Here is a 72089-nt window from a genome sequence, read left to right on the forward strand (position 1 = left end):
TGCTTTGAGACAATAATAAACTCAAAATGTAGCAATATGCACCAAGATTTAGACAACTTTATCTGTACAACACGACAGTGTATGTTCAAGTCCTTCTCATCCTTATGCTTTAGATATTTATGCAAACACAATACAAGATGGTGCACTGAGAGGGAGTAATTGTACAAGGGATGTTTAAAAAGGTTCCACAATTTTATATTTTCACTGGAAACGGTGAAGGCGGGAGGAGTAGTAATTGGGCATTAAAAAGTTGGTACGACGCTGGGAAAATTGCATCGCAAATGAAGGTGACCATGCAGAAAAGTGATGTAATTCGTTTTTGAAATTCTTAATAAATAGATTTTAAAAAAAGTGCGGAAACTTTTTGAACGTCACTCGTAGTATTGCTGAAACTTGTCAAGAAGTTAAACAGTTCAGTTTCTGCTCCTTTGTCTTCTTATCTTTGTTGCCAACAGGCGTCGAACAAAAAGAAGAAAAGTACTAAACACACCATTGCAGATAAAATCAGTCGGATGACATTAGGCCGAAAATACGTCTCTGAAAGAAAAGCAAAGGCATAAAATTCAGTAATATCAGGAAATGACGCGTACTGGAAAACGTAATTGTTACAGAATCCTGGGAAGAATGCCTACAGAAAACAGGAAACGGTAACAAGTTATTTCTATAGCACATCTTCACACAAAGAATGTGGCTCACGGTAGCTGTCAGACAGGTAATAGAATATTTACAAAAAATATTTGCTATCTCTTGAGCTATGTCTATGTATAGCACCTTTCTCCTGTATTTGCGTGTGTGAATGTCTCTTCACTGGTGTCCATTCTCTTTTCAGCTTGGCTTTGGTGATGCGATGAAAAACAAATTGCAAGTGTAAGATGCACGAGGAAGAGTGAAGTCGTACGAGATACACTGAGAGAATTGCTTTTAAAGACGGTGAGTATAAAGCTGGACAGGAGGTGAGAAGGTAATTAATGACGAGTCTGAGAATCAGGGTTTAAGGAAACACCAGTGAGGAAAGGTTCAAACACACACAAAGATACAGAGTAATGGCGGTGAACAAGCACGTAGGGCAAGAGACAGCAAATAATTTTAAATTATTCTCTTTTCTGTCTTCAACAGGTACCATGGCTAATATATATAAACCTGAACTGGATTAAATTGCATTTACCTGTTATGGCTTGTGTTTCTTTTGTATTGTCTAGACCTATAAGAAGAATCAAAAGTTTTAAATAACTTTGTTAATGAACTTTTAAGTATGAAAGGCATTTTCATTTTTTGCTTTCAATAAACCATTATAGTAGAAACAAAACTACATTGAATCAGTCTTTATTTTTAATAAACTATTGGTCACTCAGAAGATCATTCCAAGGTATATTTACAACACAATTTATAAGGACACCTATCCTTGAGTTTAGAAGCACATGTGGCTTAAATGAGTCAAAGCATTTTAATTTGTAGTCTTTAGGCTACACTGGCCAACAGTACTAAACTAACATATAATTTTAAACCTGGTGTGTCAAAACGCTAATTTTTTCTCTCTAAATAAATGCTCTCTTGTTTTGTTTTACTGGTGTCTCACCTTTGTATAGCAGGGTGACAGGTTCACTCTTAAAGATATACATTGTGCCCAGCCTGAACACACAAACATAGGTCCCAGTCTCATTGATGTTCTTCATTTTAAATATGCATGCTGCCAAGCCTGTCATGGGCTGTGAGGTGAGAAGAAGTCCATCCTTGTGTAGCTCAAATGTGCCAATTGCCTTGTGGCTAATTCTGTTCTCTCCAGGGAACAGGCATGTAAACATCACATCCTCTCCTTCAGGTGATTGTTCAACTTCAAGAAGAAGTAAAAACTGAAGTGCTGCAAGTAAAATTAACACCTCTCGGTTAACAAACATTAAGTGACTGTCAACTTCTCTTTCTCGAAATTGTGGAACATCTCAATAATGCCCATTTAAATGTCCAGTTTTATTGTTTCAGAAGCTCAGTGACCAGCACTAGATTAAATACGCAAAACACACGAATGGCCTGTTTAAATAAAAGTCATCCATCCTTGTGGGATCAAAGATGACTAAAGTGACAAACATTACTGTGCCAGAATGTGCCATGGTGGGAATCTCATACAGGATTTGTTTGTTCAATAAGTCAATGGATAGACAACAAACAAAACTAGGAAGCTGAAGGAAGTCATAAAGGCGTAAGTGCTGAATAACTAAAAAGTATTTCTGTACTTCATTGTATCACTGAAATTCACCTTAAATAAGGAGTGAGCTGTAAACTCATTTTAGAGGGTACTCAAATGTGCGCTTACTCTTTTTACTTACCAGACTATATATTTATTTTTTTCAATTTACGAACTAGTACATCTTGCAAAATATTTCCTTTGTTACTTTTTATTCTAGACCAATGACTGAGTGATGTGCTTTATCTACTCTATTTATACATAATCCTAAACCTAAAAGTGCAACGGTGACATTTTTATGTCACGTTTTTTGTCAAGCTTTAAATCAGGCTTATTTTAAAACCTACATATATATGTTTGGTATCATTCTTTTCAGAATGTATCGAATTTTAATTTGATGTTGTTAGATTTTCAAATTCTTATTCCATTTTGTAAATTATAAACTAAAAAAATATTAACAACTCATGTCCCGAGAGAATTTGTGCCAAGAGATTTAACCAGGCCCGGGGCTGGAAATAAAAGACAAAGAGTAGGACAGCTGCCGTACAGGCTTTTAAATGTTCAAAGCGCTGCACGAGATATAGATCACATGGCATGACAACAGCAGCAAGCAAGCAGCTGATTGAGCAAAGAGGGGGTAAAAAAATATGTATTTGTTTCTCATTGTACAACCATTTAAGTGTGGGTTTCGGTGGAGTGACCGCGTCTCCTTGGGGTGCGTTCAGCCCCCCTCTTGACAACACGAGCAGCAGAGACGCAAAGTGGCTGGCAAGCAAAGTGAGTAGGAGGGAACCCCCTAGTTAGATTATAATCTGGTTGATACCCAGAAAGGATTAAAGCCTTTAGAAATTTGTTGACTGCGTGGTTAGCCACTAGGGGAAAAATTAAACTTAATTTTACTGTTTCTGTGATACAAAAAAAAAAAATCTTCAAAAGATGGAAGAAATTTTAAGAAAACAATCTATATTTAGAGATTTTACTCTAGTGGAGATATAGAATGTAAAAATATAATCTTTAAATATAGGATAATTTATGCTGTATAAATTAAACATAGTAGAGTAATAGATCTCCTCAGTGGATGAGCAAGGAAAATGCAGCAGTTTTAACCACTGCACTACCTTGTCAGCATTTTGTATGCATACGTCTACTATATATACACTTCTGCATTTGATTGCTGTTGCCTTAATGCCTCTATTGTTTCAATTAAATATTTAGTAATGCCTTCTTCAAAGTACATATAGCATGGCAGTGCAGTGGATTGTGCTGCTAACTCAGAGCTACAGCAAACTGCGTTCAAAAACTGCCTCAGTCACTGACTACGAAAGGTTTATGCAGGCCAGAATTTTATTTTATTTTTTTTAATTATTATTAGTGAGAGCATTTTGAGTTGGGGTAACCAGTAGGCTCACCAGAGTACTGAAGTTTGACTGGTGGACTTTTAACGGTGTACATCTCTCCCAACCTGAACACACAAACATAATTCCCTTCATTGCTTTCATTCACATTGACAATGCTGAATGTGACTTCTGATGAGTTTGTTAAATACTGTGAGATCAGCAGCTCCCCATCCCAGTGAAGTTCAAACAATCCTCTTTGGGTGTTCCTGATTCCACTGTCTTCAGGAAATGAGCATTTGAACTCGACATCGATTCCCTCAGCTGAATTCTTTCTTTCTAGCTGTAGATCAAGTAAAACTTCTGATTCTGGAAATAAAGAAAATAACTGGAGTCAGATCACAAATGAATTTTAGATGTATATCAAGCTGATCAACTGATAATGAAATCTGTCAGAAACGTTTTGAAGATAGAGTTGAGAATTAGACTGCAAATCCCTTTGACGACAAATAAAGATCTATCTTTCTATCTATCTATCTATCTATCTATCTATCTATCTATCTATCTATCTATCTATCTATTGTAAGAAATAACACAAAATAGCATAAAGATTTGGGGTATCAAATGATGAACCCTGTATAACTGGTTGGGGATTTTAGGGTTAGGTTTAGGCTTAGGGTTAGGGTTAAAACGTTTTCACAGATGCAAGTCCAATCATGAGCTGCCTTCTGGTTTTGAGGACTTCTGGCAGGAAGAGGAGGGTCGAAGTGATGTCAATTGTCTAGTCTGCAGTGGGAGAAAGAGAAACAACATTAGGACACAGCGCCAACACCACCAAGCCCTGGAGCGGCAGGGTATTACCATTACCAGAGCCTCTAAGCTGCCCCTTACGCACATGTGTGTGAATCTATCTATCTATCTATCTATCTATCTATCTATCTATCTATCTATCTATCTATCTATCTATCTATCTATCTATCTATCTATCTATCTATCTATCTATCTATCTATCTATCTAACCAAAGCTAATGTGACATTGCATAACTTTTAGTCATGGGGCTTGTCAGACTTTCTGACCACAGTTGCTGATCTCATCACCAGACCATGTCAATTCAAATGACTGAAAATCGCTGGACATGTGTAACTTATTGACTATGTGTAAACCTTCTAGCACAGTCGTGGTGGCCCCTTTATGTGACAGCCAATAGTGTGCTGCATCTACGATGGGTAAACAAGCCAACTTCCTATCTACAGTGATCACTGACATGAATTGACATTGCTTGCCATTATTAAAAGTGAGCTGCAATTTTTTTTTTTTTTTGTAGAGCTTTGATTAATTAATTTACAGCATAAAAATTACATGAACGCCTCTTACCTTTGATGGTCAAGTTTACTGAATTCTCATTCGTAACGTCTCCCAGTCTTTCCTGACTCTCCAGCCCATATGCACAAGAGTACCTCCCTGCCTGCTCCACAACGATGTGTTCGAGTTTGAAGACTCTGACTCTCAGGTTTCCAACCTTCGGCTGACTCTGGACTATCTTCTTGTCTTGAAATAAATAAAAAGAGCCTCCCGGTATTTCAACCACATTTTCTGAGGATGCGAGGCATTTGAATGTCACTTTTGCTCCTTCGTTGACCGTTTCTGCATCAGCCAGTAGTTTTGCTGTGTAAAGTTGTGCTGCAAGTAACATCAGATCCAGAAATGAAACATAAATGATAATAATCTTTAAAAAAAGACAAACTGCAAAGTTGGTAATAATTTGTTCAAATATTTTGTGCCGTTATTATTTTTTAGAAATACAAAGATTCCAAATATAATAATAGCAACAACAACATTTATGGGGTTCCTTCATAACCAGCAAACAATTCCTAAATAACCTTTTCAATACGGTTGTTCCATGAGATATCACTACACATTTTTAAAAATTTATCAGCTACACCTCAGATTCAGATTAAAATTGCTGTACTGTCAAAGTCACTGGTGTGAATGCAAATTTTCTATGCCTTATAGTTTTCGAGTTATGGGAGGGATGAAAATTAAAGTTGATCGAGGGGCCCATCCGGGATTAGGGTCCCCAAAGCTTAAGCTTCATTAGTTTCATAGTAGATCTGCCCCTGTACATGATGTTGCTTGGAGTTACACTGATCCCTCATTACCCTAAGAAGATGAATGGATGGCCAATATAATTTCTGTCTTTTTCAGACGGTTTGCCCCGGCAGCAACAGAATCAAGGACAGGGTGTGACCAGAGCCAGTCCACTGAAGTTCATGTTCATTCGTGCACACAATTTAGAGGGCAGCGTGTCTTTGGATTCTGATGGGAAACTCAACAGGAGGTCCATGTAAATCGAGAACCCTTAAGATACATTAACACAGGCTCAAGCCAAGGGTCTGACCATTGCTATGCGTCAACCATTTCCACTGTGCTACTGTACAACTGGTACATAATGTATGGAATTTCACAAATTACAGCCAAACTGCTACATCATTTCATAAGATAAAAGTTTGTATCATTATTATTAATTCTAATATTACAGTAGGTACTAAATATTGACCTCCCATAATCTATACCCTTTTCTAGTCAGGAGTGCCAGCAATATTTATTAATTATTAAATAAAAAAAATGTATTATTTTGAATAACAGTCATCTGTACAATGTCTTTACAAACCATTTAATTTTAAAATTTGCTTTAAAAAAGCATTGAACAAAACTCAGTTTTTACGCATTATTTTTTTTTTTTGGCTTTTACTTGCTAATATGAGTTTATCTATCAGTTCATTTACACGTAAAGCAATCACAATTAAGAGCTTACCTGGCATAACCAGACAAACTAATCCAGCTGTAAAAGAAATACCAAGAATTTGGAATTAAACAGATTGTAGTAAATGGCACATTTTCTTTCATCTATAAAGTAAATACAGATTACCCATTAAAAGTAAACTGACTGTCCATAGCATGTTCAGAGTGGGGGGGAGACACAGAAATCGCAGTCTCAACTCCCGAGGTCCTGCAGTAAGAAGAGGTTTGATCGATGATGCAATGACGTGATTAAATCTGGTGCTCTTACTGGCATAGTTGAGCATGTGATGGCTTCACACGCTCTTCGTCTACTCCTTTTTTAGATATTCGTCTATATAATAAGCTTTGTTTTTACTGGCTATGTGTGTGTGTTTTTTTTTTTTACCTTCATGAGAACGTAATGATCAGAAGTCACATCAGTGATTTTATGCATTGTTTTCAAGAGCTTTGTTCTGTTTTTAGTAATTATATGACACTGCTTTAATTCTCAACAAATATTACTTCATTTTCTTATACTTTAACTACTGTGTGATATTATTTGTATTTCAGCTTCAAGCATACTTTAATTAGGAATACATAAATAGTTTTATTTTAATATCTGACTAACCATGGTACCTGGTAATAGCAAATTTGTGTAATTATTCTATCTCTTGCCCCTATATGTGCCTTCAACAGGTTTCCTCTGTATTTGTGTGTGTCTGAACGTCTCTTCACAGGCGCTCCCCTTCTCAAGCGCATTCCCATAAAGCCTGCTCATTCTCGCCTCCTGTCTAGTTTGAAGGTGACTCTTCCTCAGCGTGTCTCCTATGCTTTTACTCCTCCTCTTTCATCGTTTCACCATTGGCACACTGATCAGTCACATCTAAGCCAAACTGACCAATAAGATTGGTCTGTGGGACTGGACACTCAGACCTTAATGTTTTTTTATATAGTAGATTACTAGCTGTGCTACCCATCCAAGATGGATTGAAATTGCAGATGTCAACATTAACATTTTCAGTGAACAGTGCAATTCATATGTCTCTGTTAAATTTGGCATGGGAGTCACAAAAACAGTGTGTTAATATTTGTGATGTGCCATCTGTTGGAATGAAAAAAACGCAATGCATTTTATTACTAAAAATGTTTGTGATGTGCCATCTCTTGGAATGATGGAGAAATAGCAACCAAACGAGCACATAGACACTTATCATCTTATTAAGGTGGATTGTTGTGATCGTTATTTAAGATAAGTAATTTTGTTGCCATTGTGCGAAATTTCATTTCTGTATTGATGCCATCCATTGTTTTGTATTTTTTCTACATACTGAAGTTACTAAAATATAATGAAAGTTAGTTCAGGGAGAATTTGTAGTGGTTTGGATCTGTAAAGGCTTTGCAAGAAAAAAATTTTTACTGATTCAGGTCTGAGTTGGGCAGTGTGGAGGAATAATTTTAAGGTAACATAGCATTCATCTTAAAGAAATAGCATAAAGGCTTAATAAATGTCAGAAACATTTACCATCAGAAACGGGGGGGGTAAACGTTAACATTATTCAAAGTTATTGTCTGTTATTCCTGCATTTTTATTACTCTTTAATATTGTTTTTGTATTAGTGTGCTGCTGCTGGAGTAAATGAATTTCCCCTTGGGATTAATAAAGTATCTATCTATCTATCTAAACTTGTTCAGGCACACCAGGAATCCAGACGACGTCAAGTGAACAACAAAATGTGCACTGAAGTGTAAGAAAAATACCGAAATGGTCAAGTTAATAATGTACCAGAATAAAGGTTGATGTAATATACAAAATCCATTGAAGGATGACTAAGAAATCCTATAAACGAGAATGGACAGTTGTTATATGCACAGAAATTTCAAGGGTGGTGGCACAACTCAAAGGTATAAGAAGAACCAGAATATAATATAATAGACCTTTATTTTATATAAATCATTTGGGAGTAAACCAATGAACCAACCAGAGTAAAATGTATGCATTGATTGACACTGTATGAAAATTCAACAGTTTATAAAATAAACCTCTAATTCTTTGTTTCTCTGACCATTCTGTAACAGATTGCTTTTGAAGAATGCTCCCTCCAAGGCATTTTGCCGAGGAGTAATTAAAAGATACAATGAGCGTCTTTTCTCCTGCCTGATAACTGATTTGTCCTGCTAGGGGACATTGCTTTCTTTAATAAGATTTTAAATTTCGACCACAGCAGACAGGATTCTGGTTCAGTGCAAGGCACAGACCAAGACACACTGAGCAGGGTCAACAATCAACCTAAGGAAACAGCAACTACCCAGCGTCATTCCCACATAATCTTGGGGACAACATGCACTCTGCATTCAAACCATCACTAGCTCAGATTTATATCTGTGTCCCTGTAGCTGCTGACCACTAAACCACTGTGCCACCTGTGTGCCACAAATTTAAAACACCTCCACCCAAAAAGGCCCTGATCACAGGCTTGATTTCCTGGTGGTGTTTTCTTTCTGTTGTCTTAAGTTGCTCTGCCATCTAGTGACCTTCCTTGCTATAAGGAGGAAGGATTATTGATATCATTACTGCAAATGTGTTTGTTAGAGATGAGTGCTGTGGCTTTGCTTTTGCTATTGTGAGCCTTGTGGATTGAACTAGTGGTGTACGCCTGAGCTCAGTAGCTAACCTCAACTCTAAAAGTTCTCTGCAGTTGATCTTTACAAGAACACAACAAACAAGAAGCCTGCAGGAGTGAACTCTAAACGTATTTTTTATTTAGACACACCAACTTATCTGCTGACATGCAGCAATAGCTCATTTAATGTGCAAAAAGGGTCTTTACCCTGCGTTTAGCATGTTGCACCAATCCACTCTACAAAATTTAAAACAAGCTGTTCAACAAAATTCAATTCAAAGCTCAACATCCAGCCATTTTTAGTATTGCTGATCCCATTACAGAGGGCTAATCTGCTAGGTGGCACAGACACACACACACACACACACACACACACACTACAGCTGGGTACTTTAAAGTTAATACAAGTGGGCATTTCTGACAGATTTCACCCAGACGGCAACATAGCTGGTGGTCTGAGGCTCAGTATCGATGTGATATTTAGTGTGAGCAGTATCCAGTTTATGACTTTCTAACCAAAATTTAAAGCCATAAGTGGTATATCTTTAAAAAGAAAATTTAAAAATGCTGTCTTGAATAGGTAAAATTTAGTATTATTCATTCGGTTGCATTATTTAGGCAATACACTACCGTACAGTGGGTTCAGAAACTATTCCAAGCTCTTCACTTTTTACATATTTTGGTAAGTTGTGGTAAAAACATTTAAATTCATTTTTTTTTTCTCTCAGTACCCCAGAATGACAAAGCAAAGACAGAATTTTAGAATTTTTTACAAAAAAAAGTTAGAGAAATCTTGCTGTGGAGGCCAGGATCTTACATGAGCTGGAATTCCAAGTGTGATGATGGTGATGAGATACCAGTAACTGATGGACAATATCTAAATTACATTGCATGTTAATTATTTGTTTCACTGTTTGGTCCAACCATCCATCCATTTTCTGCTGCTTATCCAGGTCTGAGTCCCTTTTTCCCACCATCTCCTCCAAGCGCTTTGAGTACTGTGAAAAGTGCTATATAAATGTAATGAATTATTATTATTATTATTAACCCCTCCAGGGGGATTCAGATGTTTTCCCAGGCCAGCCAAGAGATCTAATCTTTCCAGCATGTATAGGGTCTGTATGCAGGCCTCTTCCCAGATGGACATCCTTAAAACACCTCCCGATAAAGACATCCTAATCAGATGCCTGGACCAGCTCCAACCGGTTCCTTTTGATGCTGAGGAGTAGCAGCTTTACTTTGAGCTCCTACCAAATGTCTGCACTCCTCACCTTACCTTGAAGACTGAGCCCAGAGACAAAGAAAACATTAAAACACAAGTATTTATTAACTTAATAATTTGTTACATTCAACTTTAGGAGGCACATTGATATTTTGGCACATTTGCCTGTTTATTGGAACAATGTTCAGTCGTGTCTGGCCATTTTAAACAGATTGTGATTTCTCCAATGACAGACATATTATATTCACACTGTACAGTAGTATCATGCTGACTCAGCATTTTCTGGGTCGACTGGAGAGTTCTGTGTTTTGATTTGGGGGCCAAGTTTGGCATAAACCACCTTGTCGACATCCGTTGGCATCTTTGTGCTGGTTTTCTTGTGTTCCAGGATGGAGTACAAAATCATATTATTAGCTCCCTCAGATGAATTTCCCTAGAAGAGTTATGAAGGTGAAAGTTACATCAGTTAAGAAAGGAGGAGTGACGCTACACAAATATGGCTTAATTTATTTCCTGTTAATTTATCATACATTCCACACCATCATGTAGTCATTGTTCAATTGTAAGACCAATAACAAAAGTACTATATACCAAGAAGGGAAGTTTCTAAATCATCCAGGCAGTCAATCAAGAACATAAGGAATAAACAGTCTGAAGGAAAGGAAAAGGTGGGAGAATACAAAAAACTGACCATTTTGGAAAAGCATGGTTTATTTGCCATTTTAGGACATTGTTTAAATAAATTTAATTCAGTAGATGGTTTAAAAATCCAGAAAAATCTAAATCTGGAATCATTAATTAACTCTCTCTCTTGGAAACATTGAAAACTTTAACTGGAATTTCATCCCTCAAGCACCACACTCTCATAAGACCTCCCCACCTCCAGGGGCCCATTGAAAAGAAGGGTATTGTAGGAAGCCCACTGGGTCCAACTTCATGCTTATCCATGTTGACTCTCATTCTGTCAAGATCAGGGTGGAATTTGGGGGGTCTAATAGCTTTTTTCTATAGTGAAAGCCATTTTGCATAAGCGTTGTTAGGTTTATATCCTGTGTTTCTAAGGGGTGTGGTCTCTGGGGTCGTGACCTCAAGTTCATCAGCAAATGGGAAAAAAGTTCAGCAGTTGTACTAACCTTTGTTTGATCTGTGGATCAATTCTTCAAAAACCTTTATAGTAATTCTCTTTGTCGTTAATTTTTGCCTGCTGTTTGACTCTTGACTGTGATTCTTGCCTCTCGTTTGGATTTCGGTTGCTTTGTTTTTATTTATTTTTTTTTTTTTGTTTTGCCTTTTATCCTGGCAGACATATTGTTGAATATTTTATGGTATCTAATTGACAATTTACAAATGTTAATTTTTATTAAGCAAAAGGAAAAGGAAGAAAATGAAAATTAAGAGGTGACATGATTGAAGTGTTCAAAATTATGAAAGGAATTAGTCTGGTGGATCGAGGCTGTTACTTTAAAATGACATGGTTGGAAACTTGTTAAGGGTGAATTTCACGCAAACATTAAGAACATTTTCTTCATACAGAGAACCATTAACATCTGGAATAAGTGACCAAGTAGAGTGGTATAGAGTAGGAGTTTGGGGCCTTCAAAACTTGACTTGTTGTTGTTTTGGAAGAATTAAGTGGATAGGAATGGCTGGGCTGAGCGGCAAGTTCTCATCAAAATTTTTTTAATGTTCTAATAAGAGGAATAAATAGATACTGGTTCATTATTTTCATAAGGTAAGCAGACAAACTCTCTGGCAATCCTGAAGAACAGAATCACAATGCAAAAATCACTTTTCTTATCTCTCTGCTAAAGCCACAGTATAAAAACCATATTGTCTTTGCAAAAATTCCGGTTAATCAGTTTGTGTGCAGCACTTTGCAAAGGTTTAAAGTTGGCAATACAAAATGGAGAACACTTACCTCCGTTTTTTGATCTGAAGCTGTAAGAACAAAATAGGTAACGATTAGTAAGAACAATGGAGTATCTTAACAAGTCGTGCCAACAATTGCTAAAACAAGACTCCGATTTGAAGAGCATGTCACACAACATGCCATTTGAGGACCCACATAGTTTGTGGTCTTTCTGTCACTCTGTAACTGTTGATTGCATTTATCACTTTTTAGATAATAAAACCAACTCACCTTTTTTACTTCGAGAACATTTGATGATGACTTTTATTAATTGTGCAATGAGCAACAGCAGCAGGAAAGCACCAAAGGATATCACAATATAGAGACCTCAAACAGATGAAGACATAAGTTGGCATTTACAAACTGCTCAAATTATATTTCATTTAAAATATAAAAACGTATAAACATATAAACACCATTCATCTGCCTTTTGTTTATTCTTTAAAAATGTACAGTATACTGTATATTCTAATTGACTGTTCCACGGCGCTGTAATTGTTTGTGGTGGTGAAGCAGGAGCTGAATCTAAAGACAAAATTCTCAGTTTACTGGTCAATTTACATTGCTGGCCTCGCCTATGGTCATGAGCTGTGGGTAATGACTGAAAAAAATGCGACTGCGAGTACAAGAAGTGTCTTTGCAAGGTGACTTGGCCGATACTCCAGATGAGAAGTTCAGCAATTCAGGAGACAGGAAAGCCTCAGTGTAGAACTGCTGCTCCTCTCAATTGAGAGGACCCAGTTGAAGTGGTTTAGGCAGGTCTTAAAGATGCCCCTCAGACAGCTCCCATTAGAGTGGCTACAGGCAACGAACCACTGGGCAGAGACCCTGAGGCAGAGTCAGGACATGTTGGAAGGATTCAATCTCTTGGCTTGGCTGGAATCTGTAGCTGGGCACAGAGAAGGCTGGACCGACCTGCTTGGCCTGATACCACTATGACCTTTTACAGGAAAAGCGGTTTCAGAAAACAAGAAAATGTGAGATGAGATAGTTAACTGGAAACAAAGTAAAACTGAAGTAGATAAATTTGGAACATCCATCCCTGGATGATTTAGATATGTGTATTGCACGCTACATTGCCCATATAAAATAATAATAACAGCAATGGCTTATGCCCAGCCATCTCAATTACTTTTCCAGTTTCTGAATTTCTCAATCACCTGATGATATTCGAGAACATTAGTCAGCCTGGAACTACAACAATGTTTAATAAATGACTTCTTATTTTGCATATTTGGCTGCACCTCCAGGGCCTGAAGCGTTTTGCCAGGCTTATCTGAAGTCAAAGAGTCCCAGCTGATGAGTGGCTTCTGTTAAACCAAATACCTTAAATAGCCGACCTTTAACTCAGACAGAAGATAACAACTCCTGAGTGCTGTTACTTCAATGCCTAGCATGAGGTTAGTGATGTGGACAATGTTACCTGGTGCTGATGTTAGCAGAGCAAACCAATTGCCGAGAACTGAAATAAAGACAGATAAAAAAACATTAATAAAAACTAGAAGTTAATGGCATTCCTTGTGCTTATCATGCTCACTTCAGCAGCACTTTGTGTCTTTGATTCAAGCATTGAAACTAAATTCAAAAAACTGTTTAAGAAGGGAGGATCGTGTAAAAGGTGCAATAAGTATTTATAGAGCTGGGGCTGCTTTAAAATGTACAGCCGTTTGTATTTCCACTGTCTCGTTTCTTCTGACAGAGTTGACTTTTCCTATTTATATCAGACACGCACAAAAAAACCTGTTATTAGGTTTCTCTTTTTTCTTTCACTTTTATCATCTTGTTCCAGAAAAGTACGTCAACTGCCACTATGCAAATGTTACCTCCTTGACACACAAACACACACAGACACACGCACCTCCATTCCTTTGCTTGTTAGGAGTCATTACACAACTCAAATGTAAGTTTCCTGTCAATCCCAAAAGGATCTATCCACTCATGCAAATCAATGGGAAATATAGAAAATACATTGCTAATTATCCATTTGTTATTATTATTATTATTATTATTATTGAGGAAACAACCAGCTGGTCCTGCTCTATTCAAATGTTGAAGATGCCTTTAAATGTAAACCTGTGTCACCTCAGGGCAGATCTGACCACAGTCTGATCCATCCTACTCCCTGCTATTAACTGGCAGCCTGTTACCACCAGGATAGTGAAGAAGTGGAACCTTGAGGCTGAAATGTCTCTAAATGACTGCTACCAAAGAACAGACTGGTCACATGGGGATGACATTGACAGACCCGGTCACTGCATCATAAACTATATTATTTACTGTGTTGGCATTATTTTACCCTCAAAAACAGTGTGTATCTTTTCAAACCCTGGAGCTGAAACGTTTTCTGAATGTGAAGATGACAGCATTCAGATCTGGGTCTGGAGGGCATAGAGTGAAGGAAAGGAAGCTTATAGATCTAAAACAGAAAACAAACACATTCAGAATAACACAATGGATGTTTGGGATGGTGTAATTACTGGACTCAAGCAATCCAGGGGGAATATGGACAGAACTAATGCCCTGAATCAATATTTTAAATAGACTTTCCCTCCTTTCTCCACCACCTTCTTCCAATAACCATTCCCTCCAAACCACCTCTACTGCTTCAACTACTTCAACTGGTATGGACTGTAATGAGTCAGCCACTGACCATAAATATGTGTTGACCAACTGAGGAGAGGAGACTACACACAGGAAAAGCTGCAGGACCGGTTGGAGTCAGTCCTCAAGTTCTTACAGTCTGTGCTGGACAGCTTGTGGCATTCTCTGCTACCTGTTTAGTTTGTCACTTTTTCTTCTTCTTCCTTTTCATCTTTTTCCACTTCTATGTTGGGCTGATGTGCCTGATCAGCCTTCTCCATACAGCTCGGTCTTACACTTCCTCCCCAGTCAGGCCCTTTTCCTTCAGATCTTCTTTTACTTTATCCATCCAGCTCACCTTTGGCCTTCCTCACTTTCACATCTCCTATACCTCCATTCTCATCACTCCTTTGCCCACATATTCATTGCCTCTTCTCATCAGATGTCCATAGCACTTCAGTCTACTTTCCTGTACTTCCTTAGATATCTCGCCCACATTTTGTTAGTAACTCTGATTGTCTCATTTCTTATTCTGTCCTTTAGTGTAACTCCACATTCTCATTTCTGACAAATCTAATTTCTACTCCTGTGCTCCCTTTACTGTCCAAGTCTCAACTCCATCCATCATTGCTGCTCCTACTACTGTTTTAAATACCTTACCTTTAACCTTCGCCAGTTATTTCCTCCACACTGCAGTCTGGTTGTTATCTCTGCATCTAAGTTTCCATCTTGGGCTACCATTGATTCTAAAATTGTTTAAACTTCTCCACTCTTTTCAAAAGCTGTCCATGCAGGCTACCTTTTGAATACTAATCATCGTTAACCCTCAGATATTCTGTCATCTTCCTATTTATCTTCAGTCCTCTATCTTCCAAAGCCCATCTTGATTCTTCCAACTTCCTCTTTACTGGTGCTACACAACACAATGTCATCAGCAAAAAGCCCGAAGCAGGGTGATTGGTCTTTTATCCCATGACTCAACGCCTTTTTATTCTATCACTAAGGATCCAGAAAGTGCCACTGCTGTTTAAAAAATTCTGTATTGTTGCAGTTCTGAAGATACAGGAGCCTCTTCAGCTAATGGCTACAGACCAGTGGCACTTACATCCCACATCATGAAGACCACTGAGAAACTGGTCCTGGGCTATCGGAGTTCTCTTATTAAGACCATATGGATCCACTGCCGTGTGCCTATCAGACAAAGGTTGGAGTGGGAGATGTAGTTATCTCTCTGCTCCACAAGACTGGACAAAGTGGGCAGCACAATGAGGATTCTTTTTTATGATTTCCCCAGTGCTTTCAGTCATTACCATCCAGCCATGCCGGTTAAGGGACAAGCTCAGGATCATGAGCATTTAGTGTCCTGGATAGAAGACTATCTGTCCAAAAGACCAAAGGTTGTGAAGCTCAGGACTTTTGAAACTATTATTAACATTTGTTAAAAGAGTTTATAATTCATATGAAGGGTGGCTGAAATTGTATGATGTGTGCACTACACAAGAAATAAGAAAGAGCGTAGAAAAGACAAGAACAAAGAGATATGTGTGAAATGTGTAAAAACGAGTAACATAACGAAGGGATCCGACCACCCTGCAGTTGAAGGATAGAACTCAGACCACCAGGATGCTTTTAGCCATTCGTGACATAAACCAACTGGATGTGAAAAAAGTTTCTAAATCTACTGGTTTGGGTTTTGATGTTGCAATTCTTTCAGCTATCAGAAGAAGGAAGGTGGACCTCAAAGATGAGACCAACTTTTTCGTTGGTGTGTTTAGAGCCTAGTACTGCGGCACAAGCTTTTTTATTAGAATTAGTAATATGTATTGTCGTTTGCACACACTATACACTAAACAGCAATGTATTAAAATATATAACTTTATTACATTTTATTTAATAGAAAATACAATCTGCTCACCTGATGTACCTCTTCCCCCGGGTTCCACTTGTTTTGTTGTGCCTGAAATGTGAAAACAAACACCTGAGGAAAAACTCCAGTACCTTTCTTTTCTATTAAATGGTTAACTAATCTGGCTTTCATCATGGCAGCATTTCTCATGGATCTCTACTATTGACTACTAGGGGGCTCCGCCCCCTGCTCGCTTCGCTCGCCAACCCCTGGTGTTGGGAATGACAAAGAGCGTGATGTATGAATGAGATATAGAATAGTGTGACGGTGTAGATGATGCAAATAGAAAGCAAACAATAAAGTGTGTGGCACAGTGTAAAGGTTTATTTGAAAATTTCTTTGTACACGCCGTTAAAGTGTAAAAGGTAATTCCAGCGCAGAACTTGTAAGGTCATTTAAGATGGTTATTGTTGTGATCAGAGTCAAGTCTGTCAGAGCTTAGAAAGAGTTGTGTCTTTCCAGGAAGTAATGGAATGACTTGGGTATTTATGTTTTCCACATTAATATTTTTTGGACATAATATAGTGCGTTGTGTTAAAAGGGGCATTTGGTCTAATGAGATTGCTGTTCCAAATCTCTCTGTAACTAAGTCGTCACAGATAAAGGCTTGAGGAATTGTAATAATATGTGGCTGAAGTCCATCTGTATTGGTGAGTGTACCATCTCTCAGTTGTAATAAGCAATTGTTATGATCTGGTTCTGGACATCGTATCTTTTTTACTAACTGTATCTTTTGAAAGCAATGCCAATTGTCTGCGTATTTTAAGGTGCACTGAACAATACCTGAGTGCATGGTATCTGGAAGAATAGCTAATCACTGTCTAAAATCTCCTCCTCATAAAAGTACCTTTCCTCCAAATCGAATATTATTATTCATAAACGTTTGTTCATGCCATTGAACATTCATCAATAAACATTTTTTCAAGACGGATGTCACGTGCAGTGCCACTGTTAATGTTCATAGTGGATTCCGATTTGTAGGATCTAATGCAGTTGATAAAGATTTCACTTTCAGGTACATCGTCAGTTATAAGCTTCTGTAGATATTCAGTATATGAATGTAAAGAAGGCAGTCTAATTTGACCCTTTTGACAACAACGTGTAAATGTATAACTTGTATTGCCAGTTGTTTCTTCAGGGAAGTGAACTGAATGACAATGATTGCAAATGACATTCATGTTTTGCTTGTGCCGTTTGAGAGGCGCGTTGTTGCATGTGTAGTATTTGGGACGTGTTGTTTTGGAGCTGTAATCGATTTGCCTGTGCTGTGTGAGAAGCCCGTTGTAGCCTTCGCTGCCATCAACGTATGTCTGAGACGGGAGGTGTTTCGTTTTGAATCCGTGCCTGTTGCGATGCAGCACTTTGATTGATAGTTTGCGTCATGTGGATCTAGGATGTAGATTTGTGCATATTAAATGAAGTATTGTAGGATCTAATGCAGTTCATAAAGTTTTTACTTTTAAGTACATCGTTAGTTAGAAGCTTTAGTTGAGCTTTGCGTTTTTGGAGTCGAGTCATTTTTTCTTTTAGAAATATGGATAAGTAATAAGGAGTATTGCACTCACTGTTAATATGGAGCCTTTTCTGCGGTTGAACGGTTAATAGTGCCTTATTGTAATGAGATCCACCTATGCTGCATAGCCGTCTATTTTGCTGTTTCTTTCGTGTTCGTGTGTTTGTTCCTGTTATCCTTTCCTTTTCGTTTTGTACCCGTGACCGTGTATTCATGACTTGTTTCTTTCTCAGCATGCGAAATATGGATAAGTAATAAGGAGGATCGCAGTCACTGTTAATATGTTTCCTTTTCTGCAGTTGAACGGTTAATAGTGCTTTATTGTAAGGAGATACACCAATGCTGATACCTATGCTGTCTAGTGTGAAGGTGTTGATGTTCACTTTAGAATATGTGGCTTTGGGTGTCACTTCTTATGGATGTGTGTGTGTGTGGGGGGGGGGTTGAGGATTGTTGTCGCGTGAGCGTCTTCTTTCTTTTTGTGTTCCTGTGTCTTGTTGAATCCCCCTGTTTGTGTGTGTCCCGTCCCTTGCTTGTAGGGTCTGTGGGGTGGTTTTGTGTTCTTTTTTTTGTGTTCCATGGGCTTGTTGAATCCCCCTCTTGGTGTGTGTCCCGTCCGGTGCCTGTAGGGGGGGGGGGGGGGGGGGGGGTGCCTTGCTGTTGTGCGCGAGCGTCTTTTTTTTTTTTTTGGGTCTAGTTTCGTGTGCAATGTGTTTCGTGCTTTGCCTGCATTTCCTCATTTCTACATTTTTCCTGTGCTCACTCCTTTTTTCTGTGGTCTTGTCCGCCTCTCGCGGTCCCTCATCCGCCTCTCTCGCCCTCTTTCGTCCGCCTTTCTCGGCTCCTCAGCCGACTCTCGCGGACTCTTTTTGTGCCTGCGCAGTACGTCTTTTTGTAGCTACGGCCCATTGCTGGATGTGCCTGCGTCCATCATCCGGTTTAGCATTCTCGGTTAGTAATATGGATATGACACAGTGATACCTCCATATTTCATGTGGTCCACAAAGTAAAAAGTTCCCAGTATGGCTTCACTAGTATGGTGCCAATCCAAGTCTGTCTATATCTGTAAGTAAACACATACAAAGTGGCCGACAGATTCCAGTGTTATTCATTTTATGCTGATGTCTCCATCACTACTGAATGAGTTCTCTTCTCTTGGTGATGATCTATAGCCAAGCTGTTCTTGCTATTTTGTCATAGCTGTCAACTCATACTTGTACACGGTCTTGTCATTGCTGCTTAACAGTTATAGAAAAAAATTTGATGATGGGACTGTTGCTGTTTCGTTGTATAGTGATGAGGCAGCAACATCCAGGAGGTTCAGTGTTTGATGAATCCGTGAATTGGATTTGGTTGCTGCTTTTTGGCATCAATAAGAAATTCATCATCAAAGAGTTAGAGCTGCTTAGATGGCCAAGCTTCCAAATCTGACAAAGTGTCATGGCATGTTGTGTCACATTATAACCTGCTTAGTCCAGACCAGGGTCAAGGTGGTGGCTGGAGCTAGCATAAAGCGCGAGGCAGGAATAAACAATGGACAGGCCACTAGTGCATCACAGGGCAAACACACACAGATTGGGGTCAGTTGAATGACACCAGTTCACTGAATTTGCATGTCTTTGAACAGCGGGATGGAAAGCCACTCAGACACAGGGAGTACATGCAAGCTCCATGCAGGGAAGACCTGGGACACTAACCCCTGGTCTCCGTACTGCGAGGCAACAGTGCTACCACGACAGAATTGTGATGCCCGTCTAGCCTAGTGTTTTCATCATTATTATAATGGATGGCTTTCTCCTTCTGAGTTTGAATTCTAGTCCAATCATTGTCTGTATGCAGTCTGCACGTTCATCTCATTCCCTTACTGATTTTCTTCACATACTCCACTTCCCACCCAACACCTCAAGGGTGTTCACAGTTAAGCTAATTGTTGAGTGTGTGAGTGTGCACTGCAATGGACTCAGGTCCCATCCAGGTTTTGTTTCTAATATAAGCATTGTCGACCAGGGACTCTAACATTGCAAATAAGGAAAACCAGGAATTTTAATAAATTATTATTATTCATCAGTTTGCATTAAAAAGTAGTTAACTGCATCATAAACAGTTGGGTGAGGCATATTCTAATGGCATTAGAGGAGAGGCTGGAATCAACTCAGCATGGAGTGCTGATCCATTGTAGAACAACAGCAGCGCTTAAACCAGAACCATTTAGAGCTGCCAATTACCCAAAAGAGAAATGTTTGTAATACAAGAGGAAAACTGGAGCACAAGGAGGAAAACCCCATGTAGACATAAGGAAAACATGCAAAGTCCTTGTGCTCAAGCTCCAGGCTCTGTTACTAACACTCTCTATGACATCATTTTGGAGGCTAACACTTCTAATAATACTAATTCTAATATTAATTATAAAATCGATTATGCTAGTCACTATTGCTAGTACCTGGGAGTGCAGCTGGATGATAAATTAGACTGGACTGCCAATACTGATGCTCTGTGTAAGAAAGGACAGAGCCGGTTATACTTCCTTAGAAGGCTGGTGTCCTTCAACATCTGCAATAAGATGCTGCAGATGTTCTATCAGACGGTTGTGGCGAGCACCCTCTTCTACGCGGTGGTGTGCTGGGGAGGCAGCATAAAGAAGAGGGACACCTCACACCTTGAGAAACTGGTGAGGAAGGCAGGCTCTATTGTATACATGGAGCTGGACAGTCTGACATCCGTGGCAGAGCAACGGGCGCTCAAAAGGCTCCTGTCAATCATGGAGAATCCACTGCATCCACTGAACAGGATCATCTCCAGACAGAAGAGCAGCTTCAGCGACAGACCGCTGTCACCGTCCTGCTCCACTGACAGACTGAGGAGATCGTTTCTCCTCCACACTACGCGACTCTTCAATTCCACCCGATGGGTTAAACGTTAACATTATATTAAGTTATTGTCTTTTTTTTTCCTGTATTGTTATCAATCTTTAATTTAATATTGTTTTTTTTGTATCAGTATGCTGCTACTGGAGTATGTGAATTTCCCCTTGGGATTAATAAAGTATCTATCTATCTATCTATCTATCTATCTATCTATCTATCTATCTATCTATCTATCTATCTATAAGCAAAATGATTCGCACAAAACTGAGTTTGCAGTGAAAAGCAGTGCTTTGCTTCACCAAAAATGTGCAAAATAAATTTGCATTGCAGGTCCCGGAAAACTTGTGCCATTCCACAAAAGAAGAAAAAGAGTTTAGTTCCCGATTAGAAGCATTTTCATGCATTAATTCTGAATGATTCTCATAATCTTCTTTTGCTTAAACTGTATAGGTTCAGCTCTCTTAACCTTTCCTCATAACTCATCCACTGTAGTCTCTTCTCTGGACTTTTTCTAGTGCTGTTAAGTCCTGTGTTGTAGCCTGGAGACCAAAACTGCACCCAGGACTCCAGATGAGGCCTCACCAGTGTGTTATAAAGGTTGAGCAGAACCTCCTGTGACTTGTACTCCACACATCAAGGCGCTATATAACCTGACATTCTGTTAGCCTTCTTAATGGCTTCTGAACACCATCTGGAAGTTGACACCATCAAGTCCACTGTGACTCCTAAATTCGTCACATAAGGTGGACTTTTCGATTTTCAGACCTCCCATTGTGCATTCAAACCTAATATTTTTACTTTTTACATGTAATACTTTACATTTACTTACATTAAATTTCATCTACCACAAAATAAATATTATCTGCCATTCCACTCAGCTTGGTATCATCTGCAAAACTTAACCAGCTTGTTCCTTATATTCCTATCTAAATCATTTATAAATATTAAAAATAGCACCGGCCGTAGCACTGACCCCTGCTGGTCACCACTCTTAACATCGGCCAATTCTGATGAGGTTCCTCACACCATCACCCTCTGCTTCCTGCGTCTGAGCCAATTCTGCCCCCATCTACAAACATCACCCTGAACTATCACTTCTTTTAGTTTGATGCCCACCCTCTTGTGTGGCACCTTCTCAAGTGCTTTCTGAAAGTCGAAATAAATAATATCATGTGCTCCACTTTGATTATGACATATGGGTTTTGGAGGAAACCCACGTGTTACTGAAGAACATGCAAATGTCACACCATGCAGCTCCTTCATTAAGCTTCTCTTTACCTTAATTGCCATTGTCTTCTTAAGTAAAAATAAAATAACTACACAATGCCAGTGTTCTAGAAATTCAAAAAGATTCGATACACTAAAGACATGAAACTCTGGGCTAAAGAACTGAGAAAAGTGAAATCTTACCTCTGTCTTGAAGGCCATACTGTTGACTCTGGATAGTAAAGCCTCCCTGTTCTCTGTACTTACAGATGTAAGTTGCATCGCTGGTCTCATTGACGTTCTTTACCGTAAACTCCGCTCCCAGTTTGTTCCCCACAGACTTTGACATGATCTTTATTCCATTTTCATAAAGATGAAAAGCATTTGGTGGATTTTGTGCTTTTTTCCCTTTTGGGAAAAAACATTTAAAGATCACGTCCAGACCCCCTTGGACAGACTTCTTTTTCTCAGCTTGTAAAGTGAGCACAGACGCTGCAACAGATAATTACATTTTATTACCAATGGCTTCCAGATCTAAGTGAAGCTATTCGTACATTAAAGATTACGTGCAGAAACTATTTTTTTTTTCTTTAACCATTGCCCTTAAATATGTTTATTACTGTACAAGAGTATAAGTTTTTTAATTGTGTTCACACCACAAAAGGACTTTTTTTAACATTGAGGTTCTATATATTAAAAGTGTACCAGAAAGACAAATTTAGCACTTCACAGAAAGCTGAAAATTAAAAGTGCTGTGAAGAGGCAGCGTAACCTGCTACTTCGCTTTCTTGTCTTAGCCATTCAGTCACAACTATTAAAAGCAAACACATATCAAAGGATTATCTTTTCTGAGTGGAGGGAAAAAGTCATCTTCTTCAAGAGTAAAACTGAAATCCAATTAAAAATAAGACAAACAGCCACAAACAAAAGTTTATCTCAATTATTTGAACATTTGCCTTAGCTTGAATGGCCATTAAAATGTGGGTGACTTTATGATATTTATTGTGGCTACTCCACCAAGCGCCGTTAAGCAATCCTGTCTGACAATGAATTGATGTGAAGCAGGTGGCTGCTGTCTGTTGTCCACCCGTAAGTCAAATGTTCTGCTCAAAGGTCGATCTTTGATGGCTCATGAAAGAAAGGATACATGAGACACAACTGAGGTAAAAGGAGGCAAAAAATGACAATTTGGGCAGAAAAGCATGTTATATTTTCAGAGGTTTCTTTCTAGTCTTCTTTTAATCTCTTTCAAGACTTATTTGTCTAATTATTGGACCGATTCCTTTATCCAAAGTGAGATACAACATCTGGGATATGATCAGTCGCATTTCTTTTCCAATTGGAGCACAGGCAGATGAAGTGACTTTCTCATGGTCACACAGTGGTGGGATTTGAACCCACAACCTCAGGGTTTAACTCTTTGAGGGCTGAATATTTTTTCCAAAACATATAGTTTTCTGAAAAGCAATGGGTTCCCGCAGAACTCAACAAAACTCGTATATTGTTGTATGCCGAGGCTGCCAGTGTTCTAAGAATGTGCGGTAGGCTTGCTGCCAGGCTGTCTTCGCGTGGCTGGGGCAGCAGCAGTGGTCACTGTCTCAGTTTATTGCAATCTGGTTTCTACCTCTTATCATTGTTAAGTGGCAGTCCACCCATGCGAACAGTGCCATAGGCATGTCAGCTACTTGAACCTGTTCAGCACAACAGATAGTTGCAGACCAATCAGCTGAAGCTGGAACATCACTTGTCTTTGATCACTTTTATCAAAATCAGAGTCCAACAAGTCATAGTCTAGTATAGGCAAAACATCATCCCCAGAATATTCTGCTTTACGCATCTGCTTTGATCTCTTGCCAGATGTCAGGGCCATTTTTGCCATTGTTTGTGCCTTGCTACTCATGGGAGTGCAGGAAATCTCAGTCAAAACCAACAAAACTAATTTTCCTTCTAGCAACGAGACTCCAAGTAAAAACATAATGGTTGGTTTTGTCACAGTCTACAGTTGATTACCATTGTCATCTCCTCCTTTTGACAAAAGTTGACATCAGCCCTGAAAGAGTTCCAAAGTTTTAAGCACTACACCACAATGCCTGCCTTTTCTTCCAGAATGAGTTTGATCTAATTGGAGTACAGCAATATACTTTAGATTAGAGCAACTGATAGTATTATTTAGAGGCAAGGACTACAGTTTTGTAATCGTAGTAAAGTGTTTAATTACCACAAACAACTGTCCATGCATTTCACCAGATATTACTGAGCACACAATGCAGATACTTTCAAACTGTAAAAAAAAATATGTGTCAGGACACAACTTGGAAAATCTGAGCCCATCATGTGACTTTACTGAGACCTTTGCTGAAACTCGAGAGGAGACACTTATGAGAACACCGGGCAATTTTGTCTCAGGAGAAACATCTGAGAAGTAGGAAACAAAAGACAATGTCTCCATTTTAATCCTTTCTGATCTCATTATTGAATAGGAGAAACCAAAAAGGTACTAAGGAGATCTGTTTTTCTTTTCTTTTTTTTTTTGATTTTTCATTCCTGTTTATTTAGCTCTCAAAATGGTGTTGTACAGTAAAAGGAGATTTAAACAACAGGCGGCTGTTGAATTTCTTGTGGTGGAAAGAAAATCCCACTAAGGTACAGTAGATTTAAGAGAAGATAAAAAAAATCTAATTTGTACGTCCTTGAAGCCTTTAAAGACAAGTCTGTGGGACAAGGAGGTTATGGAAGATGAGAAGAAAGGGACTGAGAGTTGAGGATTCAGAGTGGAACAAGCAGGGGATGCACACTTTTATTTCAAATTAAGTTGAAGGGGATTAAGCAGGAAAATGTGCAATGTAGCAAACTCATCTATGCATGAGATCAAACAATTCTAGGATAAATTATTACCAATAAAAGAACCGTGTTTTGCCCAGCTTCTGCAATAAAATCTCACAGTTAAATGTGCTGTGGGCCACATTTCGAAATTAAACACTAAACACCCTCGATATGACTTTTCATTATAAATGTTTATAATTATTTTTATAATTACTAGGAAGCTTTGCTCCCTGGTTGCTTCGCTCGCCAACCTCCCCGGCCTGCGCTACGTGCCAGCCGCTTCACGTCTCTGCCGCTCACGTATATGGGTTTCACTTTCACCAAACAACAAATCTTTTAATTTTTACGCTTCTTCATTGGGAAGCAGCAGTACTTTTCCGTGATGGCAACACAAATTAGATGATCTACAAGTCTCCAGCTTAAAGTTTAAATCCGAACAATATATTCAATCTCTTTTCTCTGTTCCATTAATTTCACCGAGTAATAATTTCCGTTTGTTTGTGCTAATGCGATCTCCACTATCAATTTTTCGAGACTTTCGAATTTTAGTACTTTCATTATCTCTAACCTGCTCTGCATGTTTTTTGAATACTTTATGACGTTCTACTTTGTCATCTACTCTTTGTCTTTTATTTCTGGCCCCAGCGTGGTTAAATCTCTTAGCACAAAGTCTCGTCTCACAGGACGTGAAAGTATCTCTCTGAAAAATTCACATCTCGTCCCAGGATAAAAAGTCACGTCTTATCCCAGGATAAAAAGTCACGTCTCGTCCCAGGATAAAAAGTCACGTCTCGTCCCAGGATAAAAAGTCACATCTCGTCCCAGGATAAAAAGTCATGTCTCGTCCCAGGTTAAAAAGTCACGTCTCGTCCCAGGATAAAAAGTCACGTCTCGTCCCAGGATAAAAAGTCACGTCTCGTCCCAGGTTAAAAAGTCACGTCTCGTCCCAGGATAAAAAGTCACGTCTCGTCCCAGGTTAAAAAGTCACGTCTCGTCCCAGGTTAAAAAGTCACGTCTCATCCCAGGTTAAAAAGTCACGTGTCGTCCCGGTATTTTTTTATTATAATAGAGAGATGTATTATAATTGTTTATAATTATAAATGTAAGTGTCGAAGGTTACATTAGGTGTATGAGTCTCCATCATTATATACTCATTGTCCACACTCTCACCATGGAAATCAGACTGAGCTCAAGACGAAAATGAGAAGTTCTGCATCCACTGCATGCCTTTGTATTTAAATACACAGGTTCAATGTAAAGATTTTCATTCCATACTGTACACAATTCAACCAATGCTTAACTTTCATGGAAAGTAATCAACTGACAAAACAGTCAATGATGGAAAGGAGAAGATCGACAAAACTGCCTGTTAGTCTAAGGAGTAGGTGCCCAACTCCGGTCCTGGAGGGCTGCAGCGGATGAAAGTTTTCATTCTAACCATTTTCATAATTAGTGACCAGTTATTACTGCTAATTAACTTTATTTATTTGATTTGCTATTTAAGACTCAGACCCTTTAATTAACAATGAGTAATGTCAGTCAAAGAAGGCCGCTGCGGCTGCGGGTTTTTTTCCCAACCCAATTGCGTCATGAGAAGTCATTTCTTCTTCTTGTTCATGTGACATTTTGAATTTTGAATCCTTAATTGCTTATTTTAGTCTTAAACAACTGCATTCACTTTTTTTAATGGCTAATTGTTAGTAATAAGACAGAAATGGCAAAGGCGTCAGCGGTTCTCCATCTTGCTTGTTTCAGTTTATACGTGTGTGTGTATTCATCGTGCACTGTTTGGTTGAATAAAGTACTCAGAAATAAACTGAAGTGAAAAAAGTGAAGAACTGAGAATTATGCATCCATTTTAGGCTTCAAATCATCTGAATGGTATCATCCATCCATCCATCCATTTTCCAACCCGCTGAATCCAAACACAGGGTCACGGGGGTCTGCTGGAGCCAATCCCAGCCAACACAGGGCACAAGGCAGGGAACCAATCCTGGGCAGGGTGCCAACCCACCGCAGGACGCACACAAACACACCCACACACCAAGCACACACTAGGGCCAATTTAGAATCGCCAATCCACCTAACCTGCATGTCTTTGGACTGTGGGAGGAAACCGGAGCGCCCGGAGGAAACCCACGCAGACACGGGGAGAACATGCAAACTCCACGCAGGGAGGACCCGGGAAGCGAACCCGGGTCCCCAGGTCTCCCAACTGCGAGGCAGCAGCGCTACCCACTGCGCCACCGTGCCGCCCCAATGGTATCATTAGAAAGAAAAAAAAAAGCTTACAATTTAAGAATGACCTGACATTCCACAGTTGAAACGCTAACAAGCTATGATATTAAACAAGATTTGTCACTGGCAAAGAACTGTGCCTAATTAAGCAAATGGGTTGGAAAACAGGACCACCATTGTTCTAAGGTTTGAAAACTCTGAAAAGAAAAGCAGAAAGGACTTTTGAAACCTTAAGAAAAAATAAATTTAAAACAGCATTCTCCATTCAGACACAACGCTTTGCTGTGCTTAGTCAGCTCTTGTTGTGATTCATTGGCTGCTCTCCCGTTCGTTGAGTGTCTTTTCATGCACATTGTTCCCAGGTCTTATGTAGATGTACCTTTCATACCCTTTTACATACAACAGTTTTTTGTCTGATTTAATTTTTAAAGTTATATTTTCCTCCCAGTTGGATTAAACAGATTTGTGTCATGTAATGTTACATTAGTCTTGTTACTTCATGCTATGTCTTGTCATTTTATGTTATACTTTGCAAAGACAATTTATTTTCACTTTTTATGCTAGCTAGCAGAATAGTGTTGGCAGCATTTACTGTATGTTGTAAAAAATGTATAACTCTTGTTTCTTAAGGAAGAATGTCACCCTGAGTTAAAGATGGTTTCTTATAATAAAATGTTCCTATTAAGACTGTTTGAGAATTGTATGCTTTGAAATGTTCACTTGCATTCCCGATCCTTTACAAGACAGTGAAAATTTCAAAACCCATGAAACAGAGAGTTGGTGGCCATGCTTCACGCTGGGGGCTTTCTATTTATTTTAAAAGAAATGCTTACTCACGTTTGACTGTCAAGCTCAAGAAGTTCTTTTCCTTGATGTGTGTCATATTTTCTGTTGTCTTCTCTTCATAAAGGCAGATGTAGTTCCCCGTCTGCTCTTGTCTGATGTTCTCCAGCTTGAAGGTGACAAGGCCCATCTCTTCAGCACTCGGCTTGATTTGCACTTTCTCCCCATTTTTATATAAATTCACCGAGATGTCGTTGTGTTTTCCCATTTCTTGAACTCGACATTTAAGGATCACTGATTCTCCTTCTTCTGCAACGTCCTTAGCACTTAAAATATCTAATTGATGCAAGATATCTAAAAATAATGTGTTAGCACATCACAAAGAGGTCTGATTTAAAAAACGAACAAACAAACAAACAAACTACCAAATCTCATAACATCAGAAACTTCAGCTTTCTTTTACTGCCTTAATGCTAGGAAACCCTTTTGTGTAAGATCTTAGGGTTAGGCATATATTATATCTAATCTGTTTTAAAATTTATAACTTTATTAAATATGTTGTTTATATAAACTATTCTATTTGTCTTCCAATAATTAATATTTGAAATATAATAATCATATAGTAATAATTATTCAAAAGGCTTACTTTTCATTTTTTCATTTTCCAGCAATTGAAGTTTTATTAAATATTTGTCCATATTTCCCTTAATTGCTTTAAAGATCTTTAAAGTCATTATTGTGATATGAGGCAGAATTCATGTTATGAGTCCTGAGGAAGGCTAACAGTTGAAATGCTGTGTTATAATTTATCTTTATTTTTTCCTTTTGTGGCTGTGTCCTCTTTTGTAGTAACACATTTTAAATGGTGTTTTAATTGTGCTTTAATACGACAATTTGCTCTGCCGCCTCACAGCTCCATAAGTCGCCTGTTCACTGCCTGTATGGATTTTTCATGCTCTCCTTTGTTATTTCTGCTCTATTTTTTTTCCCCACACATCTGAATTAATTGCCTGAATTTCTTGACGCATTGTACAAAGGAGTGTAGCCTGTTAAAGGTTGATGAGTTTCCCCTGCTGTAGTATCTGCTTGTTAGGGAATTCAGAAAACGAGTGGATGGATGGTTGGATGAAGTAGCAAAACAACCCTGAAAAAATGTGAAATAGACCCAAACCCACCTAATTTACCTCCAGCACAGTTTTCCCACTCATATTTTCAGAGAGCGTTATATTAAATTAGTTAGCTTAACCAGAGACTCACCTCTGCTTTCGTATTTGCGTATTTTTGTAATTATATGTACGTAGATGAGACGTGGGCTCAGTGGTTAAGCCTACCAGCTTTTCAAATGTCCTGTTGTGGTCATTTCACCGTGTGGAGTTTTCATGTTCTCCTCTTTTCTGTATATGCTTGTCTTCTGTGTCCTCCCACGTCTCAAAGCTATGCCCAGTAGTGTAATTCCCTTCTCCGAGTGATCAGGCCCATTTTGAGCATGTGAATGAGAGCCATTTGTGATGGACTGACACACCGTCTGGTGCTGGGTCCTGTCTGTTTTTACTACTGAGATGAACTCAACTGCCACTGCCTTCAGAAAATGAATTAATTGATTATTTCGCTAGTTTGGACTCATGAAGGTGAATAGGAGAGATGAGCTTGTTGGGTTGAATGGCCTGTTCTCGTCAAAATTGTTCTAATGTTCTAATCAGGTTATTAATGGAAATTGTTCTGCTTAAGTTACTAAAAGCAAATACATATTACTTAAAATCTTAGCACTGCGGTTAAAAAAAGTAAGCCACAACAATAAGATTAACCAAAGGAAATGTTGTATTTTATAACAACCTTATGTAAGGTGCGATTCAGTTGTCTAATGGAAAATAATGAATATAACAAGAGGTTTAGAATGTTTAAATGCAAGATAAAAACAGGACATCTAATGCTAACCGAACGTATCCTGGCTTCATTTCTTCTTTCATTTCTTTTTGATAAGTTCTGTATTACAGCAATGAAGAATTCTGAGTTTTAAAATTCTTCAAGATTCTTGCCAATTTGATAAAAAGGGAGCATTAAAAGTTTTTTTATTACATTGTCATCTTCTACACCACTGAAATGAGGCGATGCCTTTTATACGCACACTATTATTGTCACTCACTAACCTTTTCTTTACTTTCTGCTAAAGCCTATAAATAAAATGTTTCGCTGACTCGCCCTTTCCTTGATACTTTCACAAAAATAGACACTGATTACTGGGAGTCTTCTTTAATAATAAGACTTTTGAATTTCAATCTTTTCCATTTTTCAAATGTTGCAGTTAATTTTTGGTTAGAGTTTCTTGTATTGGACAATCAGTTGTGGGCAAGACAAAACCTTCCTGTTCTTCTCAATAAATTATGTAAGTGCACAACATGATGTAGGATCATATAAATATAAATTGTTTCTGTTCTGCTGTATCATTCAATTCAGAGACTTGTGTACTCTTATTATGATAAGTTAATTTTAAAATCTTGGAAGTCCTGTGCTTAATTCTGCATTAAAGGTAATGCTAAGAATAAGAGAAGTGCTTACCCGAAGTCACTAGCTTCATCTGTCCAACTGCAAAACAAATCAGTGTTCTTATTATAAGATATTAGCTGTATAAGAGACACGTTTAATAGCACAAACCTAAACAAAGTAAATGACACCCACCTATCAGCACAAAGCACAATGGCCATCGCATGTTGTCTCGCTCCTCAGGCAGTGAGGTGTGAAAGTAACTGCTGCTCAGAATGACTTCAGGTAGTGTGAGATGAACACTGCCTCTCATCAGCACAGGAAGAGTTACTCACAGAATGTCACAACTTAACAAACAAGTGCAAAATGAAGTCCTTGAAGGCATGTAATTGGTGCCTTATAAGCACATGACTACCCACATGCCTCTGTTTTAAGCAGGACTTCATTACATATGCCTTGCTGACACCTTTTTCTATTTATTCTCTTTCCATTCTCTTGTCCTAATAACAGAACAGACCAGCCTGTCCCAAAAAATATCTCCAGATCCTAGCAGGGAATTCCCAGGTGGTCTCAATGAAGCCAATGAACATCTCCCTAACGTATTCTGGGTCTGCCTTAGGGTCTTTCTTATGGACAACCGAAGGAGCCAAGTGAGAGTCTTTAGCACAAACCCAGATCACCTTCTTCTGCAGAAGCAGTGCTTAATATGTGTACCTGGTGAATCAGTCTATTTAGTGTTGTGGCAAGCAGCTGGGGGTGGTACCCAGCCGGGATGCCCAGAAGGACCAGAGGAGGGATCACGCCTCCTCCAGACCACGAGAGGGCGACCACCCTGGTGGCTGCAGAGACCATGGGAACAGAGCTTAGAAGCTCAACCCTATAGGGGCCCGTGGTCACCGCCAGAGGTTGCCCCGATGCCTGAGGAGCCCTGGCCCTCAGCACTTCCATCACACCTGGAAGTGCTGGGGGGGAAGAGTGCTTCCGGGTGCTCCCTGGTGTGGCGGAAGTGCCGGCCGGCGTTCATTGAAAGGCACCTGGAGCACGTCCTGGTGATTATAAAAGGGGCTGCCTCCCTCCATTCGATGGCTGGAGTCGGGAGGAAGAAAGATGGAGCTCGGGAGGAGAGGAGTGGAGGTGGTCCAGAGAGGAAGGCATTGGTTGAGAGGCCTGGACTTTGGGGTGAAAGTGGGTTGTGTGCTGTCACTTTGTAAATAGTATGTACAATAAACGTGTGTTGGGTTTTTTACCTACGTTGTTTGCCTGTCTGTGTCCGGGCTGCTTACCACAGTGTTTTGTCTTTGGGCCTTTTGTTCTTTGTGCTGACCACCAGACAGATGGATTGAAGACAGATAATTTGACCCCTTTCAAATTCTCACCTTTCCTAACACAGCTATCAAATATGCCCTGTAGACATGCAGGTTCGCATGGGATAACAAATTCACCAAGAGTCAATCCTGTCTAGTTTTCCCTTTTTAATAGCCGACCTGATTCACAATTCTCTAATGGAGTCTCTGAGAATCACGCAATGGCAAATCTAATTATTTGGCTAATACTGTAAGATTGTGCTGATCTCCCATGCAGGCTTCCACCTAAACTGGAGTAATTTTTCTCCCTGTAGATGTTCTTTGTCACAGAATTGGCTTCAAGTATTAGATAAAGTAGATAGACTTGTCACGCACATGCACTTGGGAAGGCAGTCTAAGGGCTTAACTGAGGGTAAGACGCAGAGTCGGGCGTTGATGAAGTGCACTAATGTCTCTTCTCCCTCTTCTACAGATCGGCAGAAGGGAAGCCCAGCTAAAGTACAACCAGCTCCCGCATTCCCTTCCTGACCACGCCCTCCTACTGCCAACCCCCTCATGGACCCGCCTCTTCCTGTCCACCACCTATAAAGTTCAACCACTTCACCTTGCTAGTCAGTTCAGTTTTGGACTCCGTCCCAGAAGCTGCTCTGGTCCTATTTATGTTTGAGCATTTGTTGTCACAATATATGGGGTGGATCCCCAAACCTTTTTCTGCTTGTCTCTCTTTCTTACAGACTATATGACCAAAACCACTTCAGATTGTAGAGTTTAGGTGTTTCAGCTGCACCCATTGATAACACATGCATAAAATCAAGGTCATAGTTATACAATCTCCATTAACAAACAGTGGGTTACACTGAAGAGCTCAGTGACTTTAAACGGTCATAGAATGCCACCTTTGCCACAAGTCAATATGTGAAATTTCTGCTTTGCTAGATCCGCCTTTGTCAACTGAGAGTGTCATTATTGTGAAGTGGAAGCATCAAGAAGCAACAACAGCTCATCTTCAGAGTGGCAGACCATGCCAACTCATAAAACAGGGGCACTGAGTGCAGAAGAACATAGGATATCCTTGGAGGTATCACTCACAGCAGAGAGCCAACCTGCCTTTCGCAGAAGGAACACCACAAGACCCCTGAGTCGCATGCCACCATTGGACTCTGGAGAAGTGGAAACTTGTTCTCTGGAGTGCTGAATTGCACTTCACTATCTGTTAGTCTGATGGCACCTTCCAGAAGAGGGCTCTAGAAGCAGAGCCAGGACACACTTGAAAGATATTTCTTTGCTTCCCTGAGATGACCTGGGAATTCTGTATTTCAATACGAAGATGGTTATTTGGGACAGGCTAGCCAGGTTTGTCACCAGCAAAAGAGAAAAGAGAGAAAATGAGGCAACAAAGAACGTGCAGTGAAGTCTTTCCTAAAAGAGAGACATGTAGGTAGTCATGTGCTTTGAGGGGCCAATTACATGCTGTCAAGGATTTCGTTTTTTTACTTTTTGTCAACTTGTCTCATTCTGTGAGTAACTTTTCCTGTGATGAAGAGTGGCAGAGTTCATCTCTTACTACCTGAAGTCAATCTGAGCACCAGTTACTTTCACACTTCATTGTCTGAGTAGCGAGACAACATGCAATGGCCATTGTGCTTTGTGCTCATAGGTGAGTATGGTTTGCCTTATTTAGATTTGTGCTGTTAAATATGTCTCTTATGCAGCTGACAGCTTATTATAAGAAGGCTGATTTGTTTTGCAGTTGGACAGATGATGCTGGTGACTTCAGGTAAGCACTTCTCTTATTCTTAGCATTGCCTTTAATGCAGAATCAAGCACAGAGCTTCAAAGACTTTAAAATGAACCTATCATAATAACAGTACACAAGTCTCTGAATTGAATAATACAGCAGAAAAGAAACATTTTTTATTTATGTGATCCCATATCATGCTGTGCACTTATATCATTTATTGAGAAGAAAGGAAGGTAATGTCCACAATATTAATGGTTTGGGTCTTTTTGAAACTTCTTCAAGTTTGTTTCATTACTTCATCCAACCATCCATCCACTCATTTTCTAAATTTCCTAACAAGTAGATACTAAAGCAGGAGAAACTCATTGGCCTATGACAGGCTGCACTCCTTTGTACAACACACTAAGAAATTCAGACAATTAAAATAATTTCCACATCTTTGATTATTTGTGGGGAAAAATAGAGCAGAAATAACAAAGGAGAGCATGAGAAATTCAAGCAGGCAGTGAACAGGCCGCAATTTGAAACTGTGACTTATGGAGCTGTGAGCTAACCCTAACCCTAACCCTAACCCTCTATGCTGCTGTGCTAATACATAATTAAAACACTATTTAAAGTATGTCACTTCAAAGGAGGACACGGCCACAAAAGGAAAAATAGGGAAAAAAAATAAGAATAAATTAAAACACAAATTTTCAACTGTTAAGTCTTCATCAGGACTCATAAAATTAATTCTGCTTCAAGTAACAGTGAGGACTTTAAATATATTAAAAGGAATTAATGGAAAAATGTCTAAATATTTAGTAAAATTTCCATTGCAGGAAAAGGAAGGAAAAAAGTGTGCCTTTGAAATAATTATTACTATGTAATTTATATATTTCAAATATTAAATCTTGGAAGGCAAATAGAATAGTTTATAAAAACAACATATTTTAAAAAGTATTAACTCATAACAAATTCGTTTTTATATATGCATAATCCCAAGATGCCTGCTCTTACACAAAAGATATTTAACATATTAACAACATATTTAATAAAGTTATACATTTTAAAACAGATTAGATATAATATATGCCTAACCCTAAGATCTTACACAAAAGGGTTTCCCAGAATTAAGGCAGTAAATGAAAGCTGAAGTTTCTGACTTTATGAGATTTGGCGGTTTGTTTGTTTGTTTGTTTGTTTGTTTGTTTGTTTTTTAATCAAACCTCTTTGTGATGTGCTAACACATTATTTTTAGATATCTTACATCAATTAGATATTTTAAGTGCAAAGGACGTTGTAGAAGAAGAAGAGTCGGTGACCCTTAAATGTCGAGGTCATCAAATAGGAAAACACAGCGACATCTCGGTGAATTTATATAAAAATGGGGAGAAAGTGCAAATGAAGCCAAGTACTAAAGAGATGGGAATTGTCACCTTCAAGCTGGAGAACATCAGACGAGAGCAGACGGGGAACTACACCTGCTTTTATGAAGAGAAGACAACAGAAAATATGATGCACATCAAGACAGAGAATTTCTTGAGCTTGACCATTAAATGTGAGTAAGGATTTCTTTTAAAATAAATAGAAATCCCCCAAGGTTGAAGCACGGCTACAGTCTCTCTGTTTTATAACTTTTGAAATTTTCACTGTCTTGTAAAGGATCAGGAATGCAGTTGAATGTTTCATAGCATAAAATTATCAAACATCCTTAATAAGAACATTTTATTATAAGAAATCATATTTTCTGTCACTTGGGATGATATTTTTCCTTAAGACACGAGAGTTACACATTTTTACAACATACATTAAATGCTTCCAATAGTATTCTGCTAGCTAGCATAAAACGAGAAAATAAACCGTCTTTAGGAATTTAAAGGGGTTAAAATTAACATAACGTAACACAATATACAAAACTATAACAAAAAATGAAGTAACAAGCCTAACGTAAAGTTTCCATGACATAACATTACATGACACAAATCTTGGTTGAAATTATAACTTACATAAAATGATTTCAAACAAACACTCATTCAATTATATATTCATTCATTTTCCTCCGTTTATCGAAGACTGGGTTGTAGGGGCAACCGTCTCAGCAGTGAAGCCCATATGTTCTTTTCCCACACACATTTGGTTTGTGTTTTCCCAGGGGTCTACTCCCAGTTCTTTGTGCCCATGGACCTTCCACAGGGAGGCGTCAAGGGGGCATTTATATCAGATATCTGAATGACTTCAATTGGCGCCTCTCGATGCACTACTCCAAGCCTCTCCCAGATGTCTACTCTTCTCACCCTATCTATAAATGAGAGCCCAACCACCCGACAGGGAAAGCTCATTTCAGACGCTTGTACCTGCAATCTCATATCTTTCGGTCATTACCCAAAGCTCATGACCATAGGTGTGGGTAGGGCACAGATCAACAGGGAAATCGAGAGCTTTGCCTTCTGACTCAACTCCTTGCTGCTTCCATCCATCTGTCGATCTCACCATTCCTTTGCCCTCACTCGTGAACAAGACTCCAGGGTACTTTTGGCTCCCTCATTTTAGGCAGTTATTCACCTCCCACTCAGAGATGACAGTCCAACTACCTGCTACTGAGGACCATGTCCTCAGATTTAGAGGTGCTGATCCTCATCCCTGCTGCTTAACATTCGGTCACAAACCGTCCCAATGTGTGCTTCAGTTCAAGATCCCAATAAAGCCAACAGGACCATGTCATCTACAAAAAGCAGTGATGCAGTTCTAAGAGCACTGAACTGGACCCCTTCCCTCCCCTGGCTGTGCCTTGATATCCAGTCCATGAAAATCACAAACAGGATAGGAGACAAAGCACAGCCCTAGTGGAATCTCAGAGCCACTGTGAACGGTGCTGATGTTTTTTCTGAGTATGTGGACTGTGATTGTACAGGTACTGAATAGCCCTTATTAAAGCCCCAGAACCTTGTACTCTCCCAGCAACCCCCACAGAATATCTTGCCTTCTCTTAGTCCATGTATACTGATTGGGTGTACTCCAATGCCCCCTCCAAGATCCTCATAAGGGTAAAGAACTGGTCCACTGTTCCATGGCCTGGACAGAATCCGCATTGCTCTTCCTGCATCTGAGGTTTAATGACTGGGTGGAATCTCAATTCCAGGAGGATGAGGAGAGTGATCCACCGACAGTTCAAGTACACCCTCCGGTTTTAAAAATGGGGACCACCACCTCAGTCTGCCATTCCAGAGGCTCCCAGCTCCTGATGATCCACACAACATTGAAAAGGCAAGTCAGCTATGACAGCCCAACATTGTCCAGAGCCTTCGTCATTTCTTGATAAATCTCATCCACCCCTGGGGCATTGCCACTGCGGAGTTGCTTAACGACCTCAGCACTTTGTCCTTCTTTTAATTTCCAGCTTTATCTAAAGTGATAAATTTCTCTTTGTTTCATATGTAGAAATTCAGTAATTCAAAAAAATCCTTTTCAGAATATTATGAACAATCAAAAAACTGACATACTTGAACTATAATAGGCATAAATGAGAAAGCAAGTTAAAATAAAAAGAAGAAACAGATTTTGTACTTAACCTTTAAAATACAAAGAGATTCTTTTTGACTCTGGAAGCCATTGCTAATAAAATGTAAATTTCTGTTGCAGCGTCTGTGCTCACTTTACAAGCTGAGAAAAAGAAGTCTGTCCAAGGGGGTCTGGACGTGACATTCAAATGCTTTTTCCCCAAAGGGAAAAAAATACAAAACCCACCAAATATGTTTGAGCTTTATGAAAATGGAGTAAAGATCATGTCAAAGTCTGTGGAGAACAAACGGGGAGTGGAGTTTACTGTAGAGAACGTCAATGAAACCAGCGATGCAACTTACATGTGTCTGTACAGAGGACAGGGAGACTTTACTATTCAGAGTCAACAGTACGGCCTTCAACACAGAGGTAAGATTTCATAATACTCTGTTCTTTAGTTGTTCCATTGAGGGATTTAAGTCTATAAATAGAGTGTATCAATTTTTTTTGAATTTCCAAAAAAAATTGCATAATGTTATTAAAAGCTGATTTTCATTTTATAGACAAAGAAAAACGTAACTGAAGGTTAAGAATCTTAATAAAGAAGCTGTATGGCAAGCAAAAAGGAACTGAACACATGTGAAAACATTATGTATGTAAAGCAACTCAAAAAAGTCATTTTATTAATAAAATACCAATTATTTTATTATTATTACTATTATTATTATTAGTAGTAGTAGTAATTATTAAAATTGTCATCTTAATTCTTATATAAGAACATACACAAGAACTTTGTCAAACGAGAGGAGATCATTCTGTTCATCAAGCCCACTTATTAAGCTTTACTTTCTAGGCCCTATAAAAGATGCGAAGTGTTCTGGAGGTAACACTGTGTAGTAAAGTCAAGAGTAGAGATCTGTGTAAAATGCTGCCGGGGTTTTCCGCAACATTTCAGGTACTGAGAACATCACTAATCAAGTGGAAGCAGGGAGAAGGGGCATATCAGGTGGGCTAATTTGTATTAAAGAAAATGGAGTTTTGTATTTTAATGTAATCTTCTTGTTCATGCTGTGGGACCAAGAGTGCCGACATGTTGTATATTGGTTGGTAATGCAAGTAAGAATTTTAATATCTCTCTACAGTATATATAAAATTCACTGTGGTGGGCTGGTGAAACTGCCCGGGGTTTGTTACCTGCCTTGCACCCTGTGTTGGCTGGATTTGGCTCCAGCAGGCCCCTGTGACCCTGTAGTTAGGATATAGCGGGTTGGATAATGGATGGATGGATGGATATAAAATCCAATGTCAGTCTGTCTGTCCGCTTTTCATGACAGAACTACTTAACAGATTTAGATTGGATGTTTTTCTATAATTTACTCGAACATTCCAGTTGATTTTGCGACTTCTTTCATTGTGCTAAGAATCATAATTCACTTGCAGGAGCAATATGTTCGCACTAATCCGAGACAGAGGCTGCGGGCCGAGGAGAGGGGGAAGCGTGACGTCAGGAGTGGGGAACCAGGCAGGATCCTCCTCACTGTCCTGTTTCACTACTAAGCGGGTGGAGCTGCTGGGGACGGCTACTATTATATACAAGTAGCAGTACTACTACTACTACTAAAGCTTAAAAAAGTTATTGATCAGTGACAAACATGTTCAATAATGACTTGACTGACAATTAGTGTGTTTACATGCACTTCAATAACCAGACTATTCACGGAAACCTGATTTATATAATGCCACGTAAAGCCTTGTTCCAGTTAGAGAAATTGGGTTATTGGCCTCTGAGAAACCTGATTAACAGAGGTAGATTTTTCCACGAATAACCTGATTATGTGACCATGTAAACCCTTAACTGAGTTACTGTCAAAGGATTTTGTTCTCTGTGCATGTCAATTGCACTCCGTTCACCTGCTTAGCTTCACCTGCACATTCAGTACTCACAGGTGAGGCGTCCACAAAATAAATTTCCGGAGGCAAATGCTCAGGCGATTGCATCATTCCTTCTCCTGAAAAAATCAATCTCAATATTTTAGAAGTCGCTAAATTTATGTTGTCGAGCTAAATGTACTGTATGAAACTCATCAACACAATCTCAGAAGCAGCAACGTAATGTGTTAAAAGTAACATACAGTGCATCCAGAAAGTATTCACCGCACGTCACTTTTTCCACATTTTGTTATGTTACAGCCTTATTCCAAAATGGATTAAATTCATTTTTTTCCTCAGAATTCTACACACAACACCCCATAATGACAACGTGAAAAAAGTTTACTTGAGATTTTTGCAAATTTATTAAAAATAAAAAAATTGAGAAAGCACATGTACATAAGTATTCACAGCCTTAGCCATGAAGCTCAAAATTGAGCTCAGGTGCATCCTGTTTCCCCTGATCATCCTTGAGATGTTTCTGTAGCTACATTGGATGTCCACCTGTGGTAAATTCAGTTGACTGGACATGATTTGGAAAGGCACACACCTATCTATATAAGGTCCCACAGTTGACAGTTCATGTCAGAGCACAAACCAAGCATGAAGTCAAAGGAATTGTCTGTAGACCTCCGAGACAGGATTGTCTCGAGGCACAAATCTGGGGAAGGTTACAGAAAAATGTCTGCTGCTTTGAAGGTCCCAATGAGCACAGTGGCCTCCATCATCCACAAGTGGAAGAAATTCAAAACCACCAGGACTCTTCCTAGAGCTGGCCGGCCATCTAAACTGAGCGATTTGGGGAGAAGGGCCTTAGTCAGGGAGGTGACCAAGAACCCGATGGTCACTCTTTCAGAGCTCCAGAGGTCCTCTGTGGAGAGAGGAGAACCTTCCAGAAGGACAACCATCTCTCCAGCAATCCACCAATCAGGCCTGTATGGTAGAGTGGCCAGACGGAAGCCACTCCTTAGTAAAAGGCACATGGCAGCCTGTCTGGAGTTTGCCAAAAGGCACCTGAAGGACTTCTTTTGGTGTGAATGCCAGGCGTCACATTTGGAGGAAACCAGGCACCACTCCTCACCAGGCCAATATCATCCTTACAGTGAAGCATGGTGGTGGCAGCATCATGCTGTGGGGATGTTTTTCAGTGGCAGGGACTGGGAGACTAGTCAGGATAAAGGGAAAGATGACTGCAGCAATGTACAGAGACATCCTGGATGTAAACCTGCTCCAGAGCGCTCTTGACCTCAGACTGGGGTGACAGTTCATCTTTCAGCAGGACAACAACCCTAAGCACACAGCCAAGATATCAAAGGAGTGGCTTCAGGACAACTCTGTGAATGTCCTTGAGTGGCCCAGCCAGAGCCCAGACTTGAATCCGATTGAACATCTCTGGAGAGATCTTAAAATGGCTGTGCACCGACGCTTCCCATCCAACCTGATGGAGCTTGAGAGGTGCTGCAAAGAGGAATGGGCAAAACTGGCCAAGGATAGGTGTGCCAAGCTAGTGGCATCATATTCAAAAAGACTTGAGGCTGGAATTGCTGCCAAAGGAGCATCGACAAAGTATTGAGCAAAGGCTGTGAATACTTATGGACATGGGATTTCTCAGTTTTTTTCTTTTTAATAAATTTGCAAAAACCTCAAGTAAACTTTTTTCACGTTGTCATTATGGGGTGTTGTGTGTAGAATTCTGAGGGGAAAAAAATGAATTTAATCCATTTTGGAATAAGGCTGTAACATAAAAAAATGTGGAAAAAGTGATGCGCTGTGAATACTTTCCGGATGCATTGTACATTATGTAGTCTGATTACTTTTTAAAGTTACAAGTAACCGAAAAATATCTTACTCAAGTAAAAATACCTGTGTTATTATTATTTTAACAGCACTAGGTGTAAGGCAAGAAGCACATGTACTCATTTGTCGGTCCTTTGCAGGGCTCAATCACAAAGCCCAGCCAAAAACAGTTTGCTGCATACAATCTAGTAACAGAAACCTATAAATAAAGAGGCAATTCTGTTTGTGAAACACAAGAAAATGATCACAGGCTTCGTGCTTATTTTCTGATTCACAGTGGCTCATAATAATATTTAACCTTTTTTTGTATGCTTTAATGATGTCAGAGCGTTTTGCCAAAGGAGACCTACAGAAGGTTACTTGCGCAAGTAAACGCAGACTAATAAGAAACCAAGTTTCTGCCTTGACAAGGTTGTTCATCTTAACCGAATTATGTACAGTGCATCCGGAAAGTATTCACAGCACATCACTTTTTCCACATTTTGTTATGTTACAGCCTTATTCCAAAATGGATTAAATTCATTTTTTTTCCTCAGAATTCTGCACACAACACCCCATAATGATAACGTAAAAAAAGTTTACTTGAGGTTTTTGCAAATTTATTAAAAATAAAAAAACTGAGAAATCCCATGTCCATAAGTATTCACAGCCTTTGCTCAATACTTTGTCGATGCACCTTTGGCAGCAATTCCAGCCTCAAGTCTTTTTGAATATGAAGCCACAAGCTTGGCACACCTATCCTTGGCCAGTTTCACCCATTCCTCTTTGCAGCACCTCTCAAGCTCCATCAGGTTGGATGGGAAGCATCGGTGCACAGCCATTTTAAGATTTCTCCAGAGATGTTCTATCAGATTCAAGTCTGGGCTCTGGCTGGGCCACTCAAGGACATTCACAGAGTTGTCCTGAAGCCACTAGTTTGATATCTTGGCTGTGTGCTTAAGGTCGTTGTCCTGCTGAAAGATGAACCGTCGCCTCAGTCTGAGGTCAAGAGCGCTCTGGAGCAGGTTTTCATCCAGGATGTCTCTGTACATTGCTGCAGTCATCTTTCCCTTTATCCTGACTAGTCTCCCAGTCCCTGCCACTGAAAAACATCCCCACAGCATGATGCTGCCACCACCATGCTTCACTGTAGGGATGGTATTGGCCTGGTGATGAGCGGTGCCTGGCATTCACAACAAAGAGTTCAATCTTTGTCTCATCAGACCAGAGAATTTTCTTTCTCATGGTCTGAGAGTCCTTCAGGTGCCTTTTGGCAAACTCCAGACAGGCTGCCATGTGCCTTTTACTAAGGAGTGGCTTCCGTCTGGCCACTCTACCATACAGGCCTGATTGGTGGATTGCTGGAGAGATGGTTGTCCTTCTGGAAGGTTCTCCACTCTTCACAGTGTACCTCTGGAGCTCTGACAGAGTGACCATCAGGTTCTTGGTCACCTCCCTGACTAAGGCCCTTCTCCCCCCATTGCTCAGTTTAGATGGCCGGCCAGCTCTAGGAAGAGTCCTGGTGGTTGCGAACTTCTTCCATATACTGATGATGGAGGCCACTGTGCTCATTGGGACCTTCAAAGCAGCAGAAATTTTTCTGTAACCTTCCCCAGATTTGTGCCTCGAGACAATCCTGTCTCGGAGGTCTACAGACAATTCCTTTGACTTCATGCTTGGTTTGTGCTCTGACATGAACTGTCAACTGTGGGACCTTCTATAGACAGGTGTGTGCCTTTCCAAATCATGTCCAATCAACTGAATTTACCACAGGTGGACTCCAAGTAAGCTGCAGAAACATCTCAAGGATGATCAGGGGAAACAGGATGCACCTGAGCTCAATTTTGAGTTTCATGGCAAAGGCTGTGAATTCTTTTGTACATGTGCTTTCTCAATTTTTTTATTTTTAATAAATTTGCAAAAACCTCAGGTAAACTTTTTTCACGTTGTCATTATGGGGTGTTGTATGTAGAATTCTGAGGAAAAAAATGAATTTAATCCATTTTGGAATAAGGCTGTAACATAACAAAATGTGGAAAAAGTGATGCACCGTGAATACTTTCCAGATGCACTGTATGTGCATGTAAATGTACTGACAATGACTGGGTAAATCTAAAAAAAACAAAAAAAAAACAAGAAAATAATCCCATTTCTTCTTGTCCCTTTCATCTTGTGGTGGGTTCTGGGATACTTGACACAAGCTCATGTTATACAAAAACTCCTTTATACAGGCAGTTCAAAATATCCATCAATCTTAGCCAAACCCATTAGTCCAGTTCAGGGTTCAACTGAACTGAATCGAACTGATTTCACATTAATTCATTTCAATGCAACTCAATTCAGTTTATTAATTATTAATTAATAAGTTAATTAATTAAGTTTATTAATTTGGAAACATGTGTATAATGTATTTCCCAAATGAAAATATACACCACCATGTGTGCATGAAAATATAGTTTATTTTTTAATATTAATATTCAAGACAAAAATAAGCATGTTTTCCCATGATCCTCTTTATAAGTCTCTTTGGCTCATTTACATTACACTTATCAGTGTGTTTTATCACATTCATTGCAGCAGATGAGCTGTACAACCATTTTGACATTTACTGCATGTGTGAGGGGTGCCTACATTATCATGGCTTCCCATTTCCATCCCATTGAAAAAACGTCTTAGTTATTAATATTTGGGTGTTATGTTAAAGTAAACATTTTCTTTTTTGCCACTACCTCTTGCTGGTCTAGAGAGTGTCTCATAACTGACCCTGCACTCTTAATGAGCTTGTTGATTCGGTGGGCCTCTCTTCTTTTAAGATTACCAGCCCAGCACACTAAATCATAGAGTTATGCAATTTTAACTATAAACTTCAATTTAAACTTAACTATATAACTTCAATTTTTAATAAAATAAAACTGAAAAACAGTTGTTCCTTATCAGTCTACTGTATTTGTTCATTAGGTTTTTCAAGTTTGTGAGGAAAAAATAAAAATAAGCTAAAATGTTTTTGTTTCCTTTATCTTTCCAGAGCCAATAAACAAAACAGGTATTTTAACGACAAGACCAAAACCAGCAGGGACAGGCAAGTACATAGAGAAGCAGGTCTCGCCGTCTACTGAAAATGCATCCCAGTCATGTTGCTTTGGTAGTTTGCATACAAACTGGTGCATCATTTCACCTGGATGCTCTTGGATCATGTGATGATTTTTATGGCCAAGAGGTGTCTTCATCCATCAGAATCAGGGTTGCACAGTGTCCAGTTACTAAGCCGTCATACTGTATGTAAATTTTTTTAAAGTTGACAACACCATAACGACACTTTTTGTCATTGTTACATTTGTTTTTATGTGTTGGTAACCTCACCATTTAGAATATAAACCATCTTAACAATACTGTAAAAATTAGCAGTAAAATTCTTATATGCAGTGGACCCCTGTTACTGAGCCATATCACAAACAGGTTAGAATGACGGCCGATTCGATTCTGTCAGCCATCTTCTTTTTCCTATTTTTCAGCTGTTGCCATCAGTCTACAAATTTAGGTTCCTAAGGGTAAAGAAAAATGGATTTAAGAAATCTTTTCTTAGAACTATAAGTATTTTTAATCCTGTAACTTGTAGTGATGCTGCTTAATGCTAAATTCTGAATGACAATTTGAGTACTGTTAAAGGTAATTATTCATGTTTTACACTAATCTGGAGTGTGTGTACTTATGATAACAATAGATGTCAATTGTTCTGTCTTTATTTTCTCATTTCTGTGCAACAATGCCTCATGTTTTGTATATTCCTTCTGCAAACAAATTTTCCTCTGGGACAATAAAGTCTACCTAAACCTAAACCTAAACCTAAACCTGTGCTCCATTTCAGTGATGTTTTTGGGATGAAATTCTAGTATGGCCCATACCAGAACTCTCCTAAATTTGTACAGATTTCTCTAACATCACAAAAAAAAATCAAACAGTTGGATGTTGGCACCTGGTCTGTTCTGATTTGCACCAGATACTTAAGACCCCCCCAACATAGTCATCATCTGACAAAACAGAGCAGTATAGTTATAAACAATAATCAAAGTGATAGCCTTGCAGCTTCCTGCTACTACAGAAAATGCATTGGCTATGAACTTCCTAAACTGAAATAGCAACACCTTTTGTTTAGAACCAAATGGCTTAAAGGTAAAAAATAACTAACCACAATAACTCAGACAGAGCACACAGATGACACGCACTGCACGACTCGAACTGCACACTGCACGTCCTGTAGCAGCATTAATTGTCGTGCAGCCAGGGCTCTGTTGGTCAGCATGAGGCCAGCAAACAATTGACAAAAACGTTTTCTACATACATAACCTGTTCTTTATGAAGGAGGACTTTGTGTTTCTTTCAATCAGGAGCATCACACTGCTGGATTCTCTTCCACTAAGTGGAAGGACCACACATAGGCCTCCTTGATGACTTTGTCAAGTATAGAGTGATATTTTTCAGCAGATGTTGAAAATTAAGATGCAGCATAATGTCTTGTAAAAAATACATTCCTGATATTGATTTTCTTTCTTTCTTTCTTTCTTTCTTTCTTTCTTTCTTTCTTTCTTTCTTTCTTTCTTTCTTTCTTTCTTTTCAATTTACTATGGCTATCTTTAAGAAAGAGAAAGTGGTATTGGACTTTCACACCTCTTTGCCTTTGTGAGCTGCATAGTCTTAGATAAAAAAAAATAGTGTTTTACGAGTCAGTGTACCAATCCACATCCTCAGCGTTCTTTCATGAGCATTGGGTTGAGACAGAAAAAAACTGAAAAGGAATGAAAAGAGGTTCCTACACTTGGCTGCTCAGACCACTCTCTGTGAAAAGGTAGAGATCCAAAGGAGGAGGTTTGGGGTTTGTAGTAGCAACGCTTTGGATGCCGTCCCACAGACATACAGCCTATGAGGTGCAGAACATAGGGCAGATCCTGGAATTCCCCTGGGGCAGGGGTCTCCAACATGTCGCTCACAAGGTACCGGTAGCTCGCAACCCCTTTCCAAGTAGCTCGCCAAAGGGTTAATGAATCCTACATAAATTTGAAAACTTGATTAGTCAAATTAGGCGTGGGTGATCTTTCCAAAAAATCATATCACAATCCTTTTAACACAAAAATCACGATCCACAATCGGAATTGCAATCTATCTTTTCAATGTGGGATACACTCAAGAGAATATCCGGACAAACTCATCAAGACCTAAGTAACACTTTATTTTAAATATCAAACAAAGTTGAATTCAATTGTTCTCTCGTTCGCTAGCTAAGCTGGTGAGTAAGTGAGTGAGGAAGGCTCCTCCCCTCGGCCCGCTGCGTGTCTCTCGGATTCGTGCAAATAAATCGGTACCGCAAGCAAATTCTGATTCTACACTCCACCATACACCTCTCTTGTTGACTCCATGCACTGCCAGTCATCTGACTAACTAAACAACACATCAGACATGCAACTGGACATGTGAATAAAGTGACACAGTGACATGTGACAAAATGACAAAGGAATAAGTCATATCTGTTGTGGGGAACAGCCCAGACACAGACAGGCAGGCATCATTTTGTCATCCAACACACGTTTATATACAGTCTATTATGTACAGTCTTAAATGCCACACAACCCCAAACTCCCCCAAAGTCCAGGCCAACCACTATGCCTCACTCTTCAGGCCGCCTCCGTGTCTCCTCCTTAGACCTTGTCCAACTGCTCTCCCGACTCCAGCCTCCTTGTGAAGGGAGGCAGCCCCTTTTATTAGCACCTGGAAGTGCTCCAGGTGTGTTCCGGGAGGAGATTTTCCAATTAGGGTTTTTCATCTGGGCATAGTATTTTTCTTCAACATCATTTCAACATCATCATCATTTTAAGATGTACTGTTCTGCTTAGTGTTGGAGTAAGTAAGAAAGAAAGAAGACAAAGACATTGCCTTTATATAGCACTTTTCAAAACACTCAAACCACATAGAGAAGAGGGATCCACTTCAACCACCATCAACGTGCAACATCCACTTGGCTGATATGATGGCAGCCATTTTGTACCAGTATGTTCACCACACATTGGTTGTTAGGTGATGAAGAGGTGACAGAGAGATAGTTAGCCAATTACAGACAGGGGATGATTAGAGGTCTGAATGACTAGAACATGCTGGGCAATAAAATCAGGGCATCGGTGTACACCCTACTCTTTTTTGAAAGATGCCCAGGAATCTTTTTTGACCTCAGAGAGTCAGGATCTCAGTTTTACATCTCATCCCCCACAATGGCATCCTAGATGGGACCCCGTAAAAATAATTTTGTGGGCAGTCCAGTACAGCAGGTAAACCCACACACGCGTCGCGGGAGCGGCGTGCCCACAGCCCCGCAAGAGAGACTCCCCCAAAGTCCATAAAGCGCTTTTACAACACAACACTCTTCTCTTCCTTTACCACCACTCCTCCTCAAGCTTCGTCTCCTTCCTCCCAACTCTGGCTTCCTGAGTGGTGGTGGCTGGACCTTTTTTTAGCCCACCTGGAAGCATTCATTCACCTGGAAGCACCCCATTGCCCTTCCGGGTGGGGCTGAAGATACATCCAGCCGGGCTGCTGACTCCGAGCCCCCAACCAGGCTGTGGAGGACCCCATCTCCCATGGAGCCATGCAACAGGTTGGGGGATCACCGTCCGCCAGGGAGGCTGCCACCAAGCGTCTCGGGGGAGGTATTGAGCATGGGACCCGGCTGTCCGCCACACTATGTATTTGGAATTGCATTGTTTTGTTTTGACAGCATTCATGTTTTACTTCAATAGTGTGAGATACACTAGAAAATGCATACAGACATACAAAATGCACTTGCAGGTGAACTAAATATTTTTTGTGATGTTTTAATGTAAAATGTGAGTTGTGGACACCAACATTTTATAAATGTTCAGGCAAAACAAGCTTATTCAGTTTGTTTGGGTTGAAATAACCTATGAGAATAAACGTTAGAAAACATGAGGAGCTCTCGGCAATTTTCATTTAGTAAAAGTAGCTCTCAGGGGAGAAAAGGTTGGAGACCCCTGTCCTGGAGGGATCATGTCTCTCAGTTGATTTGGGAAAGCCGAAGAAAGTTTTTGGGAGATAGTTTAGCCTGCCCAGTCCAGCCTGGCATGAACTGTAGTTACTGCCATCAGCCATACTACATGCACTTCAGACAGGTAATCCACCTGAAACTATGCATGCTTGGGCACAGCCAGTATTTGTGTGGAAGACCATCTAGGAAAAGCTTGGGATGCTGCTGTAAGAGGACATCATGGCCCCAATGCCCCAGCTCATTTCTTTAGAGGAGATGTAAAACCGAGATCCTGACTCAAAAAAGATCCCTAGGCATCTTTCAAAAAAAGAGTAGGGTGCACCCTGATGTCCTGATTTTATTGCCCAGCATGTTCTAGTCATTCAGACCTCTAACATCCCCTGTCTGTAATTGGCTAACTATCTCTCTGTCACCTCTTCATCACCTAATAACCAATGTGTGCTGAACATTCTGGTACAAAATGGCTGCCGTCATATCAGCTCCCGCTTCTCTATGTGCTTTGAGTGTTTTGAAAAGTGCTATATAAAGGCAATGTCTTTGTCTTCTTTCTTTCTTACTTACTCCAACACTAAGCAGAACAGTACATCTTAAAATGATGATGATGTTGAAATGATGTTGAAGAAAAATACTATGCCCAGATGAAAAACCCTAATTGGAAAATAGGCTAAAATATGAGTAGTGTTTATCTGAGGAAATGCCAAACATGGTGTGGTCATGCGAGGTCTGTGAATTCCACAGGAGAAATGTTTGGCCACCAACACAGCTGTCCCTGTTTACTTCAAAGTCTTTAAATTGACAAATATAAACAAAAAGAATGTTTGATGGTGCGATTTGCGAACATAAAACAAAGGTAGCCTCTCAAAATCAGTTTGTTTCCTTGGCTATTTGTCTGGCTAAGGAGCTCCATCTCGCAGTTGTGCTTGGTCAGCAAAAGATGCTGCTTTCCAGAAAAATAGGAATTTATGGCCCGGTGACTGGAAGTCATTTGCACTCATTGGGCATCTTCTCAGCACTGTGGACAGAAAGGGAGAGGACATGATTATCTCCAGCGCCCCCTCTCATCTCGGAGGGGTATTACATACCTCAGACAACCCCTGAAGGTGATCTTCTGATGTGCATGTGTGACAATGGATTATATTATGCGGCTTTGAATCAACAAAGGATTAAAATCACTTCTCTTTTATCTGAAGTTAGTTAAATTAAATGCTGGATTCTATTGTCTCATAAATGATTTTTAATTTTCTTTTCTCTGCTTTTCTTCCAGATTTGAACTTTGTGCTTAATGTCATCGGGCTCGCTATTTCTGGTGTGGTGTTGTTAGCACTTGGCTTCATATTCCATGATGCCTGCTGTCAGACAAGAGAGAAGGACAGCTTTTATTTACAGAAATAACTGACTGCTATCTGCAATACTTCATTATTTCATTATAACATATAGGACTGTGTTTTTTACAGACATGCAGTTTTCATACAAGTGGCTTTCAGCTTATTAATACCTTTAAATATTTTATGCAACTTAAGAATCATTTTGATTCCATTTCCTAGTAGACACTTGAAATGGGTTGCAGAAAAGTGATACTTTAAATAATTAGGACTTCTAAGGACATTTCAAAAGAAATCTAAACATACAATTTATTCTAATACCAATGATATGAACGAAGAACAGAAGCTAATAGATAGATAGATAGATAGATAGATAGATAGATAGATAGATAGATAGATAGATAGATAGATAGATAGATAGATAGATAGATAGATAGATAGATAGATAGATAGATAGATAGATAGATAGATACTTTATTAATCCCAGGGGGAAATTCACATATTCCAGCAGCAAAAAATATTAAATTAAAGAGTAATAAAAAATGCAGGTAAAAAAACAGACAATAACTTGAATAATGTTCAACGTTTACCCCCTCTGGTGGAATTGAAGAGTCGCATAGTTTGGGGGAGGAATGATCTTCTCAGTCTGTCAGTGGAGCAGGACAGTGACAGCAGTCTGTCGCTGAAACTGCTCCTCTGTCTGGAGATGACACTGTTTAATGGATGTAGTGGATTCTCCATAATTGATAGGAGCCTGCTGAGTGCCCGTTGCTCTGCTGCGGATGTCAAACCGTCCTGCTCTATGCCAACAATAGAGCCTGCCTTCCTCACCAGTTTGTCCAGGCGTGAGGCATCCTTCTTCTTAATGCTGCCTCCCCAGCACACCACTGCGTAGAAGAGGGCACTCGCCACAACCATCTGATAGAACATCTGCAGCATCTTACTGCAGATGTTGAAGGATGCCAGTCTTCTAAGGAAGTACAGGCGGCTATATGCGCATGTCATTTTATTCTTTAGTGTATACGGGCTTACAGTTGCCTTCTTTGGATTGTATTCTTTCTGTGGTCTTCTTTACTCTTTGAACTGGTTTCAAAATAAAGCAACACTTCCTAATTTTATGTATGGGATGATTATTTTGAGAAACTAACTTCACCAAGTAGTAGGCAATATCTATAATTTGGAAGATTGTGGGTTCGCTTCCCGCTTCCTCCCTGTGTGGATAGCGCTTTGAGTACTGAGAAAAGCGCTATATAAATGTAATGAATTATTATTATTATTATAATTTAGTTAAGTACTACAGGTATTCCTTAACAGGAGTTAGTAAAGATTATATATTTGGACCCTTTGAAAAACTCTCCTTCAGATACAACCTGCGTCCGTTACCATGTGCAAGTGAAAGATTTTGCTAAAAGTAACCTGTCCAATGTTTGTCTTCTTCATTCAAATGTAGCCTTGGAGACTATACTATTTAGCCATTGGTTACTGTATTTTTTACAAATATACCTCACCTTGATGGTAAAACCATCATATTTTGAAATCTCAGACTGCTTACATTAAGTTTTAAATTTGCTGAAACAAACCAGGATGAACTGAGTTTGCAGAACTCTTATGGCGCAACTGCAAACATTCTCTCTTATATGTTTTTCCTGTATTGCACCAGTAATTTATGACTTTAATGCCTCTGTTTCAGCCGCTTTATAAATTATTGGTAGTGGGAATATAAAACAAGTACAGATGTCACAGGATCTGATGCTGTTTCAATTAATTCATAACTTTAGAAAGGACACAGCCTTTGAGCCGATTCATTCATTAAAGGACAGCTAGCCAGTCAAATGTTTGTGATGTCACATGTCCTGGAGCCCCCACGTGGAATCCCAACATAAATAACACTGGTCTACAAAAACAATATTTCTTGTTTGCTCCTGGGAACTTCAGAGCAGCTCTTTATTAAGTTTTTTTACACTGATTTCATATATGAAATCGGAATTAAGCTAGCACGTTAGGTTTTTGAAATCCACATCATTGACGTTTTGACACTTTTGAATATCAATATAATATATCAACACGATATCTGGAGTTTGGACTCTATCCCACCAAAATTGTTTTGATGTGTTTATTCTGAAAACAAACCAGAAGACGGTACCAGAGACACGTTAAAGCATATTTATGTCAATTTACCTCAATATAAAAGTGAGGTCAGCGTGCCCAAAAATGTTGGAGGCACTCGCTTTTGTGCTTGTACTGCACATCTGTCTCTCTATGCAAGAACCAACAGTAGTCACCCATCATGCTCAGAGTGAATTTTCCCCGATATCAGTTTTCTATCACCTTTATATCTTGATGAAATCTTTCCCTATACTCAACACTGACATCGCCCAGATTTGGTGGTAAAAAGTCGAAATGAGAATGTAAAAAATGTATCGTCAGTGTCATTGTGGTTCCCATATGCTGATACGCTTTCAGCAGGTTCTCTGTTAGGCTTTTAACTCGCGCTAGCCGCAGTGATCATATAACTCCCATTCTGTACACACTGCACTGGCTCCCAGTGTTTTATAGAATTCATTTTAAAATTTTGGTACTTACTTAGAGAGCCTTGCATGGATGAGCTCCTGAGTACCTTACTTGCTTGCTCCATCTTTATACATCTTGTCGAGTTCTTAGATCTGGGCAAACAGGGCCTTTTAGTTGACCCACGCACTTAGCTAAAAACCCGTGGGGATTGTGCTTTTCAGTCCATGGCACCAAAACTGTGGAATAGCCTGCCTTATGGTCTGCATGCAGCTGAGTCTGTGGATTCTTTTAAAAAGCAACTGAAAACATTTCTTATTAAAGAAGCTTTTAATCAGTGCTGAGTAGTACATTTTTGTTTGTTATCTTATTGGTAATGTTTATGTTTGTTCTATGTGTTATGCTTTGTACCGTATTGCTGTTCAGCGTTCTGTGACCCTTGTCTGTGAAAGGCACTATACAAATAAATTACTTGTACTACTACTACACCAATGTGAGTGCTTCCATCAGGCACCCGTGTCAATTCAGATCAGAGTGAGAATGCTCCACTGATATAAGATTTGACTATTTTAAGTAAATATCCTTTGGGATTTTACTGCTTAATGAACAGCCTATTGTGATGACTTACATAACACTGCTAGCTGCTGAGATTTAACATCTAGAATGAGGTTAGGAGGACTTGCTGGCCACAAACTCAGAGGCAACTGCAGCCGTTTACAATGGAATGGGTCATTTGATGTAATGAGAGGAATCCAAGATATAAATACAGATTCTCATTCATCGTGTGCTGTTAAGATTGTGGCCATTCACCAGTTAAACAGTCGGTCACCTTCAGTCTGTACTGCTTCAGAGAACAGACCAGATGGAAGAGAGAAAAAGAAATAAAGAAACAAAGTAAGAGAGATGATTCAATTCAAGGATGGTATCTCTGATGTGGATATGAGCCACACTGGTCCACCACAGAACAGTCAGGTCTTTTCACTCTGTATGCCTCAGACTATAAATATAACACCAGATCGTGCCACTTGCAGAGATTCTGAGATGATTCTGCACTTATGTGGTATACTGATAAAGAGGATGATACAAAAGAGATGAGTCTCTCACTTATTGCTGGCAAACTAAGAGTGTTTTTTATAATTCTTTATGTGTATTTGAGAGGGGTAGTTGTTTCTATCTATCTATCTATCTATCTATCTATCTATCTATCTATCTATCTATCTATCTATCTATCTATCTATCTATCTATCTATCTATCTATCCTAATCCTGCCTACTATACCAAATAGCATTTATCTGTCTCTCTATCTATCGCAGTTATCCTGCCTACTATACTAAAATTCCTATCTATCTATCTATCTATCTATCTATCTATCTATCTATCTATCTATCTATCTATCTATCTATCTATCTATCTATCTATCTATCTATCTATCTATAAATCTATCTATCTAGCTATCCTAATCCTGCCTACTATACCAAATAGCATTTATCTGTCTCTCTATCTATCGCAATTATCCTGCCTACTATACTAAAATTCCTATCTATCTATCTATCTATCTATCTATCTATCTATCTATCTATCTATCTATCTATCTATCTATCTATCTATCTATCTATCTATCTATCTATCTATCTATCTATCTATCTATCTATCCTAATCCTGCCTACTATACCAAATAGCATTTATCTGTCTCTCTATCTATCGCAGTTATCCTGCCTACTATACTAAAATTCCTATCTATCTATCTATCTATCTATCTATCTATCTATCTATCTATCTATCTATCTATCTATCTATCTAGCTATCTATCTAGCTATCCTAATCCTGCCTACTATACCAAATAGCATTTATCTGTCTCTCTATCTATCGCAATTATCCTGCCTACTATACTAAAATTCCTATCTATCTATCTATCTATCTATCTATCTATCTATCTATCTATCTATCTATCTATCTATCTATCTATCTATCTATCTATCTATCTATCTATCTATCTATCTATCTATCTATTCACAATACCAAAACATCACGACTTGCACTCATTTGAATGGTAAGAATGACCTTTCTTTGTACTTGCCTGTGTCTGCTGGTTGTTGTCTTTGTTCTGCTTTTTGGCTCTGTTTATTGGCACTATCATTGTCATCACTGGTGTTCCACTTAATTTAGTTAATCTTAGTTAATTTTATTTAATTCAGTTCACTTTTTATCCTTTTCTTATTTTATTATTTTTTCAATTGTATGTATGGTTTTGTTTTGGACAACCGCAGGTTTTCATTTCGCTGCATGTTGTACCAGTATAACTGTATGTTTGACGAATAAAACTCTTGAATCTAGAAAAACTGCAGATTATATAAATTAAATATACAAGTATAATTTGTAAATTGCCACTAGGCTGCCCAGGTGGTGGATGTGTGTCTGAATAAAGAGTAAAGTTAGGTCATGTCATGAAGGCTTATTCTCTTCTCAGTCTCATCCCACTTGTTTGGGTTGTTGCTTGTGAAAAGGGTGCCATGTGTGTTAGTAGACAATGACACCATGACGTAGTCTAAAAGAAGTACAAGCTCTTTTTAGAAAATGGGTTTTTCTTTCACAGCATGGGTCGTTCCTTTAGCATTTGTCCTAGAAAAACATGTCCATTTCTGAGCATGTTTATACGCTTTATCATATTTGATATTAAATTATGGTGATATTTGTACTTCACATTACTTTTCACGGCTTTCCCATCAAAGCACCAAAAATATCACCATGCAAAGAACTTTTTGTGAATCAATTATTTTTCAATCCATGCCTTTTGTAGGTGACTTCAGGGTTGGGGCTAACAAAGTTGTATTTTATACTCGCCTGTCAAGCGGTAGATTTAGAGGAGTTTTGGTATACCCATGGTAAAGTAGCTATGTACGTGCATCTTAAAGTTGCACAATAACCTTTAAGATGCATTAATTTTGGGAAAATCATCTCTGCACAGTAGCAATAATTTTGTCCAAGACTTCCCAGGTTGACTAGCAATGAAACATATTAATCCATGACAAAGTTTGTATCAGTTTGCATACCAACTACCAAAGCATCATAACTGGTATGGCGAGAATTACTTTTCTATGTACTTGCCTGTGTTTGCTAGTTCTGAACTTAAGGTCAAAGTCTTTATTGTCTTTTCTAACTCAGAAAGAAAGAAAGAAAGAAAGAAAGAAAGAAAGAAAGAAAGAAAGAAAGAAAGAAAGAAAGAAAGAAAGATCATTATTCAATCACTATTTTAAACAGTGGCACAGTAATTATGGTGTCTGGACTTTTGGATAAATATTAAAACTCTTGTGGTTACTTGCAGAAACGACTCTTGTTAGATGATCATTCTTCCATTTTTGTACCAAATTCATGTATTATTTTGAGTTTATGATTGGGTTTTTGCATTTGGCATTATTTTTTTATGATGGAGTTATCAGTCGGCTGCCATTTTGGTGAGGTCATATTTCATTTCAAAGTCCATTTTTGATGTGGCTTAATCAACCCTTTTTGACCATTTGATATGTCACACCATCACTGCCAGCATATATAAAGACGGAAACATAGCATCTGGTTATGCTAGCTTTTGGATTTTAAGAACAAATCTTTGCTGTGTGTACTTATTTTGGTTAGGAATTAATTATCTTTATTTCTGAATTTTCCTCATAATTTTTTATTTTGATTCTTTCTTTTCCCCTACAAACTACTTTGTTTGCTGATTGTGTCAGCTTTACTGGTTTGGAACTCTGTGTATCCTTGATTCTGAGCTTGTTTGTCCTTCTGCTTAGCTCTTTTAATCTCCTGGCCACATTATTCACAATAATCCTAGTACAAACTCTGTCAGTTTCAAATGGTTAAGGTTAAGAACTTCTAGACAGGTTAGAACATTTATGCTACAGATTATTGATTGCTGATGTTTGGACTTTCTTTTGTTTTTAATGATCTTTTTTTTTGTCTCTTCCAGTATTTGACCACTTCTTGTCCCACTAATAATATCTTTGCCTGCTCTATATTCAACTTTTTCATCTCCTGGTTATAAAAAATCATTTTTTCACTCTGTATATCCCATGCTCTGTAAGGGCGTTTAACAACTCTGCTATATTTATAGACTTAAATTTTTATATTGTGAAAGATAAACGATAAAAACATTAAAAAACAGCCTTGCGTTTGTTATAAACAGAAAATACTTGACTGCAAAAAATAAAATTGCTCTTGGACACATATAGCTTGCATCACTTTTTTCACTGATGCCATTCAAAATAAAATGAGCACCAAAAATTCTTCGTCAGTTGACTTGATGAGAGTTTCATTCTTGTAAACCTCAAAACTGCCCTGTAGGTTTTGTCTTCTTTTTTGGGGGAGTGAAATGCATTTGAGGATCATTTTCAGTCTTCCTTTGGTCATGTTAAAATCAGTAGTGATACTGCAACAGCCAATAATAATTTAAAGTATTAGCCATATCTTATAATGGCAAAAAAGACCAATCTCTTTACTCAATAACAGCTATTATGATTTTTTAAGGGAATTCAAACAGAAAAGATGCCAGAGAAGCTTTTAGGATGAGACGGGAAAACATAGCCAAGTATGTTAACCTAGAAATGATCTTTCAAACCAAAAATGTTAATTCAAAAGCAGATATCACTAATAATTAATTATATATATTGTATTAACACGTTGACTGCCACAGCAGAAATAAGTTAATTTGTTTCTTATGCCAATGCATAATCTGGGTGTTATTTTAACATACTAATTTAATTCATTTTGTTTTTGAGCTAAACTCATAAAAAAACATTTATTTTTGCTAAAAAAATCTATTTGAGTTACCTTGTAGTTCACACATTGAACAGAAAATTTTTTTTGCACTCCAGCCGTGTGTGATAACTCAACTGGGACTAACAGGTTAGATCTTGCACCATTCAATGCAATCAAATATTTCAGTTTCCATTTGAACTTTGTAGCGTTGAGGCTCTAATCATCCATGAGATAAGCAGATGGTTCAGTTTCTACATATGTAAATTATTTTTGTGAAAAATAAAAGTTTAGTACCATTGCAAGAGATGTTCTAAACCTCACCCGTCCTAGCTATTTTCTTGTGGTCAGGGTTATAGGGTGACAGAAGCTAGTAACAGTGGGCACAAGGTAAGGAACCTGAACCCACAAAACATATTTGCTGACAACAGAGACTGACTTAGCTGAGACTGTTACAAAATCACCTAGAGGTACCACACTGTACACTTATTCAATTATTAATTTAACAGAAGATATTCACATTTACTCTTCAAACTCTTTAACTCCTTACCAAGAAAACCAGACAAATTCATCTTAACATCCATCCATCTATTCATTATCCAACCCGCTATATCCTAACTACAGGGTCATGGGGGTCTGCTGGAGCCAATCCCAGCCAACACAGGACACAAGGCAGGAAACAAACCCCGGGCAGCCCACCGCAGACATCTTAACATTCTGGAAGAAATTCTAATTCTGAAAGTTGTATTTAAAACTGAGCTATCAAAGACCCACCATACAGCGGTGGTTATAATGAAACCATAACTCAGTGGTTCCTGATTTTTCTCCTCATACTCCCAAATGTGAGGTGGTTGGGTTCATTGATGTATCAAAACTGGTCCCATATCATTGATGATACGTGTATGTGGGAGTGTGTGTGTTCTGCCGTGGGCCGGTGTCTTCTCCAGGGTTGGTCCTGCTTTATGTTTAACACTATCTACATTGGCTTCACATGAACACAAACCTTAAGTTTTAAACATGGTGCTTATAAAATGAATTAATGATTCAGAGAGGAATATTAGTGTGCTTTTACAAATAGCGTGATAAGATACTTATTATGCCTGATCATAGCTACTGTGGATTGAGTGTCAAGGAACATTATAAAAATCTATTGCGACTAATTAGCTGCCATTTTCAGCGACATTTTTTATACCTCAGTGAGAGAATCATTTGTTACCGCCTTTTTTAAAATGAAAGCAAGTACGAGTTCACCAAGGAAAACAAAAAGGGACAGACATTGAGAGATGGGCGACCCTTTTCAACAATGAGGAATACAAAATGAATTGATTCCGTGTAATCGGGCCCACAAGGCATCATCTTTCATGGAATCATCTTTCATTCCATGGTGCTATTTTAGCCTCTCAGCTACTTTTGTTAGATATCCATACCTAATTTCAACACAGCAGCAATCTTCAAGCTACATTTCATATGGACATCATCAGAATGGACAAAATGAGAAGAAGAAATGCTCAAAAATACACAAGAGTACATTTAATAAAACCAGAAACATATGAAATTTGAACATGATGCTAGATGGAGGACAACAGATGATTGCATACATTCAGAATACCTGCTGAGAGAAGAATCTTCCTGGGTGAATTTCAGGGAAAGAGACATAGTTACCCCATGCCTTAAAGTGATAGACATTATCAATGTACCAAAGAAAACAAAAATGGACGGGCTTAAAGATTATAGGCTGTTGTCTCTCAGTCAACTTCTGATGAAATGCTTTAACACCTTGGTGCTGGGACTCATTAAAAGGAATATTCCAGAAGGGACAGTCTCCAGCCTGCATAATGTCACAATGTTTTCACAAAGGGATGCCATAACCTGCTTATTTCATGCCACCCTGGCACACCTTCATAGTAAAAACTGCTATGCCAGAGTCTTCTTTATAGACTACTAGCCATCTCCCGCGGCTCTGCCCGCGTAATAATGAAACAGGACAGTGAGGAGGGCCCTGCTCGGCTCCATACTCCTGACGTTACACTTCCCCCTCCCCTCAGCCCGCAGCCTCTCTCTCGGATTAGTATGAATATATCACTCCTGCAAGCGAACTATGATTCTTAGCGTGATGAGAAAAGTCGCAAAATCAACCGGAAAGTTCAAGCAAATTCTAGAAAAAACCTGATTTAAATCCGTTAGGTAGTTCTCTCATTCACTAGCTTAGCAAAGATAAGATCCACCCCGAGGCTGGCGTGTAAATGAGGAGAGCCCCGCCCCCCCACCCCTCTCTCTCGGATTTGTGCAAATAAATCGGTACCGCAAGTGAACTATGATGCTTACTGCAATGAGAGAGGTCACAAAATCAACCAGAATGTTCAAGCAAATTATCGAAAAAAAACCCAATCTAAATCCATGAAGTAGTTCTCTTGTGAAAGGCGGACAGACAGACAGACAGACGTGGTATTTTATAGAGAGAGAGATCGTTCAGCGTTTAACATGATTGTACCATTAAAGTAAATCAACAACTTTGGAGACTTTGGATTTACTTCTGCTCTCTGTAGCTGGATTTTTGGATTTCCTAAATGGCAGATCCCAGTATGTGTGGACTGACAGCATCACAGCTTCCTCATTGACGCTCAGCACTGGCGCTGCTCAGGGTGATGCACTCAGTTCCCATTATGACAGACTGGACAGATGCAACTCCAGCTCCGTTGTAAGCTTACTGAGAAGAGATGCCATCCAAATTACATTAATAACTAGTTTGGCAGAATGTGCCACCCATCATGAAGAAACCATCTTGCCTCAATGAAGGTGATAGGCATTGACGAAAAACTAGGGCCTTTTTGCACCTTCATCATTTCCTTTGTGAATTTCCCCTTGGGATTAACAAAGTGTCTATCTATCTATCTATCTATCTATCTATCTATCTATCTATCTATCAGCATACTGTATATTTGATAATTCACATTTTGGTGTTTGTCATTTCTGCAGTGTTTTAAGTTGCCGTAATCAAAATTAAAGGGTGGTGGGTTAAGACAAAATAACACTGTAGAACGAAGACATTGTTATCTTTTACTAGGAGTTTTGGTCTGTTGGTTCTGTTGCTTTACTTTAAAAGGACTAAAATGTTGTCTTGGCAAGTGTGGGTGTTCTTCCATTTAGAGGAAAGGTCAAGTAAGAAATAAATAACATCAGGCAATGTCGCCCTCCTGTGGCCATGATTGAGCTATAAAGCCACAAGTTTGTTCGTTTGGTCCTCCCCATGCAGTGACAGTTATGAATCCCTCTTAATCCAAGTCAAGGGATAACCAGTGCTGAAATTGTAAAATAAAAATAAATCTATATTGAATATGTACGCTTGCTGGTTTTGTAACTTACTTTTCAGGATTGTAAGTCAACAATAGTAATAGAGAAGAGGCAAAAAAATCTCAGAAAGACATTTTTTTTTACTTTAATATTTTTTATTAATTACTGTTTTGCTGTCAGCTTTAATCTTTTTGGGGTAAAGATAAAAGTTGATGAGAAAACCCAATCACTATTCATGGTGTCCTTCGAAAAATGTGCCAAATCAATACATAGGCTGAAGCCAATCTGTGAAGCATTGGGTGGAAAGTGAAAAAACAGGACTTGGGAGGGCATCGGCCCATCACAGGACCCACTCACACACACAGTCACCCACGCCGTACCAGTTTAGACTCACTGATCAGCCCAAAAAACACATCAGGGAGATGTAGGAGGAATTCTGAACAGGAACAAGGTGGGTGCACATGTTGTTGAACCCACGTCTCTACATCCAAGTGCGAATGCCAACTGTGCCAATGTGAGTGTTAAGACTCGTGCAGATTAAGGTGTATGTGCATATCAAAATGCTACAAACACTCCATTACAGTGTTTCCGTTTCTTTTTTTGAGCTATGTTGCCAGTAAGACATTCACACATTTTATTAAAACACAACTAAAATAATCTCTGACTATTTATCCACAATTAAATAAAAAAGAACCCCTGTGGTTTCTTCTTACTATGCCGTACATCTCTGTGCACCATGTGGCAAACTAAACAGCCGCCCTTCATTGGGTTATTTTTTGTCATAATGCAAGGACCTGTTGAGATTAACCGTAACATTAACAAGTGAGAGGTGAATTTCACACTATTTTAAAAGCTGCAGTCACAAAAGGAAATGCAACTGGTATTCTTTAATAGAAATGAGAACCTGCTGAGTGCTCCGCACCGGCCTGCTTTCAGTTGTGAAGTTAAGCGTGCAGCGGCAAACAACATACATGTCTTACCTGACATGCTTGTGCTATTAATCTACTGCAGCTCTTTGAAGACTTAATGGGTAGCCATTGCATGTCATAATTGTGAAACCCCTTGACCCCAGATCATGACTGGCTTAAATGATAAGTTCTGAACACTGCAGGAGAGTGACAACCCACGTAGGTGTATTAAAGAAACATTTGAGAAATCAAGACAGGAACAGGCCATTCAGCCAAGTCGAGTTTTGAAAGTCCCAAAAGTCCTACTGTCTACCACTCTACTTGGTCACTCATTCCGTGTGTCTGTTGTTCATTGTGTAAAGAAAAGCTTCCTGATGTTTGTGCAAAATTTACCCTTTATGTTTTCGACTGTGTCCCTGTGTTCTTGCTGAACTTATTTTAAAGTCCCAGTCTCGATCCACTGGACTAATTCCCTTCATAATTTTAAACACTTCAATCAGGTCTCCTTTTAATCTTCTTTGTCTTAAACTGTAAAGGCTCAGCTCTTTTAATCTTTCCTCATAACTCACCCCCTGTAGCCCTGGAATCAGCCTAGTTGCTCTTCCCTGGACTTTTTCTAGCACTGGTATGGATTTTTTTGCGTCATGGAAAACGGCATATAATACTCCAGGTGAGGCTGCGTTACAAAGGTTGAGCTTAACCTCCTGTGACTTGTACTCCACACATCAAGGCGCTATATAACCTGACATTCTGTTAGCCTCCTTAATGGCTTCTGACTTCTGGCAGTTGATAGTGTCGAGTCCACCAAGACTCCTAAATCCTTCTCATAAGGTGGGCTTTCGATTTTCAGACCTCCCATTGTGTATTCAGACCTCACATTTTTACTTCCTACATGTAATACTTTACATTTAATACTTTAAATTTCATCTGCCACAAAGCCTGTATGCTGTCCCTGTACCTCTGTAATCATTCAGCAGATTCCAGATTATATACCAAACCACCTAGCTAGGTATCATCTTCAAACTTAACCAGCTTGATATTTATATTTCTATCCAAATCATACAGTATTAAAAATAGTAGCAGCCCCAGCACTGACCCCTGAGCGACACCGCTCTTAACTTGGTGAATAAAATATATGAATATGAAAACTCATGAAATTCTTTCAATTTAACTTTTCAGTACTTTCATTTCCACATCATCACTAAATATATCCTAAATATATATAAATACGTATTAAATACACATTGAGAAAGCTACTGGTCCTCACATCCACATTAAACATGCAGATATCAGATTCATTATTAGCAAAATCCCCATACACATTAATGCCTTATTTATGTAATTCTTTTGTTGTTTAAATATTATTTTTGATATTCTGTTATTAAATCTGTTTAGGGGTATACAGTTAGGTCCATAAATATTTGGACAGAGACACCTTTTTTCTAATTTTGGTTCTGTACATTACCACAATGAATTTTAAATGAAACAATTGAGATGAAGTGCAGAATTTCAGCTTTAATTCAGTGGGGTGAACAAAACGATTGCATAAAAATGTGAGGCAACTAAAGCATTTTTTGAACACAATCCCTTCATTTCAGGGGCTCAAAAGTAATTGGACAAATTAAATAACTGGAAATAAAATGTTCATTTCTAATACTTGGTTGAAAACCCTTTGCTGGCAATGACAGCCTGAAGTCTTGAACTCCTGGACATCACCAGATGCTGGGTTTCCTCCTTTTTAATGCTCTGCCAGGCCTTTACTGCTGCGGCTTTCAGTTGCTGTTTGTTTGTGGGCCTTTCTGTCCGAAGTTTAGTCTTCAACAAGTGAAATGCCTGCTCAATTGGGTTAAGATCAGGTGACTGACTCGGCCATTCAAGAATTTTTCACTTCTTTGCTTTAATAAACTCCTGGGTTGCTTTGGCTGTATGTTTTGGGTCATTGTCCATCTGTATCATGAAACGCCGCCCAATCAATTTGACTGCTGTATTTAGCTGGATTTGAGCAGACAGTATGTCTCTGAACACCTCAGAATTCATTCAGCTGCTTCTGTCCTGTGTCACATCATCAATAAACACTAGTGTCCCAGTGCCACTGGCAGCCATGCACGCCCAAGCCATCACACTGCCTCCACAGATGATGTGCTATGCTTTGGATAATGAGCTGTTCCACGCCTTCTCCATACTTTTTTCTTGGCATCATTCTAGTAGAGGCTGATCTTGGTTTCATCTGTCCAAAGAATGTTTTTCCAGAACTGTGCTGGCTTTTTTAGATGTTCTTTAGCAAAGTCCTATCTGGCCTTTCTATTCTTGAGGCTTATGAGTGGCTTGCACCTTGCAGTGCACCCTCTGTATTTCCTTTCATGCAGTCTTCTCTTTATGGTAGACTTGGATATCGATATGCCTACCCCCTGGAGAGTGTTGTTCACTTGGTTGGCTGTTGTGAAGGGGTTTCTGTTCACCATGGAAATGATTCTGTGATCATCCACCACTCTTGTCTTCTGTGGACGTCCAGGTCTTTTTGCGTTGCTGAATTTACCAGTGCTTACTTTCTTTCTCAGGATGTACCAAACTGTAGATTTTGCCACTCATAATATTGTAGCAATTTCTCGGATTGTTCTTTTTCTGTTTTCGCAGCTTCAGGATGGCTTCTTTCACCTGCATGGAGAGCTCCTTTGACCGCATGTTGTCTGTTCACAGCAAAATCTTCCACATGCAAGCACCACACCTCAAATCAACTCCAGGCCTTTTATCTGCTTAATTGATAATGACATGACGGACTTGCACACACCTGCCCATGAAATAGCTAAAGAGTCAATTGTCCAATTACTTTTGAGCCCCTGAAATGAAGGGATTGTGTTCAAAAAATGCTTTAGTTGCCTCACATTTTTATGCAATCGTTTTGTTCACCCCACTGAATTAAAGCTGAAAGTCTGCACTTCAACTGCATCGGAGTTGTTTCATTTAAAATTCATTGTGGTAATGTACAGAACCAAAATGAGAAAAAAGTTGTCTCTGTCCAAATATTTATGGACCTAACTGTATATGCTGTTTATTTAGTATGGTGTTGATCATTAATTATTTTTCAGTTTTGTATTATGTTAAGTGTCTGTTTCATAGTGTTCGTGGTTGTCTGCCTTTCTTAATGTATGTGGTGACGCCATCCAATCAGTCAGGCTTCACTTTCGACACTTTTCTTGTAATCCACAGCCTTATGCAAATATCATCTAAATTCATTTTTTCACCTCATCGAGCAGCACTCAATAGCCAAGAATGACAAAGCAAAAACATAATTTTACAATTTTTTGTGAATTTATTCAATTACAACAACTGAAATATCACATTGACACAATGTTTCGGACCCTTTCATATGACACTTGAAATGTGTCTCAGGGGCATCCAATTCTATTGATCGAGATGTTCCTACGTTTGGTTTGAAGCTTTTCTGCCCTGTGTGTGATAGTGGATTATTTTCCCATTTTTCTCATTTCTTTTGCCTCTCAAAGTGTAAAGTCATGCACTGCAGTCAGGTTAACTGACAAATCTAATATATCTGTTTAAATGTATGTGAATTTATATACTATTGTTTTTGGATCATTTTAACTTGTTTTCATGTTTATTTTTATTACTTCTGTTCTGATTGATATTTATGTTCTGTTCCCATAAATATGTTACCATTCCCTGTGTCCTTCTAGTGGGCTCGCCCACCATGATGCCATGGCTGCTTCCTCCTCCTTTTGGCCAATAATTCCTTTCAGAATTAAGAGCCAACAGTAGAGTATTGTAGTTACATGGTGTCTTACTGTAAGTATTGTTTTTCCTCTAAATTTCCTGTTTTCTTATTCATTTTGTACTCTTTTTATTTATAGGATTGCCGTTTAGGCAACGTTTTTGGCTTCTGAGTATTTTGCTTCTATTTTTCTATTCTTTCTAATAAATCCCTTATTTATAAAGAGTTTGCTGCCATTCTAGTATTCGAGGGAAATGTTCATGGTCATTCTTCTTCTTGTGTGGCCTTTGGCCATATTTTGAGATACGTAAGTTTGTTTTGAGGCTGAAATCCCTTTTGGGCCTGAGGTAGGCCATTAGAGGTGGGATTAAGTCCCATTGTGATATGGTCTTTTCCAAACAGACAATGGATACCTATAAAGCCTTTTGTGGAACATTTGGAGACCTCACACCTTTTTGCCATGCCTGGGACTCCTGCTTACAAAATATATTGGTGAAATAGATTGGTGAGCATGTGTTGTAATGTACTGCTGCCCACACTGGGGATGCTTTGCTGTCAGGCTATTGTCCACTTACCCATGAAGATAAGCTGAATGATGAATGGATGTGCAGGTTTGTGGATGAGTAGATAGATACAAGTAATAACACATATCATATTACCAAAAGGCTTCAAGTCAGTCTTATAAATTGTCTCCATGGTTGAATTGAGGGGTATTCAGGGAAAAAAAACAAGTCTAACATTTTAAGAACTTCTGTGCAAAATATACATGGGCTCCATAGGCTTCTGACATAATGCAAAGCAACAGGAGGATGACCAGGATGGTCAATATGTGCCTCACAGCATAGCCAAAAGTGGTCTTCTCTGAAAGACAAAGACAAAGTAAGCACTGCTGTTAGTATGTCCACATCTCAACAAATGAACCAATAAAGCAATCCGTCTCAGTTTTAAGATGAAATGATAACAATACACGAAATGTTTCTGCACCTTATTAGTTTTAGGATTGCTTACTGTTAATTATGATGCACTGTTTTCATTTCTGTTTCTATTTATCCATCCATCCATTTTTCCTAATTCAATACAAGGTTACAGAGACCAGGCCCTCACCTGTTACAAGAAGGAGCCAACTGTCCACCACAAGGCACACATACCGTCACAGGACATCATTTATTAATTCTTTCTTCTTGTAATAATTTTTTCTGATATCATCACACAATCCCTGTATGATGAAGGCTATTATTTTAACTTTGTTTTATTAATACATTATGTATTATAAATTTAAAATATTTAAATGTTACTTCCGCCATCTTTTTTTGGAATGAGAATCATCAGAGTGAGTTGCGGTTGTCAAGACAAGAATACTCGCTGCTCAGGACGGGATACAAGAAGTCATGTCGATTGAGCTCATCAAGCACAACGGTATTTAAACAAGTAAGTCGGTTTCACTACTGTCTTAGTTTATATTGCAATTTCTAACCAAAAGAACAACAATCGTTTTTTCTTTGAACTATGAACTTTACACAATATTTTTGACATTGATTTTTCACTCACATTGCGGTTTGAGTGCCTGTCTCTGTTGATCTCCTGGTTCTGCTAGACACTTTCATTTGATTAACGTTCATTTCTCAGTCCTCTTTTCTCTCTTATGCTGCCTGTTTTTCAGGCAGTACATGAACTCCACCGTTTTAACAATGTGGGGTCCAAAAATGAGATTTGAGATTTAGATTTTATTTGTCGCATATACACACACATTGGTGTATAGTGAGATGCGGTTCGATGGGCATCCTATACGGTGAAATAAAATTAAAAAGTCAGCATTAAAAATATTGAAAGGTTCCGATTACAAATTCTCACGTAATTGTAAATGTTTAACATATACTTAGTAGAGGTATAATAATCATTATATAATCTCTCTATTTTAATAAAAAAATCTTGGGTCGAGACGTGTTCTTCTCGGAAAGACACTTTGACGTCCCGCGAGACTAGACTTTACAACCTTTGGAAGCAAAACCCGTGAGACGGTCACTTTTGCATGTGACGCCCTACTTACAAACAATCCCACATCAATTAAAGCTGCGCAAGTTTAATTTCGAAGAAACCACAATTCGGTCGGGTGTATATTTATGATCACGGAGAAGCGATGCAACATAGAAGAGTATGTAACAATTCGGATGCAAATAACAATCTCTTTAAATTGTATATCTGGATAACCAAACCCAGGGTGGGAGAGGGAAGCGAGCAGGGGGCCGAGCCCTCTAGTTATTAACTAATAAAAAGGGTTACATATAAAAAGTAGATTGACTGTTTTTACAGTTTAGAGCACTGCGTGACAAGATGATTTGTTATATTTATTGATATTAAGAATAATTTCGAGTCAATCTCTACAGAGTAGCTGAAGCTCAGAAGATAAATAAGTGAGCATGACTCGCATGTGTGAGAATATTGTAGAATTATGCCTTAGTGTTGCTAAATTGAAAGAAAAGAGGGAAGGGAAATGAACGTTAATCAAAGCAAAAGTTGCAGGCAGTCATACTGAAAACTGATGGATCAGAAGAGAAAGGCACCCAAACCAAAAGAAAAGCCAAAAATCAAAGTTAAAAATATGACGCAAAGTTTGAAGTTCAAAGACAAAAAACGTTTTCTATTCATCTGTTTAGAAATTGCCCTAAAACAAGAGTAGCATTGAGTCTAAATTATCGGTTCAAATACTGTTGTGCTTGATGAGATTAATCGGCAGGGCTTCCTGTATCTGCTCCTGAACAGGAAGTAGTGACATCTTGAATATCACAACTTACAGTGATGGTGATCATCCCAAAACAAAGATGGTATCGCAGAATAATGATGAATAACAAGAATTAAATATTACAAGTTTAATGCTTAACATAGTAATAAATCAGAGTTAAAATAATAACCTTTACAATATAGTGGTTGTGCAAACATTTAAGTCTAGTATTAGAAAAACTCTTTGCAAGAGGAAACAATTTAATAAACAGCCCTCTTTTATACTTGAGATTTTGAAAACCCAGAAATACAGCTTTGTGGCTTAATGACCAATGAATGAGGAGAGAGGCAGGTCTTCAATTCAAAGGCTCGATCCCATCTGAACGCAGCCCCCCAAGTGTACAGTACATGACAGAATACAAATACATCCATTAGATTACAGGGGTCTCCAACTCCAGTCCTGGAGAGCTACTGTGGCTGCAGGTTTTCATTATAACCCTTTTCTTAATTAGTGACCTGATTTTGCTGCTAATTAACTCTTTGCCTTAATTTTAATTGATGCACAACTTAAGATTCAGAACCCTTAATTATTTCTTTTTTTCCTTAATTAGTAACTAAACAATATTAAGACACAAAATGAACCAACAGATAAACAACAACCTGCGTCCATCACACAATAACTGAACATAAAGAAAGGTGAAGGCCTCAGTAATGTCGATCTGCTCAGGTCCACAACACATTTTGACAGGCAACGCTCTTAAAAAAAGAAAATCAACAGTTTCGGAAATTTCTGCCCTGGCAGAATGAGCGCCATGGAATTAAATAACGGGTTTAGTTAGCAACGAGAATTGGCTTCAAATTAAGAAACTGAATGAAGTGAAGTTGTTTGGAGTTTGAGGCCCCAGCTTTGGCTCACTTCACATCAAATTTATGTTTAGGTGCCGTTTAAGGAAAAAAGAATCAATTCAGTGGTCAGAGTCTCAAGAAAAGTCAATTCAAATAAAGGGAAATTGTTAATTAGCAGCAAAAACTGGTCACTAATTAAGAAAAGAGTTAGAATGAAAACGTGCAGCCACAGTAGCTCTCCAGGACTGGAGTTGGAGACCCCTGCATTAGAATGATTTCTAAATCTCCATTTTCTTTTGCCCACTTTGTGACAAGCATTTCATTGGACACAGATTTGAAAAAGTTGCCCGTCTTTCAGCAGACACTTGCCTGTCAATTGGTTCTTTTGGCTTGTTGATGATTCTTCTGAATTGTTTGGTCCTGTTAAGAGGAAACAGCAGAAGCCAGAAATAAAATTTAAAAAGGTTCATGACATCATCACTGATTTTATTCTCATCTTTTTCAACCAAGTTCCATTTGATATTCATTGTGATAAACCTTTTATGGATTCAGCTGGCATTTCCATTTCTGGCCCTGAAACATGTAAGAGGCTAACTTATAATCCTGACACAATTTCTTCCAGAACATACAACACCTATCACCTGATCCAAACAGCACCTTAACTCATCTTTACAGTCTGGACCAACAATTGGCAGGTTGCATGTCAATCATTTCTAAAACGCTAGGTGATTGGATATACAATAATGTTTGCAGAAAAGAACAGAGTTAGATGTTAGAGTTAGAACAGACGCTGGATGTTTATTGACAGACACTTTTTACTGGCAGAACCAGAATTCCAAATGTGGAAAAACCATTCACCACAACAACATGATATCCTATTTTAATATGAGTGATGATTTTCAAGCTCAATCACTACACATGTGCACACACAGCTAAGGGCATTGGGAACACTGCAGGGCCAATGAGTCTACTTCTCAGGTGAAAACATGGTGCCAGCACATGACACAAAGACATTTTCACAGACTACAAAAAGCAACATTTTTCAAGATATGTAATGACATTGGGCATATGATAGACATTTTGGGGGAAATACTGAAGAAGACAAAGCTAGGGAGGTTCTAAACCAGGGATCTCCAACACATCGCTCACGAGCTAACCCCTTTTCAAGTAGCTCGCCAAAGGGTTCATGAATCCTACATAAATTTGAAAACTTCTTTAGTCAAATTAGGTGTGGGCGATCTTTCCAAAAAATCATATCACGATCCTTTTAACACAAAATCACGATCCACAATCTGAATTGCAATTTCTCCTTTTAATGTGGCATACACTTAAGAGAATATCCAGACTGAAACTCATCAAGACCTAAGTAACACTTTATTTTAAATATCAAACAAAGTTGAGTTCAATTGTTCTCTCGTTCGCTAGCTAAGCGGAGTTAAGGAACACGCCCTGAAGCTGTCGAGTGAGTGAGGAAGGCCCCCCACTTCAGCCCGTTGTGTAGATCTCGGATTAGTGCAAATAAATTAGTACGGCAAGCAAACTCTGATACACAGCGAAATGAGAGAAGTCGCAAAATCATCCAGAATGTTCAAGCAAGTTATAGAAAAAAGCCCGATCTGAATCCGTTAAGTAGTTCTCACGTGAAAAGCGGAGAGACATACAGACAGACAGACTTTGGATTTGATATATTATATATTAGTAAACCTTCAAAATAATGTACAGCTAAAGTCTCAACAGCATTCTCAGCATTTCTGGAGCTTAGTAGAGCCTGATAACTACGAACATTTAAATGACTCAATCAGGGTGAACCTCAGTGGCTCCACTCCACCAGACACCTCAGTGCCAGTCATCTGACTAACTAAACAACACATCACACATGCGACTGGACCTGTGAATAAAGTGACACAGTGACATGTGACAAAATGACAAATGAAGAAGTCAGATCTGTGGATTTGGAATTGCATTGTTTTGTTTTAACAGCATTCATGTTTTAATTTAATAGTGTGAGATTACCTAGAAAATGCATACAGACACACAAAATGCACTTGCAGGTGAACTAAATATTTTTTGTGATGTTTTAATTCAAAATGTGAGTTGTGGACACCAACATTTTGTAAATGTTCAGTTAAAACAAGCTTATTCAGTTTGTTTGGGTTGAAATGAGCTATGAGAAGAAACGTTAGAAAACATGAGGAGCTCTCAGCCATTTTCATTTTGTAAAAGTAGCTCTCAGGGGAAAAAAGGTTGAAGACCCCTGGTCTAAACATTTTACTGACTTACTGAAGCTGATTACTTCTTTCGCACAATATCTTGCAGGCTGCGCCCCACTGGCACTTTAAGACAGAAATGCTTCTCACAATTTTGATTTGGAGGCTTTGCGGGGGTCTGTAGGGTTATTTAGGAAGTCCCAGACTAATCAAGCCCCCCATATTGTGCATCTTGACTATTTTCTGTCACCATAAGGTTCCTCAGAAGACAGTTGATTTGTACACACAGATAAAGGCGGGCATATGAATGGGCTTTGCAAAACTGCAATTCGGAAAAAAAATCCTCCCAAAATAGTTTAAAACGGCCGATCGAATAGATACACTTTGTGTATGGTGCTTTAAAATAAACATTGAAGGCCACCTGAGGACTAGACCACATAAAACAAAAAAAAGTCATTGTCTGGTTTTGAAGGTATGGTGAAATTATTGCCCTGCACCAAGAACTATAGAAGCCTGTTGGGCCAGAAATGTGTGCCTTGGAGGTTCGTTATTCAGTTGTATCCTCAGTTTGAAAATATGAATCTGTTGAAATGCATTTCAATAAACCTCTTAATTTTTATTTCTATTCCACACCCACAAAATAAATGGTATATGTAATCTAGAGGAAAAAAGAAATTAGTTCCTGTTAATAAGAAAATCTACTAGGTAGAAACAAACTTCAAACCAATTGTGCCCCAGTGACAAATACACTGAGAGACTGTACTGGTCCTACCTCGAAAGGAAAAAGTTTGACTCCGCAAAGGGAAATCATCTTCTGTTCTGCACATGCACACGTATTGTTCAGAACTTGTCACGTTAATTCCCTTAAGGATAAAATCAACGCCAGGTTTGCCACTCATATGCTGGGTGCTGATCAGCTCTCCATTCCTGTGCAGCTCAAAGGAGCCCTTTGACGGTTTCTTCAAGTTGGAAAAGAAGCATTTGAAGGTCACATCTGCTCTGCCCGTGGGCAGATTCTTTATATCTGCTTGCAGGACGAGCAAATATTCTGTCAAAACAGAAAATCATTCTCTACATTATATTGCCTTTTTATTTCAAAAATGTGATAAACAACAGAATTCAGGATCTAATTCCTCACACAAGCCCGGAAAGTCAATTTATTATGTGTGGTTTATCTCATATCATTATTAATAAAAAATAAAACCACAATAAAAACAACAGTTTAGTAAGCCTTCAGACATTTCCACTTAACACAACTTTCTGAAACCAGCATAATTCAGTTCAGTCTGGTGGGGAGCAGCACTGGGCACAAGGCAGGAGCTAAGCCCTGGACTGGGAGCCAGACCATTACAGAGTCCACTGACACATGACCAATTAGTCTAGCCTGCGTGTCTTTGGGAATGTAGAAGGAAAACTTGAGGTAAACAAAGGGAAAAGGGACAATCTCCACATGCAAACTCAAAGAGATATGGTCTTCAAGTACAGAAGGGGGAATCCATGACGCAGTAGCAGTTATCACTGGTTGTCTTGCCACACTCCAAGCAGCAATCATTAAAGTTAGTATAAATAAGGGTGACTTAGTGGATCCCAGCCTTCCGCCCAATCTTGCTGGGTAAATTCTTACCCAGTTCATGTCAAGGTGCAACAAAGATAATGAGAATATCCTCTAATGATTGGCAAATTCTCTAATATGTAATGAGCAAATCAAACTAGCTGACGTTTTTCTGAAAGAGAGTTTTATCTATCTATCTATCTATCTATCTATCTATCTATCTATCTATCTATCTATCTATCTATCTATCTATCTATCTATCTATCTATCTATCTATCTATCTATCTATCTCTGCCCACCAGACACAATGGATAGAAAGCACATAATTTGACCCCGTCCAACATTCCCATTTACTTTCACAACTATTAAATATCTCCCGTACACATGGGGTACCAAACTGGGCTGCACCTCTGGACTCCAACTCCCATGCAGCCCTGAGTGTGTCCAAACTGGGGCTCAATATAAGGGACACTGTCACCTATTGTAGATGGGAATGAACTGCTCCCAACCATCCTCTTTTGCTGATTCCTGTAGCCTTCGGGCAG

At 38.9% G+C, this 72089-nt stretch overlaps 3 protein-coding genes across 3 annotated transcripts in view; 1 reads left to right on the forward strand and 2 right to left on the reverse strand.

Moving 5' to 3' along the window:
* Positions 1 to 10400: 10400 nt before the first annotated feature.
* On the reverse strand, positions 10401 to 30555 carry LOC114663230 (uncharacterized). The gene is made up of 5 exons (XM_051934898.1): positions 30517 to 30555; positions 28015 to 28314; positions 22321 to 22608; positions 12057 to 12076; positions 10401 to 10571 (listed from the first exon to the last, which is right to left on the reverse strand). The coding sequence occupies exons 1-5, from the start codon at positions 30533 to 30535 to the stop codon at positions 10401 to 10403; spliced, it is 798 nt and encodes a 265-aa protein (XP_051790858.1). The 5' UTR covers positions 30536 to 30555.
* A 2715-nt stretch (positions 30556 to 33270) lies between these two features.
* LOC127529853 (uncharacterized) lies at positions 33271 to 49111 on the forward strand. The gene is made up of 5 exons (XM_051934899.1): positions 33271 to 33402; positions 33496 to 33522; positions 34727 to 35026; positions 37108 to 37395; positions 48984 to 49111. The coding sequence occupies exons 1-5, from the start codon at positions 33372 to 33374 to the stop codon at positions 49109 to 49111; spliced, it is 774 nt and encodes a 257-aa protein (XP_051790859.1). The 5' UTR covers positions 33271 to 33371.
* Positions 49112 to 68104: 18993 nt separating this feature from the next.
* LOC127529854 (uncharacterized) overlaps positions 68105 to 72089 on the reverse strand; it is a 6941-nt gene continuing 2956 nt past the window's right edge. The window contains exons 4-5 of the mRNA XM_051934900.1: positions 70765 to 71040; positions 68105 to 68205 (exon numbers count right to left, since the gene is read on the reverse strand). Of these exons, the coding sequence (XP_051790860.1) occupies positions 68105 to 68205; positions 70765 to 71040 (377 nt within the window). The remainder of the gene's footprint in view (positions 68206 to 70764; positions 71041 to 72089) is intronic.

Source organism: Erpetoichthys calabaricus, chromosome 12 (assembly GCF_900747795.2).
Source record: "Erpetoichthys calabaricus chromosome 12, fErpCal1.3, whole genome shotgun sequence".
Lineage (NCBI taxonomy): Eukaryota > Metazoa > Chordata > Cladistia > Polypteriformes > Polypteridae > Erpetoichthys > Erpetoichthys calabaricus.

Bases quoted from the DNA above. Each gene is read 5' to 3' on its own strand.
- LOC127529853 (XM_051934899.1), top strand. From the start codon at position 33,372: ATGCAATGGCCATTGTGCTTTGTGCTCATAG. The intron at 33,523-34,726 runs GTAAGCACTTCT...CATTATTTTTAG, and splicing joins GATGATGCTGGTGACTTCAG to ATATCTTACATCAATTAGAT. The intron at 35,027-37,107 runs GTGAGTAAGGAT...TTTCTGTTGCAG, and splicing joins CTTGAGCTTGACCATTAAAT to CGTCTGTGCTCACTTTACAA.
- LOC114663230 (XM_051934898.1), bottom strand. The intron at 22,609-28,014 runs GTGAGTAAGCAT...TATCTGTTGCAG, and splicing joins CTTGAGCTTGACAGTCAAAC to CGTCTGTGCTCACTTTACAA. The intron at 12,077-22,320 runs GTAAGATTTCAC...TTGTTCTTACAG, and splicing joins GTATGGCCTTCAAGACAGAG to CTTCAGATCAAAAAACGGAG.